The sequence below is a fragment of the Diceros bicornis genome, chromosome 4 (assembly GCF_020826845.1).
Source record: "Diceros bicornis minor isolate mBicDic1 chromosome 4, mDicBic1.mat.cur, whole genome shotgun sequence".
In the NCBI taxonomy this organism is placed as follows: Eukaryota; Metazoa; Chordata; class Mammalia; order Perissodactyla; family Rhinocerotidae; genus Diceros; species Diceros bicornis.
Genome location: NC_080743.1, coordinates 63,188,981 through 63,261,069, shown reverse-complemented (window position 1 = coordinate 63,261,069; position 72,089 = coordinate 63,188,981). Strand labels below are relative to the sequence as shown.

Sequence of the window (72,089 nt, the reverse complement as noted above, 5' to 3'; positions counted from 1 at the left end):
AGAGGGGAAGAGGGGAGGGAGGAGGGTGAAAGGGATAATTCAGTACATGTGTGTGATGATGGGTTGTAATTAGTATTTTGGTGGTGAACATGATGTAATCTATGCAGAAATAGAAGTACAATGATGTACACCTGAAAGTTTTACAATGTTATAAACCAATAAAAAAATAAATAAATAAATAAATAAATAAAAGGGGGATTAACAAGTGTTGATGAAGCTGTGGAGCAACAAGAACTCTTGTATGCTCCTGGTGAGAGTATACACTTTGGTATGCAGTTTGGTATTACAGACATATTTCGGAGATACCCAGGGTCTAGCTTTTCTTCTCTTAAGTATACACCCTAGAAAATTGTGTGCACATGTGTACAATGAGACATGAGTGTTTATACAAGCAATATTTGCAGTAGACTAAAGTTGGAATTACTCAAATATTCACCAATAGTAGAATAGGTAGGTAAATTGTAGTATATTCATACAGTGTATTAGCATGCAGCAATAAAAGTGAATAACTATGGCTACATACTTCAGTGTACTGGTGAAACTCCTTGTTTTTCCCTTTAGACCATATCTTTCTTCAACAATCTAAGAGACAGATGACAATTCAAGGACTTTGTCTCTGGCCTAATTTCTCATTAGATTTTTCTAAATGTTTGTACTATGAAAGCCCCTCAATGGAAAGCATTAAGATATTCGTTCTTGTAAATAAGGAATATAATAAGACATTAATGAAGAAATAAAATGAGAGATCAATGGCTTCTGTTCTCAAACTAAATGTGGAAAATATTTATTTGTTTCTTCTATACGTATTATGAATTTACTCTGTTCAAGACAGTGCACTAGCTATGGGGAAAATGACAGAAGAGATATAGTTTATTCTCTCAAGAAACTCACATTCTACTTGTGGAGAGGCCAAACAATTATGATATGACTTGGATTAAGGTTTGCACAGAGATCTATGGGGGCACTCAGAAGATGCAGTATCCATACAAGGTCATTAGAAGTTTCAGTCATAGTGTGGGCAAATGTCCCCAGACAAGACTGCTCTGTTTCAATGTCTCAGCATCATTTAAGTAGCCCTCTAAACAGAGGAAAAAGATAGGAGGAGTCCTCCTGGGCAGAGCAATTCTCAAACACTGACCTCAGGAACTATCCCTTCAAAGGAGCTTGAATTTGTTTTTATTATTCTCTGGAGCAATACATGTTCCAAGGCAAAGTTGAAAACAGTAGAACCTCCAGCAGGCTAAAGGCTGGGCATGGTCAGAAAATGACAGTAAAAGTGAGTCCTATCAAAACACCTGTCATCCCAGGGTGAATGTGGGCTTAACCAAGACTGTGCCCTGAGGAGCAACATCAGAGACTTAATGCTGTGAGAGGGTGAGGAGAACAGTGTTCACTAAAATTATTGAGCCAGTCAGTAAAGAAATATAAAAGCAAATAACAAAAACAAGAACCAGGTTGTGTAAAGGATAACCAGAAACCACAATTTCTACAACATATTATCTAGAATATGCAACTTCCAACAGCAAAAAAATATGAGACATGCAGAGAAACAGGAAGACACTACCTATTAACACAAAAAGTCAGGCAACAGAAACTGTTTGTGACAGTAACTAGATGGCCATATTTAAAAGACAAAATCTTCAAATATAATTATAGTTTATAAATCATAAATGAGTTATAAAAGTTGAAATGTTGAAGTTGAAAAGTACAATAACTGAAGAGAAAATTTATTGAGAGGCGTTCAAGAGTACATTTGAACCAGCAGAAGAAAGAATTAGTGAACCTGTAGTTAGGTCAATAGAGATTATGTGACCCTAAGAACAGAGGAAAAAAATGAAGAAAAATGAAGGGATCTTCAGAGAAATGTTGGACACCATTAAAGACACTAAAATAGGAGTAACAGGAGTAGCAGAAGGAGAAAAAAGGGAGAAAGGGGAAGAAAAAATATTTGAAGAAATAATGGCCCCAAACTGTACCAATTTATTTAAAAACAATTCTGCACATCCAGGAAGCTCAACAAACTCAAGGAGAGTAAATATATCGAGGTCTACAGACAGACACAACAAACAACAACAGAATATACAATCTTCTCAGGTGCACATGGAACATTCTCCAGGATAGACCACATGAGAGGGCATAAAAAATCTCAATACATTTAAAAGGATACAAATCCTACAAAGTATGTCCTCCCACAACAATAAAATGAAATGAGAAATCAACAACACAAGGAAATAGGGAAATTCACAAGTATGTGGAAATTAAACAACATACTTCTAAATGACCAATGGCTCTAAAAAGAAATCATGAGAGAAATTATAAAATACTTTGAGGTGAGTGAAAATAGGGACACAACATAATAAAATTTATGGGATTCAGCTAAAGCAATGCTTAGAGGGAAATTTATGGCTACAAACAACTATATTTAAAGAGAAGAAAGAGTTCAAACAAGTAATCTGACCCTCCACCATAAGACACTGCAAGAGGAATGGCAAACTAAACCTAAAGTCAATAGAAAGTAGGAAATAGTAAAGATTAGGGTAACAATTAATAAAACAGATGGAGTATAGAAAAACAATAGAGAAAATCAACGAAACCAGAAGCTGGTTCTTTGAAAAGATTGACAAAATTGACAAACTTTTAGCTCAAGCGACCAAGACAAAAAGAGAGAAGACTCAAATTATTAGACTCAGAAAAGAAAGAGATGACATCATTACTGACCTTACAGAAATAAAAATGATTATAAATGAATACTATGAGCAATTGTATACCAATAAATTAGATAACGTTGATGCTATGGACAGATTTTTAGAAAAACAAAAACTATCAAAACTAACTCAGAAGAAATAGTCAACCTGAAAAGAATTATAACAAGTAAAGTGATTGAGAATATCTATTCTCTCAATATTTTTAGTAATAGAACTCTCTGGAATTTCAGCAGGGTGCACAGTGGCCAATTAGTCACTATATTGCTTAGCATCCTTTGCAGCCAGGTTTAGTTAAGTGACTAAGTTCTTACCAATGAGATGTAAGTGGAAATGATGGGTGCACCTTCCATGTCTTGGCCTTAAGAACAATGTCTCTCTTTCTGCTTCCTCCTAGAAAATCACGTACCTTGGACCCACTAATAGAAAGCTTATTCTGTCTGGATGCCAGAACCAATCCACTGGCCTGTGGCTTGTACAGCTTGTGAAGTCAAGCTGTCTTGCCAACCCTGCCAACCATGCACTGCTTGTCACTGCACTGTTATAAGAAAGAAATAAAATTCTATATTATTTAAGCCACTTTAACTTTGGGGTGTGGTGGTTGAGATTGTAGCTACATTGTATTACTAAGATAATAAAGGAGATGTTTATAGAATTCTTAGTAAAATGTACAATATATGGTAAATGCTCAGTAAATGGCAATTGTGTTTTTTTTTTCCTGCAGCCATAGAAAAAGTATAAAAGCAGCTCTTTCTGTTTCATTTCACTACTAAAAATACTTTCTCTTGTTTCTCATCACCCTCTCCTTTCTGAAACTATCTAGTCCCTTATTCTCCAGATCATTGTCCTCCTGTGATTCCTTTCTTGGTCAACTTTGGTCTTTTTTTCTTCTTTGGGCTGCCAAAGGCCCTTTCTCAAGCATTTCTTGTTCATCTTTCTCTCTTTTTCTAGATTCTGTTCCTCTGCTTAAATCTATCAAATCTGTTTCTATCATATTTATTAATTTTTATTACTTCCCATATTATAATCTGAAGACAGACCTAACTAAGATCCAGGCCAACATTTCTAATTTATTGCTGCTTTATATCTGCTTCTTTATAGTTATATCCGCTTCTTTCTTTGAGCTTAGTATGTCAAGACTGAATTCATCATTGATTTTCTCATGTTGTTCTTCCTTTTGTGTTTTCTAAGAGTTAATATCTCCTCACCATCTTGGTCTGAAAATTCAGAGATCATTGTAATTCTCCCACTCCTTATAACATCATCTAATAACTTTGCTAAGTATTACTGTTTGTGATCCTATTATTTTTCAATAAGAAACAAACTTTCATTATCACAGAGAGGAGTGGGAAATTACTTCTGTTGAATTTTGCTCCCTCCCCAGTATTGCATCCTAAACAGGAGGTCATTTGGCCTCTGCTTGAACCTTTCCAGTGATAGATTAGCACACAACCCAGGAATTAACCTACTCTGTTGACTTAAAAAGCCTCAAAATGAGTTTATTTGGGAATAACCAAAAGAATTGCAATTCAGAATGTGCATGCTATGGTGAACCATAGACAAATCCAATCAATAAGGAAGGGGCGCTGCCTTTATAGAGAAGAAGGAGGAGTCAGGAGGGAGTACTAAACCAAAGTCCATTGGGGAAAAGTAACAGTTCAGAGCAGCAATGGATTCTTATTGGCTGAGCTGTGGCAATCCTCATTGGCTGGCTTGTTGCTGAGTGGGAAGAGAAGTCTCCCTTCAGCAGCAAAGTAGTTTTACTTCTTTTCCAAGATGCAAGCTACCCTCTCCCCCTGTTTGATGTAATTGACATGTGTGCTAGGGCATGAGAGCTCCCCCTACAGGCCTTCTTGGCTCCAATTTAGTTCAGCTTTCTTTTATTATTTTCCACAACTCCATTTGTGATAGTTCAAGTAGACAAGAAGCAGAGGAGTAACCTGTGCATGAATGGCAGTCAGGAAACCCAGAGATGTGGGAGAAAGAAAATCCCATCCTTTTCAGAAACAGATTCAGATTTGAGCCGGGAATCAGGAATCTCAAATTATTTCTCTGCCCATCCTCACTCCAATTATCTGAGGTCTTCCTTGTGCATCCTTCTAGCCCAGTTCTAATCACAAAGGGATATAAAAAGGAGCGAGCAGGAAACTCCATTGGAATTTGTAGACTTGTGGACAGGAGATAAAGCATCTCTCTCTCACACATAAACACAGACAAGTGATGCAGATGCAAAGCTGAATAGAGTTTGACAAATAAAATTTTCTCAAAAAATTAATAGTGTAAAGGTCCAGTCAGAATTAATTTACTGATGATTCTTTTTCTTTATTGTTTTATATCCAGAATAGAATTTTAGACTTGAATTATGATTATATATATCTACTGATGCAGACAGATAGCCTCTTCAGTCTCTCTGAAAATACGGTTTGAAGAATCACTACATGTATGGCACTCAGATAAGGAACTCAAGAACTTTATTCTGCTTCCCTCCAGGGCTATGCCCCTCCAGACCTTGTGCTTTCATTGTATCACGTATGGTGACTGAAGTGACTTTAACACAGTCTTGTAGGAGAGAGGTAGGTCATCATGACAACGTGTCCTAAGGGGCTATATCCCTGATGATGAGGTGGTAAGGGCTGGTTATTGCTGTCCCTGTTTGCTTCAGGGCCACATCTGCCAAGCCTCTGTCCTGTTTTGCCCCAAATGACTCAGAGAACAGCATGAAGTATCAGCTTTATTGAAGAGTAGGTGGTGCTGACTGCACCTGCCTGGAAGCAACAGGTAACCAGCCTATGACAAGAATTCAAAGACAGGGTATATGAGTGAATGCAGAGGAGAGGCAATCAAAGAACTAGGTACACCTCTGTGAGAAATTTTGTCCTCACTCAGGTTCGATCCTTCGCCCATTCCCTGTGGTTTCCAGATCTCGCATAATCCTGAAAATCTCTTGAATTTCTCCAGATGTTCGATTGGCTTAAAATATGAAAAAAGAGTAGTCATCCAAACATCTCATATTGAGCACTCTGGTATTATACTCATATCAAAATGTTTATGATTATGGAGTTGATGCCTGAGAAATACCCTTGAAATATTCACAAGTGTAGGAGATATTTTTAAGTTCCATCGAGGTGAAGTGCTAGAGACCTGTGAACATGTCAGACAGGATAGGAAATTGTGTATGGAAAAGGGGAATCCAGAGGGCAGAGGTTGATGGTAGGAGAGGCAGGGTTCATCTTGGTATGCTTAGAGAGTAGAACCCTTCTTACCCTAAGGCCAGGAACAAAGCCATACTTGCCAGATTCAGTCCATATCTACACAGCCCAAATTCAAATGAGATTCAAAAAAATATTGATTGAATTTGACTACCATATACAGACAAGCCAAAAAACCCACAAAAACAAAAAGCAACCCTTTGTTTTTGCATGAATGAATCCATCTGGCTATACCCATGGACGCCTAATTTTTTCCATGGAGGATGTATAGGATATGATTAAGTTTGCTGCCACACTTTCAAGGCCAGATTTTTTGGGTTATAACAGCTCCAGAATTTCTGAGATGTGTGGTCTTGGAAGAAAAAAATCACTCATCTCTCTATGTCATTTATAAATAAAGATAAATGTGCTTAAACTCACTGAGCTTTTATAAGCTAGTATATGAAAAGTATCTAGTGCCTTACAGATAGTAATCAACTTTACTATTATGCCTTCTTCACATACCAAGTGGACACAGACTATGACAATAATTATAGTGATTCCAGACGTTCCTCAGTTGTTGTTTCACCAAATTCTTTGCTAAGTGAGTTACGATTATTCCCTTAGTGATGAACAAATGAAGAATTCAAGGAAAACAAACAATTTTCTCTGAAAATTGGATATGCTTCTGTACAGGGCGTTGCCCAGTGGGTCTCTGGATGAAGGTTTGTGTGGATTCCTGAAGAGGGCCCTTGGGGTCAGGCAATGTACTGCTGAAGGTTTGTTTATGGAACATCTAGGAGGTGGATCTTAGATACGAATCCAGGCAGCTATGCTGCTATAAATCACCAGTTTGGGAGATCCAAGAGACGTCTGCATGATTTCAGGCCCACAGACCTACGGAATCACCAGTGTGTCTTAAAATAAGTATGTTTCACATTGTGGGCAAATCATCCTCACCTAATTTGTTTCTTTGATTGTCACATAACCTAATGAAGTAGGAATGACAGCAGCAGCAGCATCCCTATTTGATAGATAAAAAAAACAGGCTCAACCTTCTACCACTGAAAGAGAAAAGGAACATTAACTTCCCAAGCTCCTAAATTATCATATTATGTATGTTTTGTCTCATTCAATGAAGGTTTATTGGGTACGTATTCTGTACATAGACCTAAACTTAATGAGGCTAGATTAATGAGTGAGAGTTTCCTGCTCCTGAGGAGGAAAAGTTGAAATAAATACATAATTACTCTGTAGATCTGTTAAAAAGTCATAGTCATAATGGGGATCTCCTGGACAAAGTCTTCGGGGAACAGCTGATGTTCATGATGTTTATTCATGTGCAAAAGTCCAGAGGCAGAAAACAGAGTGGTGTCTTAAAGAACTCTGGCGTGACTGGAGGGCTAAACAAGAGTGACAGTTGACAGATGTGGAAGTGAGGGTGACCATGAAAGGGAACATTCATGGGCAAGTAAAAGATGAATGGTACAATACCATCAACATCATTTAGTTCCAAGAAGATCAATGGATAAAGAGCTGCTCTTGGTTCTGAGAGGAAATGCAATGGGAGAAATCCTCAAGATCTCCCTCATTAATTGTTATTTGGAACCTAAGCTGTCAAATGAGAAGGGTGTGTTTAAAGAGCTTATCACTGTGTGAATGTTAAAACTTCAGGCTCTTCTGCCCTGGTGGTAGACTGTTGCCCTGATATCATAAAAATCTTGAAGTGCCAGTAGAGGAGGAATGTTGTTCCAAGACTGACAAGGAAAGAAAGACGTGGCCCAGAAGTTAGAGTGAACAGAAAAAAAGATGCAAATAACAAGAGCTCAATGCACACAATGCCCTGACAAACTCAGAGCCACCAGAAGGATCTGAGAACTGTGATTCAGAAGCAGTCTATCCAGGAGGGCCTTCTCTAAAAGGGAGGGCAGGTTAGGAGCAGCGTATAGATAAAGGGAGAGTGAAAATATTTGGCAGGGATTAAATAGCGGGCCAGTCTGAAGAGCAAATGGCATTCTGTTTTAAACAACTGAGCAGGAAACCTGGGAAGATGATGATGTCAAGTGATACTGAGGAGTGGGGAAGAGTTAGAGTCATGGGCACCTCTGGACACAAGTGACCCTGCTTGCAGGCTAGCATTTGAGTCAGCAGTGGATTTAAGCCAGAGTGGTCTGCAGAGCAGGACTGGCTACAAAATCTTGTGAACCAGACAATGAGTTTCCTAGGCTGCTTCCCACTGTCCACCTTATTTTTTAACAACTTCTTTACCCTATCCCCCAGGAGTGATCCTGGGCCAAGTTGGAATTTCAACAAAATTTCATGCAGTGCTACTACTGGAAAGAGCTCTAGTTTCTATTCAGTTTGTGTAATTTACAAAATATGTATCTGAATGAAGTAAATTATTCAAGATTATACAGAGAAAATTGTTATATAATAATTATAATGATTCCAGACAGTCTTCAGTTGCTGTTTCACCAAGTTCTTTGCTATGTGAGTTACGATTATTCCCTTAGTGATGAACAAATGAAGAATTCAAGGAAAACAAACAAATTTCTCTGGTTACATTTAATGTCCACTTGGATAATCCAGGATAATCTCCCACTCAATACCCTTAACGTAATCACATAAGAAAAGACTTTGTCATATGATGCAATATTTACAGGTTGTGGGGATTAAGACATGGACACCTTTTGGGGCTCCTTTTTTCAACCTTCTGCACCAGCACTGAGAATGAGACAATTTAATTCTGGCACAGAAAATGTACTAGAAAATCCTTGTAAAATGAATGGAAAAATGACTCATTTCTGGAGTAAAACTCCTTTATCTCTTCTATGCTGAGTTATTTCTCCAACTATGAATGGATACTTCCCAAATCAACCTCCCTTCTCCCACGCCGCCTTACACTGTAGCTCAAGTGATGTCTTTGAGCTACTACTACTTCCTCTTAGTACAATTTCCCTTGAGAGATAAACCCTCAGGCTTCAGCTTGCTGTCAGACCTTCTTTCATTCACTCATTCAACAAATATTGAGTAAAGTTTACATGAGACTTAGAGGTTGTGGGTGGTAATGGAAGAGCATGTCATGCATAAAAAAACAAAAACAAGAATTGCAATACTAAGATTTTTTCTGGAATCACTCAGGAATCATTTATTAAATACGCACTGTAGTTAAGATTGCTAAGTTATTGAGATAATTCTCAAGTCTGAGAACTTTTCCCTTGAGGTGGGAGATGAAATAGAAAAGTGAAAGAACAGAATGATAAAATAATAATTAATAATATGTCATTGGGCATCTTTAGAAGGTTATAATCTGTGAGGGGATGTTAGTGGTTTGGTCTACCTGTCTCTCAACACCTTGTTCTGCTTCAGGCAGTCAAGTGGACAGAGATCATGAGAAATTTGAGTGGAGACTACATAGTAGAGTTTTTTTGGTGGGTTTCCCCACCTCTTCACCACTCCAGCTACTCCTCTTTGCCGTGTTCCTTCCAATTTATCTGTTGACATTGTTGGAGAATGCATTCATCAGTTCCACAATCTGGCTCACTCCAAGCCTTCATCACCCAATGAACTTTTTCCTCAGCAATCTCTCCTTCTTGGAGCTGTGGTACATCAATGTCATGATTCACTGACTCTTGGGAGCATTTCTTACTCAGGACAGTAGAGTCTCCCATGTAGGTTGCATGACCAAACTGTAATTCTTCATTGCCTTAGTATGCACTGAGTGTGTCCTTTTGGCAGTCATGGCCTATGACCACTACCTGGCCATCTGTGAACCCCTCCGTTATCCTAGTCTCGCATCTTCCAGCCTGGCCACTCAGCTTGTTGCTTCCTCTTGGGGCAGTGGCTTCTTCAGCTCCATGATGAGGCTTCTTTTCATTTCCCGACTGTCCTACTGTGGACTCAATATCATCAACATCTTTTTCTGTGCTGTCAGCAAGTATTTGTGCAGACTAAAGTCTCAGAGCTTGAGAGTCTTCCTGTCTATAGCTTTCTAAATTTCTACTTGATATGCTACTCCTTATTTCTTCTACCTGACAACTGAAACCAAAAGAAGTTCACTTTCATTTCTCAAACTTTGTGGTGGTAAGAGAGTATATTCATTTTAAGGCACATCAGACTCATGAATCTTACCAGAATCCATTCAGTCTTTCAAGAGACTATTCCTCTTTCCTTTGTGTGGGTCTTTTCTCTCACTGGGCTCCCTGTGATCTGGCAGGACTTTGGGCGGAGATAATACTCAGATTTGGTATTTCAGCTCTTCCGTAGCTCTCTCATTTACAAAAATCCACTCCTAAACTTCCATTTTTTGTTCTGCTGTAAAATGTATAATCTACCCCCTTGGAGGAATGGGAGGTGGAGTGTATTGGAAACAGCTTCTACACAAATTCAGATTCTTACTAATGTGATAAAATAGCAATACTTACTTTAAGGTAAACTATTTCTCAAATTTCTTTTTTTTTCTTTAGTTTTCAAAATTATTTTATTGTGGTCATAATATTTTATAACATTTTGAAATTTCAGGGTACATTACTGTTTGTCAGTCACCATATATATGTGCCCCTTTACCCCTTATGCCCACCCCCAAACCCTCTTCTCCTCTGATAACCACTAATCTGTTCTCTTTGGTCATGTGTTTGTTTATCTTCCATATATGAGTGAAATCATGTAGTGTTTGTTTATCTCTGCCTGACTTATTTTGCTTAACATAATACCCTCAAGGTCCATCCATGTTGTTGCAAATGGGACAATTGTGCCTTTTTTTCATGGCTGAGTATTCCATTGTATATATATACACCACATCTTCTTTATCCATTCATCAGTTCATGGGCACTTAGATTGTTTCCATGTCTCGGCTAGAGTGAATAATGTTGCAATGAACATAGGGGTGCATAAGTCTCTTTGAATTATTGATTCTAGGTTCTTTGGATAAATACCCAGTTGTGGGATAATTGGGTCCTATGGTATTTCTAGTTTTAATTTTTGAGAAGTCTCCGTACTGTTTACCATAGTGGCTGCACCAATTTACATTCCCACCAGCAGTGTCTGAGGGTTCCCTTTTCTCCCCATCCTCTCCAACATTTGTTATTTTTTGTATTTTTATTAGTTAAAGCCATTCTAACAGGTGTAAGGTGATATCTCATTGTAGTTTTAATTTGCATTTCCCTAATGATTAATGATGTTTAACACCTTTTCACATGCCTGTTGGTCATCTGTATATCTTCTTTGGAAAAAGATCTGTTCAGATTCTCTGCCCATTTTCTGATCAGGTTGCTTGTTTTTCTGTTGTTGAGTTGTAGGAGTTCTTTGTATATTTTGTAGATTAACCCCTTGTTCAGATATATGATTTGCAAATATTTTCTCCCAGTTGGTCGGTTGTCTTTTCATTTTGTTCCTAGTTTCCTTTGCCGTGCAGAAGCTCTTTAGTCTGATGTAGTCCTGCTTGTTTATTTTTTCTTTTGTTTCCCTTGCCTGAGTAGACATGGTATTAGAAAAGATGCTTCTAAGACTGATGTCAAAGGGGGTACTGCTTATATTTTCTTCTACGTGTTTTATGGTTTCACGTTTTACTTTCAAGTCTTTAATCCATTTTGAGTTAATTTTTTTGTATGGCTTAAGATAATGGTCTACTTTCATTGTTTTGCATGTGGCTTTCCAGTTTTCCCAACACCCTTTATTGAAGAGACTTTTCTTTCTCTGTTGTATGTTCTTGGCTCCTTTGTCAAAGATTAGCTGTCCATAGATATGTGGTTTGATTTCTGGGCTTTCAATTCTGTTCCACTGATCTGTGTGTCTCTTTTTGTGCCAGTACCATGCTGTTTGATTACTATAGCATTGTAGTATATTTTGAAATCAGGGATTGTGATGCCTCCAGCTTTGTTCTTTTTTCTCAGGTTTGTTTTAGCTATTTGGGGTCTTTTGTTGCTCCATATGAGTTTTAGGATTCTTTGTTCTGTTTCCATGAAGAATGTCATTGAGATTCTGATTGCGAGAGCATTGAATCAGTAGATTGCTGTAGGTAAGGTAGACATTTTAACTATGTTTATTCTTCCAATCCACGTGCATGGAATATATTTGTATTTCTTTATGTCATCATCCATTTCTTTCAATAATGTATTATAGTTTTCATTGCATAAGTCTTTCACCTCCTTGATTAACTTTATTCCTAGATATTTTATTCTTTTCATTGTGATTATAAATGGGATTGTATTCTTGAGTTCTCTTTCTGTTAGTTTATTAATAGAGTATAGAAATGACACTGATTTTTGCAAGTTGATTTCATACCCTGTTACTTTGTTGTAGCTGTTGATTATTTCTAATAGTTTTCTGATGGATTCTTTAAGGTTTTCTATCTACATAATCATGTCATCTGCAAACAATCAGAGTTTCACTTCTTCCTCACCAACTTGGATCACTTTTATTCCTTTTTCTTGCCTAATTGCTCTGGTGAAAACCTCTAGTACTATGCTGAATAACAGTGGGAAGAGTGGGCACCTTTGTCTTGTTCCTGTGCAGAGAGAGATGGCTTTCAGTTTTCACCATTGAATATGATATTGGCTGTGGGTTTCTCTCATATGGCCTTTATTATGTTGATGTACTTTTCTTCTATGTGCATTTTATTGAGAGTTTTTATCATAAATGAGTGTTGGATCTTGTCAAATGTTTTCTCTGCATCTATTGAGATGATCATGCCGTTTTTATTCCTCATTTTGTTAATGTGGTGCATCACATTGATTGATTTGTGGATGTTGAACCATCCCTACATCCCTGATATGAATCCCACTTCATCATGGTGTATGATCCTTTTAATGTATTTCTGTATTCAATTTCACAATATTTTGTTGAGGATTTTTGCATCTATGTTCATCAGGGATATTGATCTGTCACGTTCCTTCTTTGTGTTGTCCTTGTCTGTCTTTGGGATCAGGGTGATGTAGACCTCGTAGAATGAGTTGAGCAGTGTTCTGTCTGCTACAGTTTTTTGGACTAGTTTGAGAAGGATAGGTACTAAATCTTCTTTGAATGTTTGGTAGAATTCTGCAGAGAAGCCATCTGGTCTTGGACTTTTATTTTTTTGGGAGGTTTTGATTACTGCTTCAATCTCTTTACTTGTGATTGGGCTATTTAGAGTCTTTATTTCTTCTTGATTCAGTTTTGGGAGGTTGTATAAGTCTAAAAATTTATCCGTTTCCTTTAGATTGTCCAATTTATTGGCATATAATCTTTCACAGTATTCTCTTATAATCCTTTGTATTTCTGCAGTACCTGTTGTCATTTCTCCTCTATCATTTCTAATTTTGTTTATTTCAGCCTTCTCTCTTTTTCTCTTAGAGAGTCTGGCTAAGAGTTTTGTCAATTTTGTTTACCTTCTCACAGAATCAGCTCTTAGTTTCATTGATCCTTTCTACTGTTTTGGTGTTGTTGTTTTATTTCATTTATTTCTGCTCTAATTTTCATTATTTACCTCCTTCTCCTGACTTTGACCTTTGTTTGTTCTTCTCTTTCTAGTTCTGTTAAGTGTAGTTTAAGATTACTATATGAGATTTTTCTTGTTTGTCAAAGTGGGCCTGTATTGCTATGAGTTTCCTTCTCAGGACCTCTTTTGCTTCATCCCATATGAGTTGGTATGGTGTATTTTCAATTTCACTTGTCTCTAGATACTTTTTGATTTCTCCTTTAATTTCTTCATTGCTCCATTAGCACTGCCGCTGGGGAGGAGGAGGAGATGTGCTTACCTCCTTGCACTGCCTCTTGTGGGGTCTAGCACTCCCACCTTCAGACATATGGCTGCGTTGATCTCTCAGACATGTATTGTGTTGTGTGCATCTCCTCTGTTGGTTAATGAACGCCCTTTTCATTGTATCTTAGTGGGGAGAGCTTAGGAGAAAGCTCACTCTGCCATGATTCTGATGTCATTCCTGTTTCTCAAATTTCTGATTGACTTTGGTCACTTTCCAGTGACTTCAAATAATTGTTCTTAATGCTTTTGTCCATGCTTTATAATTTTTATCTGTGAAAGGACTCACTGAATCTCTTCACACCACTGTTAACACCTTCTTTTCTATTCCACATTCAAAATCCCCGTTCACTCTATTTCTGGTTCAATATCCTGCCCACTGAACCCATGCCTCAATCCAGAGGGCCACTTGATATTAGCTAGACCAGTCAAAGTATATTAATCTCTGATTGCAGTAATTGACACAAGTAGTGGGTGGGTAAATAAAGCCAGACTAACGAATGTTTCTTTTTCTTTTATATAACACATGGTCGAAGAAGAAATGAAGTGCAATAAGAAAATATTCTACTTTAATGATAATAAAAACAAAGCATGTTCACATTTGTAAAATGCAGCTAAAAACTGCTTAAAGGCAAATTTATACATTTAAGTTCTTATATTAAAAAAGAGGAAAGTGTTGTGGTCAGCCCAGTGGTGTAGTGGTTAAGTTTGCATGCTTCACTTCAGCAGCCCCAGGTTCACAGGTTCAGATCCCAGGCATGGACCTACACACTGCTCATCAAGCCATGCTGTGGTGACACTCCACATACAAACGTAGAGGAGGATGGTCGTGGATGTCCCCTCAGGGCCAATCTTTCTCCCGAAAAAATGAGGAGGATTGGCAGCAGACATTAGCTCAGGGCCAACATTCCCTGTCAAAGAAAAAAAAAAAAAAAAGAAGAAAGTGTTAAGCACATGATCAATGCTTAAAAAGGAAGAATCTATTTTTTTTTTTTTTTGGAAAAAATATCAAATTAATCAAAAAGTAAGGAGAAGAAAGAACATAATAAAGATATGAATAGCAAACAATATAATAGAAGAAAATAGTCAGCAATAGTAGAATTGAGTCCTTTAAATTCTTAGTGAAATGGAAAAATTCCTAAGATTGGTCAAGAATAAAGAGAAAATAATTAAAAAATAAAGAAGAAATGAACAAGGGAGTACTAGTTCAAATCATACAATTAAAGTATAAAGACATATTCTGAAGAAATTAATGTCAATAAACAAACAGAATAAAAGAAAATATTCTTTAAAAACAAAACCTAAAAAAGTGACAAAAATAAATAGAAAATCCTTATAGCCCTGTATTTGTTAAAGATATTGATTTCTACTGGTAAAACTTCCCCAAAGGGAAACTCCAGATTCAGATGGTTTCATTGGTTAATTCTACCAAACAGTTAAGGAAAAAAGAAAAACAACATTACACAAATTCTTTCAGGAAATAAAATGTTGAGAGTAATTCATATCTTATATTATGAGACCAGAATAACACTGAAACTGAAACCTGACAAGCACAGTGTAAGAAAATTTCAGACCACTATAACGTATTAACATAGTTCAAAAATATTCCTACCAAAATATTAGAAAATATATTCAAGAAATATATAAAAAAATATTTCAAGACAAAAGAAATTTATTTCAAGTCTGAAAGACTTATTATTTGAAAATCTGTTAACATAATTCACTAAATTAGCAAAATAAACAACAAAAATTTATCTACTCCTCTCAATATTTTTGGAAAAATTATCATTAAAAATCAATACCCATTGTTGATAAAAAGTCTGTTTCTATGAAAAACTAAAGCTAACACCATACCTCATGTGAAATATTGAACTATTTTCTCTAAGATGACCACTATTACCATCTCTATACAGCATTATACTGGAGGTCTAAACCAGTGCAATAATGTAAAAAAAGAGATATAAAAGGTATAATGATTTGAAAAGAAGAATAAAACTCTTCATTTGAAAATGACATGACTGAATATCTAAAAAATCTTATTCAATCTGCAAAAGGAGCTATAAAACTAATAAGTATATTTAGCAAGTTCTCAAGTCAATTGTTTTTCTTTATATTAGTTACAAAAAACAAAAAGTATTTTTAAATGTCAATATCAATAGCATCAAAACATAAATCACTTAGAATTATACATATGTAGTAGCATTATTCACAATAACCGAGATATGGTACTAATATAAATGTCCATCGATGGAAGAACAGATAAAGAAATGTGGAATATGCATACAATGGGGTATTTTTCATCCTTAGAAAAGAAGGAAATCTTGCCATTTGTGACAACACAGATGGATCTAGAGGACACTAAGCTAAATGAAATAAGCTGAAATAAGCCAGACATAGAAAGACAAAAACTACATATTCTCACCGATATGTGGAATCTAAAATAGCCAAACTCATAGAAGCAGAGAGTAGAATGGTAGTTACCACCGGCTATGTGGAGGGAGAAATGTGGAGACATTTTACAAGGATACAATTTTCAGTTATACAAGATGAATAAATTCTGGTGATCAAATGTATAGAATGGTGACTATAGGTAACAATACTGAACTGCATACTTGAAATTTGCTCACAGGGCATATGTTAATTTTTCTCATCACATACACAAAAAAATGGTGACTATGTGAGGTGGTGGGTATGTTAATCAGCCTTGATTATAGTGATTGTTTCACAGTCTATATGTATACCAAATTAACAGGTTGTACGCCTTAAATATACACAGTAAAATAGAAAAGAAAATCAGCACCCAGTTTTTCCAAAACAAGTAATCTTTAGACCCCACATGCAATATTATATGCTAAACACTAGGTGTGTTTTGATATTTTAATAATGATAAATAAAAATTTGTGTTTTATTTATGAAAAAATTCGACCCAAAATGACTTGAGATGGTGAGAAAAGCAGAATGGCTTGGGGGTTTTGTGGTGACTAGGGAGTGGAGGCAGTGTGAGATTTCCTGTGGAGAGGCTTGCATGGTTTGAAACTCCCACAGGTGACAAAAGAAGGGCACTAGGTTTTCTTATCAGCTTGCCCAGATGTGTGGCAGAAGGCAAAGGTGAAGGAGTTTAGAGGCTTAAATGATGTCAGAAAACAAAAAATGGAGTCAGACTCTTTTTTCAGTTCTGCCAATATCGCAGTGTTGATTAATACAGCTATACAGTAGGTCTTAATATTGGAAGGAGTAATTATTTCCATTTTATTCTTCTTTTCCAGATTGTTGTAGTTATTTAAAGGCTTGTGAGTTTCCATACAAATTATAGAATGTTTGTCTTTTCTAGAAAAATCCTTGCTGGGATTTTGAAAGGAATTGCATTAACATATAGATCAAATTTGGGTCTAATTTTGTTCTTCTTTTTTCTAGTTTCTTGAGATAAGACTTAGATTATTTATTAGAGACTTTTTCTCTTCTCTAATGTAAACATTTAGTGCTATGAATTTCCCTTTTAGTATTGCTTTAGCTGCATCTCACAAATTTTGAAATATTGTAATTTCATTTTGATTCAATTGTGTGTATTATTTTTGTTTCCTTTGTGACCTCCTCTATGACCCATGGATCATTTAAATTCCATGTGTTTGTAGATTTTCCTATTGTCTTTCTGTTATTTCTAACATGATTTCATTATGGTTGGCAAACCATGCTATCCTCTGTATGATTTCCATCCTTTTAAATTTTTTGAAGTTTGCCTTGTGGTCTAGGATTTGGTTTACCTTAGTGTACGGTGGAGAATGTGTTACCCTCTAGGCTCTGCTGGCAATGCTACTATGGGCAGACAAGGGGTGCCTGGTTTTTGTGAGGTGGGATCAAGTTAAGATATCAGCTCTGCTGACACATCAGGTGTAAGCAGATTAGGCTCCCCACAGCCGCTAGCTATGGCTCTCCCTATTAAGTCTCTGTTGGGCTTCCCCTTTCTTGATCCTTTTCCAGAGAGAATAGACTTTACTTTTACTTTGTACTTTACTTTTATTTTATCTTTTTTTGGTTTTTATCTAGACCTGTTGACAGTTTCAGTTTGCAAGTGGCAGTGCCCTCCACATCCCAGTCTGGGATATATGGAAGAGAAAAAAAAAAGTCCTTGGGACTTCACTGTGGTATCATTCTTCAAGTCCTGAGGTCCCTAGCCAATCCATCTTCCCCTTTTTAAAAAAAAAATGTATATTTTTTAATTGAAGTATAATTCACATATAACATTATATTAGTTTCAGGTGTACAATGTAATGATTCAATATTTGCATATATTGTGAAATGATCACCACGACTAGTCTAGCTAACTTTGGTCACCATACACAGTTACAATTTTTTTTTTCATTCTTGTGATGAGAAATTTTAAGATCTATTCTCTTAGCAACTTTCAAATATGAAATACACTATTATGAACTATAATTAATAATCTTCTCTTCATCACCTTGCAGAGTCATTTTATGGTTGTCTGTTGAATTATTTCCAAGTTATTTAGTTGTATTTAGAGAGGAGACCAAAGCAAAGTGAATACATACCATGTTTTTCTGGAATCTGAATTAATGAAACTATTTAAGAAATTGGCAAACTGTTTTCCAAAATTCCAAGTATTTTATAATTCTTACATCCTCTACAGCAGTGTACAAGTTACAGTTCTTCCAAATCCTAACCAACACTAGTATAGTCAACCTTTTTACTTTTAGATATTTTAATAGTTGTGTAGTAGAATCACATTGGGTTTTTAATTTGTATTGCCTAATAACTGATAATGTTGAGCATCTCTTCATGTGCTTACATCCCATCCATATATACTTTTTAAGTGCTTTTAAAATCTCATTGTAATTATATTATATACTTCTAAAATATGTTTATTTAAGCAATTTTACACAGTTATTACACAATTGGAAGTGCTGGACTACAATAAGATATTATATAGTACCAGGAGCTAGGATTCCAGCCCTTCTTATTTTTAGAATTCTTTCTCAACACTTCTTCTCCATGGCACCTTCTCTGACCACCCTGGTCCAGTTTGTCTTGTCTTGTCTGTTCACTGTTATAGTCTTCAGCAAACTACAGCACACAGTGGTCCACCCTTATACATGGTTTCACTTTCCACAATTTCAGTTACCTGTTGTCAACCATGGTCCAAAAATATTAAATGGAATATTCCTGAAATAAATAATTCATAAGTTTAAAGTTGTACTCATTCTGAGTAGCATGATGAATCTCACACTGTCCTGCTCCATTCTGCCCAAGACCTGAATCCTCTCTTTGTCCAGCGTATCTATGTTATGTATGCTACCCATACAACCTGCCCATTAGTCACGTAGTAGCTATCTCTGTTATCAGATTGACTGTTGAGGTATCACAATGCTTGTGTTCAAGTAACCATTGACATCATCTGCTCCTGACATCCAAACATCAACAACGTAATGGCTTGATGATCCTCCTTGTGACCTATTGTCAGAAGGTCCACAGTAACCTAACACTACATCACAACACCTACGCAATTCACCTACGTCAGCTTATCATGTAGACATTGTATCATCTCACAGAATCACAAAAAGAAGGGTGACTACAGTACAATATATTTTGAGAGAAAGAGACTGTATAGCTTTTATTACAGTGTATTGTTATAAATCTTTTATTAGTAGTTATTGTTGTTAATCTACTACTGTGCCTAATTTATAAATTAAGCTTTATCATATTTATGTATGTATAGGAAAAATCATAGTTTGTATAGGGTTTGGTACTATCCGTGGTGTCAGGCATCCCCTGGGGATCTTGGAACGTATTCCCCATGGATAAAAGGGGACTACCGTAATTCTCTTTTCATGGGCACTATCTTCTTTCCACCACTGAAGTATAAATCCCTTGAAAGAAGATACTGTTCTGCATCCTTTTTTGAGTTCTCCCATAGTACAATCTTTAAATACTGTAAGCCCTTCTTAATACCCAGGAAGGGGGTCAGTGATGAGAGGAAAAGAGTACGTTTGTGGTAAGTGGGAGAGCAAATTGAACGATCATTAGGGATGCAACTTCTCATGCACTTTCCTCTACGCCAAAACAAAACTTATGAAGTAGCAGGAACCCTTGTTTATGGGCAGGATATGAACTCTGCAAATTTTAAATCCCCAGAGATTTCCAGAGAGTTTTACAAGTCACAAGCTACACAAAGCCCTGTAACTAATGAGAACAAATTAGAAAGTTGAGTGAAAAAGTTCTCTTGCTCCCTCTGATGACAGACGAGAGGAATTCTCTCAGGTCTCCTAACCAGAACCAAACCTCTAGAGCTGAGGAACCTCAGGCCATGATGATAATCAGACAATCTCTCTAAACTGGAAGAAGGAATGACTCTAAACCATTGTGATTTACTGAGTGGTGAGAACTGATCACAGCACATGTGGCTTAGCTTCATAACTCATGTCAAAAAACTCTAGAGTCATAGAAAGCTGAAGCTTATACCAAATCAGGACATTTTTCTCACTTCCCAGCTGGTAAAACTTAGACCCAGAAGGTGCAGGGACTTTCCCAACGTCACTAAACTAGCAGTGATAAAGTTAAGAATAGAGACTCAGACCAGTGTTTTTTCATACTAAGTCAAACTCTATCTCTTTTGAGTGGAGAACAATGCATGCTTCCAACAATGTGAAGACTGTCCCGGAAGAAAAAAACTCTAACACTGAACTGGCTTTGGAGCCCTGATAAAATACACATAGAATAGGAAACTATTCTAGATGGTTTGACTCTCTATTCATGATAATTTATTGTCATTGCATTTTCTCCAAATTGCCATTTCTCTTTGACTTTGCAAAGGGTGTGTGTTTCTTTTGTCAGTGGATCCATATTCCAAATTAATTTTGATGCTTGGGGATTTGGGAACAACTTCAGAGGTAGGTGAGAGTAGGGTGGGTTATTTTACTCTCACTCCCTACACACACACATTCAGAATAGGCCAGAAGTAGATGGATATTCTGACATTTGTAGTCTACTGCTGATGATCCACCAAGCAGATATTTAGCACACAATTAAAGGTAAGAATTTGTAAGGAAGGGCTGTCTTGGAATTTATATTGCTGATTGTTTGTGTTTTCAAAATGCTTCTGAATTTAATGATGGCTTTGAAAATAATCCCTCTGGGCTGTCTTGCAGGGGAAATGGTTTTTTGTGTGAAATCAGGCTGTTCTGCAGGTAGCATGTTAGAGCTTTCGTCTTGCACCAAGCACACCAGGTACTAATACAACTTCTTGTTTTGCAATATATTCTTTTTTTTTCCCCCTCTCTTTGGTTTACTTAGCTAATATTTTAGTTCCACAATCCATATAATTGCCCTTCTTATAGAGTTACTCTGAGTCAAGAGAACTTAAGAACATTACTGTGAAAAGTGCTCTACTGATGAAAGTAATTTTTCACAATGGAATAGGGATAGGCAGAAGGATATATTGGGACCAAGTGTTTCTGAGAGGGAGAGAAGATCTTCTGAAACAGTCCAGAATGCTTCAGAAAGCTGTTTATAGGGGAAAGTGAAACAGTAATCTGCAAGTGTGGATTTGAATACCAAAAAGACTCACACTAAATTTGGATACTAGGGAGGCTTACACTAAAATCCCTCAGGAGGGAGCTCAAGAATCATTTAGACACTGTCCCTTATAATACATCCTTAGGCAAGAAGACAGAAAAATCTTTTAGTCTTCTCTTTGGGAGATAATCAGTCACAGATAAGAAGGTGTGGATGCAGTGAGAGAAAGAGGGAAACAGGAAAAGAGAAAGGGTTGAGGGAGATAAGGAAAGATTGCCATGTGATTCGTGTATGACTATGAAAGAATAAGTTCAGGTCTTGTCAGTTCTAGGAAGACAAGAATCAATGGGGACCTATAAAGTAAAGTTCATAGGGTGGTCGATTATTTCTGCAACAATTCATAATTCAGACAATTTTCCTACTGCCTTTCTGACTCTTATTGACTAGCTAGATTCTGCCGTGAGAATAGTTATTTTTAGCCCGAACTAAATTTAATTAGGAGTGGAAAGTCTGTTGATCTCCATGCTCAAAATCACATTCTGAGCAGTGCTAAATAACTAAGTAAAACAGAAATTTTTTTATAGATTCAGCGCTTTTTTTTGATGATTAACCTATCCATCCAACATTTATTGCAAATTATTACCTTCTTAAAATGCTCCATATTGTCACCCTAAGAAATACAGAAATATGTGACTCAGAGTCTCTTTCCTCAAGAAGAAAACAATGATAAATGAAAAGAGTACACAATTAAAGTCAAGACAGACTTGATTCTAGTTACCAATATGCCATGTCATAGATACAATTATGTTATTTCTAAAATAAGTAAAATAATCACAGCTGCACTACTCACTTCACAGCTGTCCTATGCACTTCATATTTATGCTGTGAGGATAAAATCAATAAACATTGAAAGAATCTGGCAAAATGTAAACTCTATAAATGCTAGTTATTAAATATGTTGGCAGCTGGGACAGGAAAAACAATAGCATGTTTTAATAAAGCTGAAGGAATGTGTTAAATATAAGGAAAAACACCATGATGTAGAAGTCAGAGGAGGATCAGATTAAATCAGGTGTAGAATTAGCAAAGAATTCATAGAATGGCTAGCATTTATCATTTTCAGATGCCGAGCTCGGCATTGATGAAATAGGCAAAATCTCAATTGCCACCTGCACTATGTTTGCATAAATGGTCTGTTTATCAATACTAACAACATACTCTAATTAATCACTATTAATCCTAAGGGTCCTGGTATATCCTATCTTCTTTCTCTCTCCTCACAGTGGAGGAAAGGGAGCATGTTATTTACTTTCCTTTAATATTTCAGGACCTAAATGTCTTCTCCAAGAGTAAAAAATGACTTTAGACTTCTCTAACAATTGTAAGCCATAGTCTAAGGTTGGTCCCCTAATTACTATAAATCAACAATCAACGTTCACTCAGTAGATATTTACAGACCATATATTATGTGGAAATTGCTGTGCTGGACCTTGACTCTGTTTGTCTGTTAGCTACTAGGTAGTTTTTCCAGTATTCAGAATCTGATTCATTTCTGGATCACCTGTTGCACCTGCATCTCCCTCATTTGGACATCGACTAGAATATTTTTGCCCTATTGCGGTACCAGCCAAATAATTATTAAAAAAGAATAGGCCATAAAAATCCTATTGTCACTTAAGTAATCAGTAATTGGTTGTTGAATAAAAAAGAAATGAACAAATGAACAATTAGGAAAACACATCACTTACTTATACGTGGTGTTTTGCTAAACTAAGTGAAAAACCAATTGGTCATTGTAACTCGGATCATTTGTCTTATTCACATCACAATTTTCAAAGAATAATGGAGAATTTTATGTTTACTTCTTGTTTCTTCCAGATATCAGACATTAAACAATGAAGATCAACCAGACAATCCTAAAGGAACTCATTCTTGCTGGTTTTTCTGTTTATCCCCATGTACAGACATGCCTCTTTGTGGTCTTCTTTTGCCTCTACCTTCTCACCCTCACAGGTAACCTGGCCATCATGGGTCTTACTTGGGTGGACAGAGCTCTCCACACCCCTATGTACCTCTTCCTCAGTGCACTCTCCTTCTCTGAGACCTGCTACACCATGACCATCATCCCCAAGATGCTGGCAGATCTGCTGGCCAAAAGTAGAAGCATTTCAGTCATGGGTTGTGGCTTGCAGATGTGTTTCTTCTTGGGACTTGGTGGCACTAATTGTTTCATCCTTACATTGATGGGCTATGATCGCTTCCTGGCCATCTGCAACCCTCTCAGATATCCCCTGCTTATGACCAACATGGTATGTGGACAACTTGTGGCCTCTGCTTGGGCTGGAGGCTTCTTTATCTCTCTGATAGAGACTGTGCTGATATTCAGAGGCTCTTTCTGCAGCCCCAACCTTGTCAAACACTTCTTCTGCCATATGCGGGCAGTTGTGAGGCTGAACTGCCTAGACAGCAAGCACACAGAATTTATTGTAACAGTGATCTCAGTGTCAGGTTTGCTGGGCACCTTCCTGCTCATCATCCTCACTTATGTTTTCATTCTGTCCACTGTCTTCAGGATCCCTTCAGCTGAAGGGAAGCAGAAGGCATTTTCTACCTGTGCTTCCCACATCACAGTGGTCGCCATCCACTTTGGTTTTGCATCTATTGTTTATCTGAAGCCTGAAGCCTCAGGGGGAGATGACACACTGATAGCAGTCCCTTACACTGTCATTACCCCTTTCCTCAGCCCCCTCATTTTCAGCCTCAGGAATAAGGACATGAGGAATGCTTTTAGAAAAGTGCTTGAAAGACAAGGTCCTTGAATGAATAGTTTTGGATTATTGCTGCATGGTTGACTGCCTGCCGAGTGAAGCATTTACCTTGTGTCGTCTGGAGGAGCCTGTACCATTTGTCTTTTTCCAGAAGCTGGCATAGGGAGATCAAGTGACTGAGTCTGGGACCTAAGCCATCACAACCCTTTACTCAGCTTGTAAAGGAAGTTGTCCAATTCTTCTACTGTCCATCTCTATCTACTTTTACTACTACTATCAGTTGTCCAACCACTTCTCTTTCTACTATCTGCCTCAGCAGATGGTAGGCTTCTGTCAGTCAACTGCTGGGGGTCCTGCACCATTGATAGAATGGAAAAGAAATATCGTAGAACAAAATAAAGAACACCTGAGACCACTACACTAAGATATGTTTTCAAATATCAAAAGACATAAAGGTTGCTGAATTTTTCTTAGCAACATTGGGAGGCCCTGTGTTGCACCTCCCAGGAAAGAAACCATTTCTAATAGTAGATACATCAACTGTCTACTTATGTATAGCTGGATTTATATCTGTATTTGTTAAGTGCCCATGCTATACTGACTACTAATACTCTTCATGACTGTGTCCTTCCAATGACTATCAGATGATAACTTCTGTATAAACAGGATATCTTAGAAAATTGATTCAAACAAATAAAAGGATACTAGAGCCTACATGTTCTATGAATGTGGGAATCCATGGGTGAGTTCTGGAACTAACCTCCATTTTCTTTAAGTTGAAGATATTCAAAAGCAAATGTTTAAAAAAAAAAACAAAACTATATCATAATATTGAGGGTTTGACAAAAAAGGTATTTTGAAATAATTTTGGAAAACATAAAATGTGTAAATAAAGGAAATCAAATCAACATAGCATCAATCTTTATATCACCAGGAAGAAAATTAGAAGCTCTGTGGAGGTTATATAACAGAACAGTGGTAAGTGGTCTTACTGAAAATTCAGATGTATAAGCCTAGGGAAATTTCTGAATCCCCTTGTCTCAGTTATGTTATAACCAAATCTGTGACCTCTTATGAAGGACATAAGTTTTGTACCAGGGTTTGGTATACATAAAATAGATGTAAAATGTTGGAATAATTTCTGAACTCCATTATTTACTGGAATGTTATAAAGATAAATGAGATAATGGATGAATATCATATGTACATACAGTGAGTAAGGTTACCTCTTACTACAACTCTACTTTCTTCGCTGAGACTATTTTTTTGGCACAAGTTCAAGCAGAATATTTACCTTCTTCAAACTGTGGTCACTGCCTCAGTGCAAGAGTATTTTTTCTACTTTTGTTTCACACCTGAAAACTGATTATCCAATCAAGGGAAGTTATAAAATCTTGGAACTAAATACTAACAATGTATCCACTCATGGTGGGTGTAGAAGATATGATGGTAAGTCTAGACTCAAGTTCTGAAGTTGAATTTGGACAAATCATACACCTGATATGGTGACTGTGGCAGGGATTGGTAGTTGGCTACTTAATATCTGTTGTTAAGCTAGAAATAAGTAACTAAACGGGTGTTGCAAAATACTTATATGTTTACCAGTCAAGAAACTCACTTCTAAATAAACCATGAATCTGGACCAGCCCGGTGGTGCAAGCGGTTAAGTGTGCACGCTCTGCTGCGGTGGCCCGGGGTTTGCTGGTTCAGATCCCGGGCACGCACTGATGCACCACTTGTCAGGCCATGCTGTGGCAGTGGCTCATATAAAGTGGAGGAAGATAAGCATGGATGTTAGCTCAGGGCCAGTCTTCCTCAGCAAAAAGAGGAGGATTGGCATATATTAGCTCAGGGTCTATCTTCCTCATAATAAATAAATAAATAAATAAATAAATAAATAAATAAATAAATAAACCATGAATCAAATAACAAATCCCCATGGATATTAGAAAAAATGATTTGACCTGGAGGCAAGGAAAATACTACACGTCAAGTATTGCGGGATACAGCTTTTAAGTGTTAGATGGAAATATACAGCCTTCAAAATGCATATTAGAAAATCTCATTGGCTGAAAATTAATAATCCAAGCATTAATCTGAAGAATTTAGGAAAGAAATAACTAAATGAACAGAGAAAGATTGTACAGAAAAAATAAAAATAGAGCAGAAATTAAATAAATAATAGTATGCAATAGAGCAGCTCAAAAAAGTTGAAGTTTGGAATATTGAAAATATTAATGAATTGTACTATTCTCTGGTGAGATTGATGAAGAAATAAAGACCAAAAATAAAATAAACAATCATGGGAATGAAAATCTGGGCATTTCTCAGATCATGTAGGCATAAAAGATGAAAGAATGTCATGAATGACATCCTGTACATAAATTCAGGAACTTACATAAAGTGTGAAAATTCCTATAAAATATATATTAATGTTGACATAGAGAGAAATAATTATTTAATTCTCAAGAAATTGAATTTTAATTAATGCATTTCACATTAAAAAAAAAACTCTTTATCCTCACTAGTAGATTCTGCCAAACTTTTAAAGTGGAAATTATGCCAAACTTCCACAAAATCTTCCATAAAACAGAAAAGAGTAAATACTCTCCAACTCATTTTTTTGGCTAGTATAATCTAGAAACTAAATCTTGAAATCTTGCTTAGGATGATAGATGCAAAATAGGTAAGTAAAATATTATCCAACAAAATATATATACTTAAGTTGGATTTAGTCCAGAAAGGCAAGGTTGGCACGTTTAAAAATTAATCACTGTAATTTACCTCATTATCATAGTAAAGCACATTAATCAAAAGATTATCTTAATTAATGCAGAAAAATATTTTGATAAAATTTAATATCCATTCAGAGAATAAATAAAACCTCTTAACATAATAGGAATTAAAAGGAATTTCTTTAAAATAATGAAGGTTTTCTGAAGAAAAATCTCTATTAAACTTCTTACTTAATGGTGAAACATTTATATCTGTCCGGGTTAAATCAGGAACAACACAAGAAAGCCTTCTGCCATCACTTCTATTCCATCTTATTCTAGAAAGTACTGCATTAAGAAAAGAAAAGGAAAAAGCAATGCAAGGATTATAAAGGAAGAAAAACTATCATTTCTCATGAACTATATGATATTTTTATATTAGCGAATTCAAAATAATCTGCAAATTATTAGAATTAATAATTGATATACTGCTGGGTACATGTATGTAAACAAATCAATTGTATTCCCATAAATTAGTAAGAATTGAAATATAATTTTTAAAAATACTTCATATATCAAAGCTTCAAAAATATCAAACCTTAGTATGTCAAGACTGAATTGATCATTGATTTTCTCATGTTGTTCCTCCTTCTGTGTTTTCTAAAAGTTAACACCTCCCCACCATTTTGGGCTGAAAATTCTGAGATAATTGTAGTTCTCCCACTTTTTATAGCATCACCTAATCTATTGTGATGTACTGCTGTTTGTAATGCTATTATTTTGCAGTAACAACAAACTTTCACTATCACAGAGAGGAGTGGGAAATTTCTTCCAATGCAGTGTGCTCCCTCCCCAGTATTGCATCTTAAACCGGAGGTCATTTGGCCTCTGATGAACCCTCTTAGTGATAGAGAGATTAGCACACACCCCAGGAGTTAACATACTCTGTTGACTTAAAAAGCCTCAAAATGAGTTTATTTGGGAATCACCAAAAGAATTGCAATTCAGGATGTTCATGCTATGGCAAACCATAAAAAAATCCAATCAATAAGGAAAGGGAGCCAGCCTTATAGAGAAAAAGGAGGAGTAGGGACGGGAGTTCTAAACCCAAGTCCATTGGGGGAAAGTAACAGTTTCAGGTCAACAATGGCTTCTTATTGCCCAAGCTGCCGCATTTCTCATTGGCTGGGCCATTGCCGGGTGAGGAGAGAGGTCTTTCTTCCCTACCAACATAGTTGTACTTCCATTCCAAGATGCAAGCGGTCCCTCCAGTTCTAGTTGATGTAATTGACAATGTGTGATAGAGCTCCCCCTACAGGCCTTCTTGACTCCAATTTAGTTAAGGTTTCCTTTACTAATTTCCAGAACTCCATTTGTGCTAGTCCCAGTAGACCAAGAAGCAGAGGAGTAACCTGTGCATGGATGGCAGTCAGGAAACTCAGAGTCGTGAGAGAAAGAAAACTTCGTCCTTTTCAGAAACAGATTCAGATTTAAGCCAGGAATCAGGAATCTGAAATTTTTTCTCCGCCCATCCTCACTCCAATTATCCTGAGGTCTTCCCTGTGCATCCTTCTAGCACGGTTCTAATCACAAGGGGATGTAAAATGGAGCAAGTAGGAAAAGATGCTTCCTCCATTGGAACCTGTAGACTTGTGGACAGGAGATAAAGCATCTCTGTCTCACACATAAACACAGACAAGTGATACAGATCAAAGGTGAATAGAGTTGGACAAATAATATTTTTGCAAAAAAAAGTAATAGTCTAAAGAGCCAGTCAGAATGAATTTATACATGATTCTCTTACTTTGTTGTTTCATCTCCTCAATAGAATTTTAGACTTGAAATATCATTATATCTATCTACTGATGCAGACAGATAGCCTCCTCAGCGCCTCTGAAAATAAGATTTACAGAAGCACTACATGGATGGCACTCAGGCCATGAACTCAAGAACTTTATTCTGACTTCCCTCCAGGGCTATGTCCCTCCAGACCTTGCTCTTTCATTGTATCATGTATGGTCCCTGAAGTGACTTGGACACAGTCATGTGGGGGAGAGGTAGGTCATCATGACAACGTGTCCTAAGGGGCTATATCGCTCATGGTGAGTTGATAAGGCTGGCTATTGCTGCCCCTGTTTGCTTCAGGGCCTCATCTGTCAAGCCTCTGTGCTGTTTTGCCTCAAATGACTCAGAGAACAGCATGAAGTATCAGCTTTATTGAAGAGTAGGTGGTGCTGACTGCACCTGCCTGGAAGCAACAGGTAACCAGCCTATGACAAACATTCAAAGACAGGGTATATGAGTGAATGCAGAGGAGAGGCAATCAAAGAACTAGGAGACCTCTGTGAGAAATTTTATCCTTACTTAGGTTAGATCCTTCATCCATTCCCTGTGGTTTCCAGATCCTTCATAATCCTGAAAATCTCTTGAATTTCTCTAGATGTTCAATTGGCTTAAAATCTGAAAAAGATTAGTCATCCAAACGTCTCATACTGAGTACTCTGGTATTTTACTCATATCCAAATCTTTATGATTATGGAGTTGATGCCTGAGAAATACACTTGAAATGTTCACAAATGTAAGAGATGTTTTTAAGTTCCATTGAAGTGAAGTGATGGAGATCTGCGAACATGATAGAAAGGACAGGAAATTGTGTATGGAAAGGGGGAATCCAGAGAGCAGAGGTTGATGGTAGGAGAGGCAGGGGCCAATCTTGGTATGCTTAGAGAGTAGCACCCTCCTTACCCTAAGGCCAGGACCAAAGCCATACCTGCCAGATTCAGTCCATGTCTCACAGCCCAAATTCAAATGAAATTAAAAAAAAGAAAAAAACTATTATTAAATTTGACTGCCATACACACATGAGCCAAACAAAACAAAACAAAATAAAACTTTCTTTTTATATGAATGAATTCATCTGGCTATACCCATAGACATCTAATTATTTCCATGGAGGATGTATAGGATAAGATTAAGTTTGCTACCATACCTCCAATGGCCAGATTATTGGGTTTATCCCAGCTTCACAATTTCTTAGATGTGTGATCTTGAAAAAAAATCACTCGTCTCTCTGTCATTTATAAATAGACATAAAAGTGCTTAAAATCATTGAACTTTCATGAGGATTAAGCTACTATATTTAAAGTACCGAGTGCCTTACAGATAGTAACCAATTTTCTTATTATATTTTCTCCACATGCCATGTAGGCACAGACAAAGACAGTAATTATAGCTGTTCTAGACTGTTCTTAGTTGCTGATTCACAAGTTCTTTGCTAAATAAGTTACAGTTATTCCACTTATGATGATCAAGTGAAGAATTCAAGGAAAACAAAACAATTTTCTCTGAAAATGGGATATGCCTGTGTAAAAGGCCCTGCGCAATGTGTTTATGTTGCTTCCTGAGGAAGGCCATTGGCAGTCAGGCAATGTACTATTCAGGCTTTGTTTATGGAACATCTAGGAGATAGGGGTTAGACAGGAATTCAAGCAGTTATGCTGCTATAAAAAACCAACTGGGGAAATCCAAGTGATGTCTGCATGGTTTGAGACCCCCAGACCTGTGGAATCACCAATATGTTCTAAAATAAGTGCAGTTCACATTGTGGGCAAATCATCATCACCTAAATTGTCTCTTTGATTGTCATGTAGCCTAATGAAGTAGGAGTGACAGAAGCAGCAGCATCCCTATTTGATAGATAAAAACACAGGTTCAGCTTTCTACCTCTGAAAGACAGAAGGAACCTTAATTTCCCAAGCTCCTAAATTATCATATTATGTATTTCTTAGCTCATTCAATAAAGACTTATTGGGTACCTATTATGTACAAAGCACTAAACTTAATGAGGATAGAGAAATGAGTGAGAGTTTTTGCTCCTGAAGAGGAAAAATCCAGGCAAATACATAATTATTCTGTTAGTCTGTTAACAGAGTCATAGTCACAATAGTGGATGTGAGGGATCTCCTGGACAAATTCTTCACAGAACAACTGACGTTTATGATGTTTATTCATGTGCAAAAGTCCAGAGGCAGAAAACAGAGTGGTGTCTTAAAGAATTTTGACATGACTGGAGGGTTAAACAAGAGTGACAGTTGATAGAGGTGGAAGTGAGGGTGACCATGAAAGATAACACTCACGGGCAAGTAAAAGATGAATGGTACAATACCATCAACATCATTTAGTTCTGAGAAGATCAACGGATAAAGAGCTGCTCTTGGTTCTAAAAGGAAATGCAATGGGAGAAATCCTCAAGATCTCCCTCATTAATTGTTATTTGGAACCTAAGCTGTCAAATGAGAAGGGTGTGTTTAAAGAGCTTATCACTGTGTGAATGTTAAAACTTCAGGCTCTTCTGCCCTGGTGGTAGAATGCTGCCCTGATATCATAAAAATCTTGAAGTGCCAGTAGAGGAGGAATGTTGTTCCAAGACTGACAAGGAAGGAAAGACGTGGCCCAGAAGTTAGAGTGAACAGAAAAAAAAGGTGCAAATAACAAGAGCTCAGTGCACACAATGCACTGATAAACTCAGAGCCACCAGAAGGATCTGAGAACTGTGATTCAGAAGCAGTCTATCCAGGAGGGCCTTCTCTAAAAGAGAGAGCAGGTTAGGATTAGGGTATAGATAAAGGAAGAGAGATAATATCTGGCAGGGATTAAATAGCAGTCCAGTTTGAATAGCAAATGGAATTCTACTTTCAACAACAGAGCAGGAAACCTAAGAAGATGATGATGTAAAGTGGTATTGAAGAGCGGGGAAGAGTTAGAGTCATGGGCACCTCTGGACACAAGTGACCCTGCTTGCAGGCTTGCATTTGAATCAACAGACGATTTAAGCCAAAGTGGTCTGCAGAGCAGGACTGACTTCAAAAAAACTTGTGAACCAGACAGTGAGTTTCCTAGGCTACTTCCCACTCTCCACCCCATTTTTTAACAATTTCTTTCCCCCGTACCCTGGGACTAATCCTGGGCCAAGTTGGAATTTCAACCAAATTTCATGCAGTGCTATTACGGAAGAGAACTCTAGTTTGTATTCAGTTTGTGTAATTTACAAAGTATATATATGAATGAAATAAATTATTCAAGATTATACAAATCAAGACTGAAGCTCATCCCACTATTATTTTTTGAGTGTCTACTGTGTTCTAGATACTGCTCTGTATACAGAGAATAGAGGGAAGAAGACGGGTTCCTTTTCAGAATTTTTGTCATTGCTCAGTCGACTTCAACATCTGAATTCCCTTACTTCTGCTCTTCGGAGTTTCCAGCCATCACTTTTTACTTTTTTTCATCCTCTATTATTACATAGCCCTAAGGTTTGTCGTGCTTCCTTTCTATCCAGTCCTCACCGTTACCACCCATACCTCCCTCCAAACTCTCTCTCAGAAAAGTCTCTGACACATTAAGTCACTTTGCCAAACCTGGATTTATGTGCCCTGGATGGTGCAAAAGGACTTTCCAAGATCCAGGTATGAATTGTTCTGAAAGAATCAGACCCTGATCTTCAACTCCCTTATCCGCTCTTCTTAAAGCTGCTCTACTTGAGAAACTATTTCTTCTCCCTTCTCACTTTCTTTTTCACAACTTTTTCTCCATCTGTACAAGGGAAGGCATAACTGAATCTTACACTGTGAAAGTGTCCCAGAGGGTAAGTTAATGCCAATGCCAATATCAGTGCTGAGAAAGTGAATGACTAATAACTAGGTAACACATCCTTTTGCAAGCCAGTGGTTTCCAATCTCTTTCTTTCAACACAATTGAAATGGAAGCTAATTTAGTTGTCAGCTAATAGATCAATAAAAATAATTTTCCTGTTAGATGACTATAATTTCTGACACATAACTAATAGAAAGTTCAAATAATTTAGTGTTATTACTAGAACAAAACAACTTCTGTTCCCCGGGCTATGGTATGTTAATGCCATCTATTTATGTGAACTAGTTTCCTCAGTGTTTATATCTCCAAAATGAAAAGTAAGTATGGAATTGATGCTGAAACCTTTCTCATTATGGTAAAAAGTAGTCTTCATGGATGCACACAAGAACTGAAAAATTATCATCCACGTTATTATAAAATGGTGTTCCAGTAAGTTTTTAAAATGTTGTCTAATATATTATTTAAAATGTGTCATATATTTCTACTGCCCGGGTGAAATGTATGCTAATTATATAATAATATCTAGAAGAAAGTTTTTTTTAAACCATTATAGCCAAGAGTACAGGAAACAAAGAAACATGTAGATAGATAGGTAGATACCTAGCTAGCTAGATGATAGATGGGTAGATGGGTACATAGGTAGATAGGTAGATAGACAATAGATAGATAGAGAAAGAAAAACCAATAAAAGCTTGCAATTATAAAAATATATTATAATACTGAGTGAGAAAAATTTTCAGTGAGAAAAATAATGTAAAATCTCAATTTTTCAAGATACCTTCACTCATGTAATTTTTAAGACAAGTATGAGTGGGTATCATAGCACTAATATTTAGATTTCCCTGAATGTGTGAAGGAGTGATATAATAGTTTCATTTAAAATGTCACTACCCTCATGCAGTGGAAATTAAGATTCCTTGCAACTATTCAAATGTATCATTAAAAAATAGATGTCAACTCTAAATTATGCAGTCTAATAGAGTGTTTTTTAAGTTGCTTAATGGAAAAAAATGTGAAGACAAAGGCTTAAATCCCACCCAAATGAATATGCTTGATGATATCTCACATGTGATCCAATCTCAAGTCAGAATCATAATTTTGCCAGGTGCCCTCTGGAGAAGCTGGGACACTGGCAATATTGACAGGAGACTGAAAAGGCACAGAGGGTTGGGTGGGAGGCACATGACTACCTCCTCCACTCTCATGCCTCATCAGCTGTATCCATTTTCTGTCACTGTTGTAACAAATTACCACAAATTTGGTGTCTTAAAACAATAGAGATTTATTCTCTCACAGTTTTGGAGGCCAGAAGTCTGAAATCAATACCATTTGGCCCAATTCAAGGTGTTGGCAAGGCCATGCTCCCTCCAGAGGCTTTAGGGGAGAATCCATTCCTAGCCTCTTTTAGCTTCTGGTGTCTGCTGACATTCTTTGGCTTGTGGCCACATCACTCCAATCTTCCAGCATCTTCAAATATCTCTCTGGTCCATCTTCACGTTGCCTTCTCTTCTGTGTGACTATTTCAAGTTTCCCTCTGCTTCTTGCTTATGAGGACCCTTGAAATTGCATTTAAGGTTCACTTGGATAATCCACAGTAATTTCTCATCTCAATATCCTTAACTTAATCACAAGTGCAAAGACTGTTGTATGATGTAATATTTACAGGTTCTGGGAATTAAGACGTGGACACCTTTTTGGGGTCCTTTTTCAACCTACCACACCAGCCCTGAGAATGAGACGATCTTTTCTAGCACAGAAAATGTACTCAAAAATGCTTGTAAAATGAATGGGAAAATGACTCCTTGAGGCAGAACTCCTTTATCTACTCTACACTGAATTATTTTTTGAGCTATGAGTGGCTACTTCCCAAACCAAGCTCCATCCTCCCATGCCGCCTTGCACTGTAGCTCAAGTAATGTCTTAGAGCTACTGCTTCCTTTTAGTCCAATTTCCCTTGAGAAATGAGCCATCAGGCTCCAGCTTGCTAACAGTCTTTCTTTTATTCATTCATTCAACAAATATTGAATAAAGGTGCTATGGGGCTTAGGGGTTTGTGGGAAGTGAAGAAAGAGCATGTTCTGGATAAAAAAACAAGAATTGAAATATTAAGACTTGTTTTGAAATCACTCAGCAAGCATTTATCAAATACCCACTGTAGTTAAGGTTGCTAAGTTATTGAGTAAAATTCTCAAGTCTGAGAACTTTTCGCTTGAGATGGGAGATAAAATGGCAACGTGAAGGAACGAACTGTTGTAATAATAATTAACAATATACCATTGAGCATCTTCAGAAGGCTGTAATCTGTGAGGGGATGTTGGCAGTTTGGTCCACATGTCTTTCAATGTCTTGTTCTTTTTCAGGCAGTCAAGTGGACAGAGATCATGAGAAATTTGAGTGGAGGCTACATAGCAGAATTTGTTTTGGTGGGCTTCCCTACCTCTCCACCACTCCAGCTACTCCTCTTTGCCCTCTTCCTTGCAATTTGTCTGTTGACATTGTTGGAGAATGCACTCATCATTTCCACAATCTGGCTCACTCCCAGCCTTCATCGCCCAATGTACTTTTTCCTTGGTCATCTTTCATTCCTGGAGCTATGGTACATCAATGTTACGGTTCCCCGACTCTTGGGAGCATTTCTTACCCAGGACCGTAGAGTCTCCTATGTTGGTTGCATGACCCAACTCTACTTCTTCATTGCCTTAGCCTGCACTGAGTGTGTCCTGTTGGCAGTCATGGCCTATGACCGCTACCTGGCCATCTGTGAACCCCTCTGTTATCCTAGTCTCATGTCTTCCAGCCTGTCCACTCGCCTTGCTGCTTCCTCTTGGAGCAGTGGCTTCTTCAGCTCCATGATGAAGCTTCTTTTCATTTCCTGACTGTCCTACTGTGGACCCAATATCATCAACCACTTTTTCTGTGATATCTCTCCATTACTTAACCTCACCTGCTCTGACAAGGAGCAAGCAGAACTAGTAGACTTCCTCTTGGCCCTGGTGATGATTCTACTCCCTCTTTTGGCTGTGGTTTCATCATATGCTGCCATAATTGCAGCCATCCTGAGGATTCCTACTGCCCAGGGACGCCACAAAGCCTTCTCCACTTGTGCCTCTCACCTGGCAGTGGTTGTCATCTACTACACTTCCACTCTCTTCACCTATGCACGGCCCCAGGCCCTGTACACCTTTAACCACAACAAGATCATCTCTGTGCTCTATACTGTCATTGTACCATTCCTCAATCCAGCCATTTACTGCCTGAGAAACAAGGAGGTGAAGGATGCCCTCAGGAAAGCAGTCCTGGGCAGATGCCACTATCCCAGAGATGTCCCAGATTGACCTACAACAGAACCTGGAAGGAAGGAAGGAACAGGGTCTTAATAGTGCCACCTCCAAGAATCGTAAAATAGTCTTAAAGGGAACATAAATATCTATTAGTACACAGTTTTTCTAAATAGAGTTTGAGAATCTCCTGATACGAGCAAAAGTTTATGAATCATTGATCTTGTATAGGGGTTTCCAAACTAAGGTTGAGCTATCTACAAAAGGGTCTCCTGGGGGCTTGTTAAAATGCAAATTCCCAGAAAAATCCTTGGAAAGTCTATGTCCATGACTATGTTGATTATGTCTTTGTTGCAATCCTCTCATGCATAATTTTCAACTTCTAAGGACTTGTTTCCTATACAGTTTGAAATTCCCTACTATAGACCAAGCCTATTATTTTATAAGTTAGAAAATATAAGAAAAGGGACTTACTGGTTGATATGTCAAAACAAAATGCTGTAGGCTTTATTGTAGCAGTTTCAAAGATCTGAATTCTCAAATACCACTTCCATGAGAAATCACAAAAAAAATAAGAATTAAAACTATGTCACCTAATGAATACTCTTTCCCTCTGTAAGTCTCGTACACACTGCAAGTCAAATGAGGAAGAAAATGTAGTTGCTGATATTCAGCCATTTGTGCATCAATGAGTATAGCTAAATACTCATCTACATCTCCTTTCTTTGACTCTCAGTGGGATATGAAGCCGGTTGACCTAATGAGTGTTGATTAGGTATCAGGTAAAACGCATTAGAAAACTGTAAGCTGGGCTCAGAATCTTCTCCAGAACTATGGCCAGCTTCTGTTTCAACCAGTTGGTGCCTGGGTTATTCTAGTTGTCAAATATTTTAAATTTTGCCCTCGGGACAAAGACCCACAAGAAAAGAAAATGTCTTAATAAAAGACAAGATGAGGGAATGAGATATGGGATGCAGACAGCTCTGCAGTGAGTGGGATGCCTCAGGTTCAAAGCCCGAATCATAGACATTCTTCCAAGTTCTCTCGATTTTTGGAAACTTGCTTGAATTGCTTAAAGAGACTTTCACATCCTGACTCCAGGCTAATTTCTGCACATCAGAACCAAATTCAGTGTTTCTTTAGATGTGGGATATGTGAAAGAATAAAAAAAGTGTTATTGAACAAATACTCATAAACACAAATTATTAATCATTGCACATTTGCCTTTTCTGAACTAGGCTTTGGGAAAACAAGATGATTGTCCATTAAAGAAAACAACCTGATCAATAATCATTTTAGGTTTTCCAGTATCTAAAATAAAATAACCAAAGACGAAAAAGAAATCTGATATTTTTAAAAAGTTTAAGTTGGTTTATTTTCATGAAATTTCTAAAGTCTTTTAAAGAAACATCCCTACGATTGGCTCAGTTTACCTTCCTTTCATTACGTTGTCTTTTCCTTTCATAGAGTTACGGAACACACGGAGTTTTATAGTTAAGAATTCTGCCCCTAGAATCAAGAAATTTCAGTTTGATTCCGGTTTTACCACTAACAAGTCCCTTTTATAATGAGAATAATATCACCTACCTTCTATGCTTGTTGTGAATATTAAATATGTATGTGTGAGTAAAGCATTAAAAAAAATCCTTTCTCTTTGTAGATAAATTTTACCTTGGATTAACTTTCTTTTTTTTCCTCAGCTTTACTGAAGTATACCTGGCAAATAAAATTGTAAAAGTTTAAAGTGTACCATGTGAAGATTTGATATACCTACATATTGCAAAAGGATTCACCTTGGGTTAACTTTCTAGCTCTGGTCTTTAACAGCAACATTGCTTATGGTACAAATAACCCCTGATTAGCAACAGTCCTTTGGACTGGGGGAATCATGCAAGTATTATAAATATCATAGCTTTGGGCTACTTTTGTAACTTGGCATGTCTTTTGCAGGGAACTCTGGAAGCTATGGATTCACATGAAACTGTTATGAGAGATATTGGCTCTTATGGGGCTTGAGGATTCTAAGTGAAGGTGGACCTTGCACCCCTTGTGTGAATCTCATGTGCTCACACCTGCGCTATGACTTTGAGTCCCAGAGACTAGCCCCTTGTCTGCTTTCAACGCTCCCTCCATGTAAGAGAAACTCCTGATGCTGCCCTGCCGGCATGTTGTGTTTCTATCCTGTATTTCTCTAGGTGAAATTGATGCCAAGTGTGGCCTTGGGTGGCATGTGAATTTGATTGTTTGGTGAAACCTGAGAAGATCTTCTGGCATGTAGTAGTTAGCTCACAGTAAGCATTCAATAAATGCTAAGACCCATCTTTATTATTATTTTCTCATTAACAATAAGATTATATACTTTCTAATAGATGTGTCTGTTCTATTAATCATGCATCAAACTCACTCTTATTCAAACTGAGATTGGAAGATTGACCGTGTTCTCTAGGACGTCTGTGGAATGCAAAGCTCCAAGCATCCTTGTGTAACTATGTGGAGAAGGTAATAAGTTGACTAGAAAGTTTAGCATTTCCAGTTATCTGATTTAAAATTATTCCAACGTGTCATTGGGTTGAGTCAGTGAGGTTCACACTCATTTTTAAAAATGGGCAGAGCAAATCATAACTGTTAGAATATATTATTTTCCTCTTTGCCATTTTGGCCTTAGGTTTTGTGCTTGATTCTTATTTCCTAGATATTTGCTTACACATTAAAAGAGGAAGAGCTAGAAAATGTCAACCGGTACAAATGCTATTTGTATATCTCATCATGTCATATTCTTTCCTAGTGATGGATGACAGCCCTCCTGAATTGTTTTTCCTCCAGTGTGAGAGATTCCCACAGTGCATTAATTGGTGTAGATAGTTCATTTTTCTTTGCTATGATAACCCAATTTTTTTCAAGGTGAAATCATGCCCAACCCAGGCAATGAAGCTGTGTCTCTTTGCCATGTGTTTGATTGATCGGCTTTTCTTGTGGCTAGGAGTGGTCATATATCTCATTTTTGTCCGTTAAGATGTAATTCTGCTGGAGAGACTTTCATTTTAAGAGAAAAATGTAGCTGGCACTTGTGCTTCCTCTTTCCTTTTGTTGAACTTGGACATGATACCTGGTGTTCCACTAGCTATCTATGAGGTAAGAAACATAAGGAAGAAAGGCACTCAAACCTAGGCACTCTAGCTCCGTAGTCCATATGCTGAAGTACTCGGCATATTGAGGCTGAAGATGCAGGAATATATGAAAATCATGAGTGTTTGATACTATGGTTGAGAAGTTAAACCAACAGCAGAAAATACCTACATCTATGTTTTTTAATTAAACGATAAAAATTAACTCCCATTTGTTGAAATCACTATAATTTGTGATTTATTTTCAGCCTAGTCTATCTAAGAGTATACATTTAATTTTTGCCTTGAATTTTTCAAATAATTTTTAATTTTAGATTTTTAGAAAGTTTTTCAGGTGAAATATATTTTTGTAAGTTTCCAAAGAAAGATCATGATTCCTCCCCTGAAATCTTATACTTTGTCATTCCATCAAGTATGATATTCACTTATTTCTTTAAACATGTAATTCACAGGTTAGGCAGAGAAAGGCTGGTTATCTCCCAGACACTACCTCTGCAGTTCCAACAGCTACTACCAAGTCAGTTTGTTTTATTTTATTTTGCCATACTCAATTTTCCTTTGTTTTGTTTTACTTATTTTTTTAGGTTATGAATGTGTACTCATTGTAGCCAACTTTTCACCAGGAGTGGATAACAGAAAGGGAACAAAGAAATAGCATGTAGTGAAGTTAATCATGATTCTTTAAATGAAATTAATCTCTTTTAAAAACAGTGCACTGTTCATCACAATTGACTAAGAATGTTCTTGCATTTAACAAGAAAACAAATTATATAATTTTTATTCACAAAACACTGCATAGGAAGCACAAAATGTGGTTATCTGCCTCAAAATGTTTGTAACTTAAGAGAGGAAATAGAAAATATAAACTTTCAGAAATAATTATAAAATGCAAGGAAAATTATAATTCCCAGTAAACTTTAATTTATTCATTTAAAAATTACTCCATTTCGGGGCCGGCCGGGTGGCGCAAGCGGTTGGGTGCCCGTGCTCCGCTGCGGCGGCCCGGGGTTCGCTTGTTCGGATCCCGGGCGGGCACCGTCGCACTGCTTTGGCGAGCCATGCTGTGGCAGCAACCCATATAAAGTGGAGGAGGATGGGCACGGATGTTAGCCCAGGGCCGTCTTCCTCGGCAAAAAAAGAGGAGGATTGGCGGATGTTAGCACAGGGCTGATCTCCTCACAAAAAAAAAAAAAAAAAAAAAAAAAAAAAAAATTACTCCATTTCTTCTTACCAAAGCTAAATGGAGATTTATCCTAAATATTTCTCCAGAGTCAGACATATTACAGTATATGAACCTGTACTTTTTCTCACTCAACTCAAAGTTGTATTCTCTATCTATTTTTTCAATGTTATCCCTAATGAACTGTTTTTTTCTTGTGTGACAGGAAACAATGAGGAGTGAACTTAGAATTCTTTTTTTGCTTTAAGCACTCAGAGTTCTAACTACAGTTTTTTTGTACCAAGAAATGATTAAAAACAGTTATAACAAGAAAAGACCATATTTTGTTTTTATCAGTTCTAAATTCACAATAGTAACTAGCATGATAAAATTTTTTAAAAATTCAAAGATGGTGACTGTGGTTTTTGTCCATAAAACTCCCCATGATAGTATATAATCAACCAGGCCCTTTTCCTGTGCCTCGTCTTCCTCTGCATTGAAGTAATACATTTATTATGTCATATGAATAAAATGGGACTCTGCTCCATTCATTCCCCCACCCAACAGATTTTTAGGTGCCTACTAAGTACCAGGCAGAACTAGAAAACATTGAGTTGGACAGAGTCCCTGCCCTTGAGAACTCTCAGTACAGGAATTTTTTAATTGATTTTTACAGAGACTCAGTCTTTCTATCTTCCACCAAATTTTGCCAAGTGAACAGATTTTTTATTTAAGAAGTAGCATACGGTGGACTCCACCTCTAGTTTAAAATGAAGACTGGAGGGGCCGGCCCCATGGTTTAGTGGTTAAGTGCGCGAGCTCTGCTTCTGGCAGCCCGGGTTCGGATCCCGGGGGCGCACCGATGCACCACTTCTCTGGCCATGCTGAGGCCATGTCCCACATACAGAAATTAGAAGGATGTGCAACTATGACATACAACTACCTACTGGGGCTTTGGGGAAAAAAAGGGAGGAGGATTGGCAATAGATGTTAGCTCAGAGCCAATCTTCCTCATCAAAAAGAGGAGGATTAGCATGGATGTTAGCTCAGGGCTGATCTTCCTCACAAAAAAATAAAAAAATAAACAATAAAATGAAGACTGGAAAGATGAGACAATCCCTAAAGAAGATAATTAACTCAGGAGTCATTTAATTAGAAACCGCTTCATTATTTCATTGAAATATTTAGAAAATTTCAAAAATGCCAAAAATTTTTATGTTTACATGCAAGCATATCACAAAGGAAATTGGAAATTAAATTAGTTAATTTTTTGAACACTTTCAGATTGCCAAGCGTGAACAAATACTCACAAATAATAAGATGATTTTATATGTCATTTATTATGTGGCAGGTACCATTCTAAACACCTTACATATGTTAACCCATATAATGATCACAATAATTCTAAGATCCATACTATTATTATCCCACATTTCCAATTAAAAAAACAAACAAAAACTGAGACATAGGTTAACTTTCCCAAGTTCATGTAACTAGGACATTGCACAGTCAGGTTTCAAACCCAGATGCTCTAGTTCCGTAGTCCATATTCTGAATTACCATTTAATACTAACTTTTGATCCAACGTTAGTATCACCTTTTAAAGATGAAGAACATGATATTTGGAGAGTTTTGAGAATTCTTTTATGTCACAGAGCTAACAAGCAGCAATGAAAACCTATGTTTTTCTTTTTTTGTTTTTTTGTGAGGAAGACCAGCCTTGAGCCAGCATCCAATGTCAATCCTCCTCTTTTTTGCTGAGGAAGACTGGCCCTGGGCTAACATCCGTGCCTATCTTCCTCTACTTTATATGGGATGCTGCCACAGCATGGCTTGCCAAGCGATGCGTCGGTGCGTGCCTGGGATCTGAACTGGCGAACCCCGGGCCACTGCAGCAGAGCGTGTGCACTTAACTGTTTGCGCCACCGGGCCAGCCCCTGTTTTTCTTTTTTTTTATCAAATATATTTGGAATGTAACATTGCATAAATTTTAGGCATATAACATGTTTCTTTGATTCATTTATATATTGCAATATGATTGCCTTGTAGCTATATTTATCACACTGCATAAATATAATACAATATCATATTCTATATTCATTACACTGTGCATTAGATCACTATGGCTTATTTACTAACACTTATCTTTGCTCCCTACCCTCATTCCCTGGTAATCACCATTTTATTCTCTGTTTTTTATGAGTTTGGTTTTTTAAAATTGTTTTTTCATTCCACGTATAAGTGATATCATACAGTACTTGTCTTTCACTGTCTGACTAATCTCACTTAGCATGATGTGCTCAAGTTTCAACCATATTGTTGCAAATGGAAGGATGTCCTTCTTTCTCATGGCTGAATAATATTCCACTGCATATATATACCACATCTTTTTTGTTTTTTTATTGAGGTAACTTTGGTTTATAACATTACATAAATTTCAGGTATACATCATTATATTATGACTTCTGTATAGACTGAATTGTGTTCATCACCAAAAATCTAGTTGCCACCTGTCACTGTACATGTGTGCCAATTTGCCCTTTTTACCCTCTCTTTACCTCCTTCGCGTCTGATAACCACCAATCTGTTCTCTGTATCTACTTGTTTGTTTGTTTTTCTTCCACATATGAGTGAAGGCATATGGTAATCGTTTTTCTCCATCTGACTTATTTCACTTAGCATTATGTCCTCAAGGTCCTTTCATTTTGTCACAAATGGCAAAAATTTGTCTTTTTAAGGGTGAGTAGTATTCCATTATATATATATATACCACATCTTCTTATCCATTCATCTGTTGATAGGCAGTTAGGTTGCTTCCAAGTCTGGGCTATTGTGAATACTGCAATGAACATAGAGGTGCATATATCTTTTTGAATTAGTGTTTTTATGTTCTCTGGATAAATACCCAGAAGTGGAATAGTTGGATCATATGGTATTTCTATTTTTAATTTTTTGACACATCTCCATATTGCTTTCCACAGTGGTTGGACCAATTTATATTCCCACCAGCAATGTACGAGGGTTCTTTTTTCACTATATCCACACCAGCACCTGTTGTGTCCTGTCTTCCTGATGATAGATATTCTAAGGAGTGTGAAATGCAAATCAAAATCATGTTTTTCTTAATTGAAAGCCATGTCCTCTTTCTGTTGTATTTCACAGAAATTCTTTTATTTTCTATATCACACTTGCTTTCTCTAAATCAAGGGAATGCTATTAAACTTCTGTTTCTTATTAACTGGAGTTTCGATGAGAGAGGAGGTTCTGGCTCTTGAAGTATACCAGCAAATGTGTAAGGGCTGAGTAAAACTATTACAGTAAAACTATTTGAAACGACTACTGATCGATGACCAGGATAGTTCCTGACACTTAGAGGATACTCAATAAATATTTATTCATAGATGAATAGTCAGGCTCCTAGAGATTGATAACACAGAATATCACCAAAGAACCACTAATGAGCTAGAATACTCCCTGGAAAGAAGTATTATCTAAGTTTTCTGTCGAAGAATTTTGTTTTTGAAATTTTTTATTGAATTGGAAAATAATGAAGACCAAATAGCGATTATTCCTAGAAATATGAACAAGGGCCCTTGTAATCTGAGAATTTTCCTATTCTTCCTTAGGAGAATTCTGCTATTTTAATAAAGAATTTAATTATATATTTGGGAAGGCTATTTTATCTTGACTACTTCTCATCTTTCCCAGCTCCAGAACAGTACAGGCTCCTACACCGGTCAACATCCTCACCATAGTAAGGCATGTCAAATTCCAAGAAATCCTGCTCATTTTCTGCCCTGGTCTTGGGTGTGGTTCTCAGGCTAACCATCCCTATGTGTGCAAGGATTGTAACCTATGTGCAGCATATACACCTAAAGAGACAATTGTCCAGTTTCCATGCCAGTATATTTTCTATACAGTCTCACTGCCTTCTACGTTCTCCGAATACCTTTATATGCTTCTGAATGCGTACTATTTACAGATAATAAGAGTAAATATAGATATATACTCTTTTTTGAAAATACAGGTACTGTCTGAATGTGGTGTATTTTTTTAATATCTACTGAGTTAACTTATGCATGAGAGTCACGTTGGTGTATAGAGTTGTTACTTTGTGTGTGCAATATCTGAGTGTGTTTGAAGTTTGTAGGTGTGTGTATGTGCTCGTATACTTGGGTCTCCAAATAAGAATGACCATTCCCCAGAAAGAGAAGAAGACACACATTTTTCCCTAAACTTCCTCTTCCCCAGAGTTTGGTGGGAAGGAGAGCATTGCGCTTCAAGTCAATTTAAGATCACTCTTGTGCTTCAAGATTCCACTTGGCTTGCTAGCTCTTCTCTCAGTATTCTTCCAGGATCCCCTCGAGCCCTGGAAAGGCCAAATGCTTTCCTGAGGGCTGTGTCTGTTGGGAGGTGTCCTGTGGGAGGGAGGGAGTTGATTCATCCTCCTCTAGTAGATTGGAGGTAGGCAGAAGCACAAATAGCTCCATTCTGCATATTTTTCAAGCTGAGCAGAGACACAACCAGATTTTCCCAGCAACTCTCTAGGCTTAGGGACATCCCTTCCTCTTCCCAGTCTACATGATTTCTTCTCTTTTCTCAGTGTAAGCTGCCCATGCCTGACAAGGCTGAGAAAAGAGTCGTAACATACGTCACTGAGAAAATGGTGAGTTGAAAAAAGACTCCCAGATATTTCCAAAAGAGGAATTTGGCCAGCTTTTAATTATTCATTATTATGAAGGGAGGCAGGGGGTAATTGAAATCATTTTTTTTAAATCATTGGTTCTTCAGAGCTTTAATTTTATTGATTTTTAAAAATAGTTTGTCTTTGAGCCTATGATGAGTAGTGTAGCAACTGTATGTAGTTGAGGGGTGAATTTACTACATACAGAGATTAATTTCAATTCAACAAAGATTTCTTTAGCACTTATGCATAGTAAGACATAAGAAAAATGTTAGTGATTCAGAGGTACGTGTAATATAGATTATCATGTCTTTTTTTTTAATTAATTAATTTATTTTTTTAAATTTTTTGTTTATTGCAGTAACATTGGTTTATGACATTGTAAAAATTTCAGGTGTACATCATGGTACTTCTATTTCTGCATAGATTACATCATGTTCACCACCAAAATACTAATTACAACCCATCACCACACACAGGTACCGAATTATCCCTTTCACCCTCCTCCCTCTCCCCTTCCCCTCTGGTAACCACCAATCCAATCTCTGTCCCTATGTGTTTGTTTATTGTCTTTTTAAGACTAGTGTAAGAACTCACTCTAGAGGAAATAGGCTTGAGTCTCCAAATTGCCCAATGGTCTGCTCTCCTGAAGATACCTCAATTTAATGTGTCAGCTCAGCTCTATGTTTGCAAAGCGCAGAGTCCAGGTATATTCTGACTTAACAGACAGGAAGAGAGAAAGTGGTAGAGAAAATAGAATTAATGTATGACAGTACACAAATGAATATGTGTATGTAAGGAGTGGTGGTGGAATATAGGTATGTGAGTATGCAACATGTGTTTTTATGTTAAATAAGGGCAGGGGTTGGCAATGTGATGGTGGTTGCGGTTTTGATGACTTAGAAGTCCTTAGAAGACAAAGGAAGATTTCACTTCTCTTCATCGTACCATAAAGGGAGTAAGATAAGAGTCCCTTTCTCCTATGCTGTTTATTCAAAACAAATGCATCATTTGGTCATATTTATCCTCAATTTGAGATCCTGAGATAAACTACAAAGATTAATCATGTTCAAAGTGAGACTCATAGAAATTAAACCACTTTCCTAAAACTACCCAGATGGAAAGAAAATTATTTCAAAACATAAGCCATGGTTTTATAAAGTTATAAAGGATGTAGGGGACCAGTAATATGAAATATGGATTTTTTTCCCTAAAGTCTTCAAATCAGTTCATAGTAGAAACTGAGAGGTGCAGAGGGGGTCACTACATGACAGCTAATTATTATGAACTGCTATAAACTTGGGAACGGCAATGCGTACAGCCCTAAAGCACATTCGTTCCTAAGAGGTGCTGGGAAAAGAGAGATGGACTAGAATTATATCCTTTTAAAACTAATTTAAATGAGTAAAAATGTGTTCATCACCTTTAGAAAATGTCTTGCCATTGAGGGTCTGAGACTGATATGTCCACCTCTGACCAACCTACATCTTTTTCTCGTCTCCCTGCAGGAGTTGGTAGATTGAGCACAAAAGATTACCCTGTCATACCTCTCACGTCTTGTGTCTCACTTTGGAGATTTCTGGGAATTCAGTTTGGCTGGACCAATCTCCACAGAGCTGGCATGACAATTTTCAAAATGCCTCCATTGTTGCGAATGCTTTGACCACATAAGATTTTTCCCTTGTCCCTCACTTCTAGTCTAAGGCGTATGTTTCTCCACAAGCAACAGAGCAGATCCCTCCCCAAGCCCAGCATGATCACTGTTCACATCGTCCATTACCTATTGGGAAAGCCATCCACACGCTCCCTGGGATATCAGAGCCAGAGCCTCCTGCTCCTCTTCGTTGGAAGGCTCAAAGGGATGAAGATACTCTTATTTCCTGTTTTCAGAATAAAATTAAGCCTTAAATCCCATGTGTATTTTCCATAGCCTTCTGGCATTGCTCCTCATTAAATTCTCCAGTTAAACTGAGATTACCAAAGAAAGATGACCACAAACTTCAGGGGAACTTACAACTTGATTATATATACACAAAGACAGACACACACACACACACAGACACGTCCATATATACACACACACAAACATATTTGAGAGAGAGAGAAATGGCATAGTTTAGTCTAAAAAAGGAAAGACATGAGGATATGAGGCAGAGGTAATAGATTGGTGGTGGAGGAGATCGGGTAGTGAATGGACCTGACAGGTTTTTTCAGAGTGAAAGGCTATCCTTAAGACTTATTCTTTGCAGCTCCAGAAAACAGAGCCAGAACACACGAATGTGGCAACATTATGTTCCTTAGGAGAAAACCCTGAATCTTCCAGTCAGAGGTGTCTTTTTTTAAAGCATGGCTATATCTGTAGATATTGTTTTCTGCTCCTGTAGAGGATCAGGTAAAGGTTAGGTGAATACTTGGATTTACGCATTGGAGATTCACAAAACTGGCAAGGAGTTATGTCCTATCAGGTTCCTTGCAGCTCTAAGATCCTGTGTTTCTAGAGCTGAACATTCCTCTTCTACTTCTTTAGTAGTGTGTGTGTGTATGTAATTAATACAATGGACTATTAATTGTGAAAACTTATGAAATACAGGCTTTTTAAAAAACATCATGATTGTAAGTCTCACACTAACTTTTAGAATTCTGTTCAAATCACGCTAAAATGTAAGCTGATTTGTTCTTCTTGCACTTACATTCTTAGTCCATAAAAGAAATTAAATTGAGTGGAGCGTGGAGGATAACCAGGTATTAAAGCTTGCCAGGGACTGGAACGTTATCATCAATAAATTGCTTCTCTGCCACTATATAGTTGTTTGACATTGGGAAAATCACTTGGGCACTCTGGGATTCACTTCCTCATATGAAAAGAAAAAAACGTTGAATTAAAACCCCACTGGTTTTAAAATACTATTATTCTATGAACTAAGTCCGCAATGGATAGCTGAGAGTTGGCTACAAGGAACAGAGAGATTGTTTAAAGCCGCTGCTAGGTTACATGTTTGAGGTCCAGGGTACTGGAATCTTCACTTGGCTCTTGGCTCTCGTTCCGGCAGTTTGATTCTTCACTCCCTCAACTTTCATTCCTCAGACAGGGTGCTTCTGAAACTGTTTCAAAGTTACGATTTAATGCTCAGAAGAAGAAAAGAAGACTTACCCAACTCATGGATCATCCTCTGCCTACTCTTACAGAAAAAGCAGTGGGGAGTAAAAAGAAATTTGAGCATTTTCTTTCAATTCTCTCATTAAACAATTAGCTGTGTGACCTTGAGTTAGATATTTAATATCTCTGGGTCAAGTAGACACTATGACATTTGTCCTAGCTAACTCCCTGATTATGAGGGTTAAATGAAATAATGTGCTTTCAGATATTATAAGGTGATATGCAAATGTGAGGTAGCATCTGGCTGTGAAAATGCTGCCGTACACTCAGCACATCCTCTTCCGGAATCTATTTGCTATAGAACATCTGTTGGAGGGAAGGCTGTTAACTATGGGAGCCTTGCTCTCTTCCTCATATGTCTGCCATATGGACTGTATAGTCTTGGAATCTGCTAGATGTGACTAAGATGATCTAGCCCTGGAGATTTGGAACCTAGATCCGTTACTATATTTACATTGCATGTGACTTTTGGCAAAGCATAATACCTCCCTGTACGTTAATTTTCCCACTTATCAAAATACAACAAATATACCTTTAATATATATTTGTATTTATATATATATGTATTTATGTATTTAATATATACATGTATTTATATATATGGAGACTTTTGAGGATCAAATGTGATCATACTGTACTTCTAATTGATTTCCTTTTTTATTTGAGTACAAGAAAGTGCAAAGCTAAGTTCCATGTTTAAACGATAAAACTGTTCAGTCAAGTGTTCTTTTTTTTTTCTAATTATTTTTATTTTTATTTTTTATGAGGAGATCAGCCCTGTGCTAACATCTGCCAATCCTGCTCTTTTTTTGCTGAGGAACACTGGCCCTGGGCTAACATCCGTGCCCATCTTCCTCCACTTTATATGGGAGGCCGCCACAGCATGGCTTGCCAAGCAGTGCGTCGGTGTGTGCCCGGGATCTGAACAGGCGAACCCTGGGTCGCCGCAGAGGAGCGCATGCACTTAACCACTTGCACCACCGGGCTGGCCCCTCAGTCAAGGGTTCTTGAAATAATACTGTATACTCCCTTCTTTAATCTTTTCTTCTTTGTATCTTTATTTTGTTCTCAATCATCTGGTGGTACTGCATCTGTACTTTTACATTTCTGTTGGAAGTAGAGGAAGAATGAAAGAATGCATAGTTCTTATGACAAGATCCCCCATTTTATTTATTAATTCTTAGTCTTAAAATTAAATAAGCTGTTTTTATGTCCAGCTTTAAGTCTAAGGCATCTATTCTGAGGATGCAATATCTATTGCTAAAGTCCTGATTGTATATAAAATCATTACATTTTCTTATTTGCTGGAGTCATTCTTAGAATAGAGTAGTTAGGCTAGAATTCTTCTAGGGAGTACTGGGAAGGATTCCAGGAAGAAAGGACTTTTGGGTGTAATGCCCTGCCTATACTCTGGAATATAAAAATGCATCCAAGGAATAAGCCCGAGGACACAGTTCTGGAGACTGGTATTCTATTACTATGAGCAGAGGAAGTGCCTCCCATACTACCCCTCAGTAGCTAGAGACATGTTAATTTCATCTATCCATTTGAAAGGATGGAAATTTGGTGAGAAAAAGCAAGAATTGAGAAGGGGCCTAAACTATTCATAAATAGATTTCAAGTTGGTTTGACTCTTAGACTCAGAGATTAAAAGAAATCAGGCTGAAGGAAAAGCTAGAGGATTCACAGACCTTGCCTTGTTTATAAGCTCCACTGTCCCACTGCCTAGTGAATCCTAGATTGTGGTGAGCAAGGCCAAGTTTTGTGCTGAGTGTGTGTGTGTATGTGTGTTAAGGGCCTGTATTCCAACAGAAATTAAAATGGTTTGTTGAATTTGAACTATTATATATTGTTTGCCTTTTTTTGGTCATCTGCAGCTGTTTTTCTCTCAAAACATGGATAACTAAGAGTTGACTACTCTGTCTTTCTTTAGGATCCTAAAGCTGACATCTAAGTAGAAAGAGGGAAATGGATGAGATGAGCAGTTCTTTCACTCCATGCCCGTTTCCTCAGGAAAAAAAAAAAGTCTTTTCCAGTTGTCTTACATATTTATGCCATAAAATACATAGAGAATAAATAGAGAATAGAGAATACAGATAAATAAATATTTGTTGATAAATAGAGAATAAGACTAACCAGCTCTTGAGAAGGGCAGAATAGAGAAATCTCACAGTAAGACACAGAGAAAGATTGAAAATGGTAAGGCATTTAGTGTCCAGTAGGTTTTGGAGTGATTCTCAGTCCAACCTAGAAACAGGCCATTTGTTTTGTTGAATTACTGAACAGAAATGCAGAAGGGTCACTAATGGCAGAAGGCATCTTGATTCTCTATTTTTTCTAACATTACTTTCAAACTAGTTATGAGTTCTTTAATCTAATATACTTGGAAAGGTCCTACAGTCCTCTCCCCCTTTCTCGTTAACAATGCCTGTCATTTCCACCTTTTAGATCTTTGTTGATTTTTTTGGCAGGGCACTGGGAGTGTTAGTAGGGTATCCTGGAAAGGTAACAGCAAATATCCATAGGAACTTAAACTCTAAAGTTCATTAGCTGCTGATAAAATGTGATGTAATTATATTACATCCACTTTAGAAATAAAAAGAACTAAATTCTGAAAGCTTATGCAATATTTTCATTTAGCTAGAGTGGGGCAAAATTGGAATTTGAATGTACTGTTTTCAAACTCCTAATCAAGTTCTCTATACAATGGACTAGATGAAAGGAAACATTTATCTTTTAAATTATCCATTCAATTTTGTTCTCTGAAAAGCTGGTGAATATTCATATCAAATTTTCTATGAATCTTACATGTTTGCTCTAATACTGCATCACTCAAGCTTTACCATCTTGTTAAATAAGTCAAAAAAACAGGAGGATTGTCTTCATTTTACAGGTAAGTGGGATCACGCAACTTTTCCAGAGTCATAGAGATTATACCTGGAGAAGAGCAATTGAGTATCCTGCTTCCTTTTCATATGCAGTAGATGAGAACATATTGCCTATAGTGTAGGGTGGTATGAAGGCCATCCTTTTATGCCCAACAGTGATATATTGGAAAAGCATAGAACTGAGGGTCAAGACGGTCCAATTTCACTTCTGTGTAATCTGGGGTGAGTTATCTCTCTTGGTTTAATTTGAAAAAATTAAAATATAAGCTCCCTAAAGTAAATTTTTGTTCAAAATTTTGCTTCTAATCATAATTCAGAAGGAAACAAAGATATAAAGGAAGGAGAGCTTCCATTGTGATGAGTTTGCTGGTGGTGGGCTCTATCAATGTCAATAACCGTAGGCTGGTGCTTGGGACATGGAAGGAACTGATTTTGTCTGTGCCCACAGCCGGCTCTGATCACCAAGATTCTGAAGGTAGATAACCGTACAGCGACAACACATTTCATTCTTCTGGGATTTCCAACACGGCCACCCTTCCAGCTGCTCCTCTTCCTTGTTTTCCTGGCAACCTACCTGCTGACACTGCTAGAGAACTTTCTTATCATCCTTGCCATTCACAGTGATGGACAGTTGCACAAGCCCATGTACTTCTTTCTGAGCAAACTCTCTTTCCTGGAGATGTGGTATGTCACAGTCATCAGCCCCAAGATGCTGGTAGACTTCTTCAGCTGCCACAAGACCATTTCCTTCAATGGCTGCATGACTCAACTTTACTTCTTTGTGACCTTTGTCTGCACTGAGTACATCCTCCTTGCTGTTATGGCCTTTGACCGCTATGTAGCCATTTGTAATCCACTACGCTACTCGGTTATCATGACCAACCAGCTTTGTGGTACACTGGCTGGGGGATGCTGGTTCTGTGGGCTCATAACTGCCATGATTAAGATGGTTTTCATAGCCCAACTCCGCTACTGCGGCACACCTCATATTAATCACTACTTTTGTGATATTTCTCCACTCCTCAATGTCTCCTGTGAAGACTCCTCACAGGCTGAGCTAGTGGACTTCTTCCTGGCCCTCATGGTCATTGCTGTTCCCCTTTGCATAGTGGTGGCATCTTATGTCACCATTCTCATGACCATCCTTAGGATCTCTTCTACTCAGGGCCGCCAAAAGTCATTTTCCACCTGTGCCTCTCACCTGACAGTTGTAATTCTCTTTTATTCCACGACCCTTTTCACCTATGCCCGCCCTAAGCTTATGTATGCCTACAATTCCAACAAAGTAGTATCTGTGCTCTACACTGTCATCGTCCCAGTCCTCAACCCCATAATTTACTGTCTGAGGAACCGTGAAGTAAAGGCAGCCCTCAAGAAGACCCTACTTTGCAAAGGAAGTGGACCCAGGGAAGATGCAGCTTTGAGTAATTAAAAAACTTACAGAATCCCTTCAGACCTGAATCAGAACATGATTACTGCATAGTTCCTCCCACATTCTTGCTTTTGGCTGTCTATCAACCTCCAGTACTTTAACACTTCTCTGTGTGTATGTGTGCATGTGTGTGTGCACAAACGTGGCTAGAGAAACATCTTAAAAAAGTAGCCTCTACTTCTAGATCAGTAGAAAAGTTTTAAACATTTTCAAAAAATTATTTGAAATGAAGACAAATTTTTTTCTCACACTAAAATACAAACTCTGTGAGAGAGATTTTTGTCTGTGTAGTTTACTAAAATATCATCTATACATACAACTGTGTCTGGCACATAGTAGGTGCTTAATAAAAATATTTGTTGAAAGGATAATTGAGTAAATACATGTTTGAACACAGAAGATGATGAGAATTGTGACTACATTTTGACTTTTTCGCCATCCCAGTCTCTCTTTCCCTCCTTCCCTTCTGATTGTTTTTCTTCTACCTGGTCATTTTCATCTATCTTTTTTCTTCCCTTCTAACTCTCACTCTTTTTGTTCTCTCTCTCTCTCCCTCCCTCCCTCCCAATTTCTCTCATCCCTCTATTTTTCCACAGAGACGTTGGCATGTGTTCATTTAAATATAGTCACCATCTCATCTTAATTGACTCATTTGTGGATAAAAAAAGTTCAAAGTCAATGATGAGTGGCCCGAGCTTTGTGAAAACCCAAGTAAAAATTTAGACAGTGTATCATTGTGTTTTTTCAAAATTTTAAGCAGTAAAAGAAAAGTTTTTCTGTATTTTCTTACCATAGATTTTATTACCAACTACTTTTCACTTCTTATACCACAGGTAGCTTTTTAACAATCAGCTTCATAATGTATAATTCCATTTAATAAATTTCACCTTTTTTTAAGTGTACTGTTAGATGAATTTTGAAAAGTATATAGTTGTAAAATGACAGCAATCACTATATAGAACATTTCATTTCCACCATCCCAAAAAGTTTCCCTGTGTCATTTTTTCTTAAATCTTACCCACACTCCTAGACTTAGTCCCTAGCAACTGATATGCTTTTTGTCACTTTAGCTTTGCCTTTTTTAGAAATTCATATAAATGGAATCATACAATACATAGTCTTTTGTGTCAAGCTACTTTCACTTATAATAATGCCTCTAAGATTCTTCCATGTTTTTACATGTATGAGTTACAGGAATTGCTCAGTGCTATTCTGTTGTATGGATAGAACACAATTCGTTTTTCTAGTCACCAGTTGATGGACATTTAGGCTGTTTCTAGTTCGGAGTTATTATTAATAAAGCGGTTTTGAATGTTTAAGATAAGTTTTGTTGTGAATGTAGACTTTAATTTCTTTTCAGGAGATGAGAGTTGTCACCATATTGTTACTGGGTAGTATGATAAGTTTCTGCTTAAGTTTTTGAAAATGTTGCCAAATTTTCCAAAGTAGCTGAACTATTTTGCATTCCTACAAGCAATGTATGAGAATCCCAATTGAATTACAACCTCACTAATAGTTAGTATGTTAGACTTTTGATGTGGTCATTTTAGAGGGTATATAATGGTATCTCATTGGTTCAACTATCATTGCCCTAATGTTGAGCATCTTTTCATTTACTTATTTGCAATTTGTAAAACTTCTCTGTGGAAGTATCTAATCAAATATTTTACCCAATTTTTAAATTAGAGTTTTTTGTGCCTTAAAATTATTATTAATTAAGCTTTAAGAATCCTCCTTATATTCTGATGCAATTATGTGTCAGATATATGTTTTGCTAAGATGTTCTCCCACTTAGTGGCTTGTCTTTTACTTTCTTAAAAGAGTGTTTTGAAGAGCAATTTATTTTCTCTCAGTTTTGGAGGCTGTAAGTCCCAGATCAAGGTCCCAGCCGATTTAGATAGTGGTGAGGACTCTCTTCCTGGCTTATTGATTCGCAGCTTCTCCCTGTGCGCTCTCATGGTGAAGAGAGACACAACCACATTTAACCTTAGTTACCTGCATAGAGACAGTATCTCCAAATACAGTCACCTTGGGGGTTGAGGCTTCAACATATGAATTTTGAGGGGACAAAAATATCCAGTTCATCAGAAAGAGTGTGTAGAATTAATATTACTTTCCCCTTAAATGTTTGGTAAAATTCAGCAGTGAACTAATCTGGACTGGGAGATTTATTTGTAAAAAGTTTTTAACTATAAAGTCTATGTTTTTAATAGATATAGGAATATTCAAGTTATTGGTTTATTCTTGAGTGATCTTTGAAAGTATGCCATTCAAGTAATATGCCCTTTTAATTTGTCAAATTTATAAGCATAAAGTTGTTCATAATATTTCCTTAAATGTCTATAGTATATGTAAAGATAGTTCCTTTTTATTGTCTAATGTTGATAATCTGTGTCTTCTCTCTTCTACCTTTATCAATTTCACTAAAGATTTATCAACTTATTTTTTGTATAAAATTGCTTTTGATTTTATTGGTTTTCTGTTAATTTTCTCTTTACTATTTCATTCTTTGAAGGAGATATATATATGTATCCTTTCTTCTCCTTACTTTTGATGTACTATAATTTGTTTTTTTCTTGTTTCTTAAGACAGAAGTTTAGCCTATAGATTTAGGTCTCTTGTTTTGTATTATAAGCACTTAATGCTATAAATTTGCCTCTAAACACTGCTCTAGCTGTATTTCCCAAATAATTTTGATATGTCATGTTTTCATTTTATTCAGTTTTAAATCTAATTTCCTTTGTGACTTTTTTCCCTTTGGCCTATGAGTTATTTAGAAGTGTGTGATTCGAGTGGAATTTATCTGATACTTTCTATATATCTTTCTGTTATTGTTTTCTAATTTAACTTAATTTTAATCAGAGAACATGCTTTAATGTCAATTAAATTTTCCAAAATATCATGAGACTCTTTTATGGCCATGCATATGGCCTATCTTGGTAAGTGTTCCTAGCACACTTGAAAAGAATATGCATTCTGTTGTTTTCAGGTGGAGCATTCAATAAATATTAAATGTTAACCAATATGACCTATTGGTCATATTGCTAAAATCTTCTATATCTTTACTTATTTTAGGTATACTCATTCTATGAGTTCTTGAAACTGAAATGTTGAATACTTGTGGATTCATCTGTTTCTCATTCATTTTCATCATTGTTTTACTTAATGAATTTTCAATCTTTGTAATTATATGGATATACATTTGGGATTTTTATGTCCTTCTCATGAATTGAACACTTTACTATTCTGAAACATCACCCTTTATCTCAAGGAATGTTCCTTGTTCTAAAATTAACTATAGCTGATATTAATACGGTCACTTTAGCTTTTATTTCACTTGTATCTGCATAGTATATATTTTTTCTGTCCTTTTCCCCTCAACCTACCTACGGTTCATAATTAAAATAGATACCTTATAGACTGCATATAGGTAGATCTCGGCTTTTTATCTGGTAATCTGTGGTCTTAAATTTTTGTCCCATTTTTACTGCCTTCTTAAATTAATTGAGTATTTCTTTGTGATTCCATTTTATTTCACTTTTGGCTTACTAGTGTTTGTTTTAAGGCAATTTTCTGCGATAATGGAAATGTTCTATGTCTGTGCTTTCCAATACAGTGGACACAAGAACATGTGGCTGTTATACATTAAAATGTGGCTAGTGAGACTGGAAAACTGAATTTGTAATTGAATTGAATCTTAATTAATTTAAAATCAAATATCCAAATGTGGCTAGAGGCTATTTTATTAGATAGCACATCTATAGATACACAATTACATCTGTAACTTATCACTGCCACTATTCAAATAATACCATAAAATTTCAAGTATAGTGAAAAACCTTATAACTGATCCCTTGTACTATCATCACCATATATTATACTTTTATTATTCTAAAACCTACAATTCATTGTTACTATTTTTTGCTTTAAGCAATCTTTCAAGGATATTAAAACGTAAAAGGAAAGTAATTTTATATTTACTGGTTTATTTAGCATCTTATTTTCTCATCTGACCTTTGTGTGGATCCAAATGTTTATCTGGTAACATTTTCTTTATGCTTGAAGCTATATTTTTAATATTTATTTATAGTGAAAGCATGCTGATAAATTTCCACAGCTTTTTTTTTTTTTTTTTTTTTTGTGGGGAAGATCAGCCCTGAGCCAGCATCCGTGCTAATCCACCTCTTTTTGCTGAGGAAAACCGGCTCTGAGCTAACATCTATTGCCAATCCTCCTCCTTTTTTTTTTTTCCCCAAAGCCCCAGTAGATAGTTGTATTTCATAGTTGCACATCCTTCTAGTTGCTCTATGTGGGACATGGCCTCAGCATGGCCGGAGAAGTGGTGCGTTGGTCCGCGCCAGAGATCTGAACCTGGGCCGCCAGTAGTGGAGTATGCACACTTAACTGCTAAGCCACAGAGCCGGCCCTTTTCACAGCTTTTGACAGTGTGAACAAGACTTCATTTCCCCTTCATTTTTGGAGATATTTCTCCCTGGTTCTGAGAAAGAATTCTGAGTTGACAGATTTTTTCCACCTACTTTTCGCACGCTCCATTATCTTCTAGCTTGCATCATTTCAGATAATAAATGATCTGTTATTCTCACGTTTGTTTCTCTGTATGTATTGTCTTTTTTTTCCCTCATTGTTTTTGATATTTTCTTTTCATCATTAGTTTTCAACAATTGGGTTCTTATATACTTTGGTGTGATTTTCTTTTTTATTCTGTCTGAGATGTGTTGAACTTCTTGGGTCTGTGGGTTTATAATGTTACCCTGATTTGGAAAATTCTCTGCCTCTATTTCATCAAATATTATTCTGACTCCTTTCTCTCTCCTCCTTCCAGGACCTTAGTTATGTGCATATTTGACAGTTTGATAGTTTCCTACAAATCATCAAGTCTCTGGGTTTCTTTTTTTCAATTTTATTTCTGTACATGCTATATTATGGAGAGTTCCTGTTGCAATGTGTTCAAGTTAAGTAACTTTCTTCTGCAGAGTCTGCTGTTTGCCCTAGTAAAGTGCTCATCAAAAGGACACAAAAATCAGTGTAGTTTTCACTTCAGTTAGTATATATATTCATGTCTATAAATTATACTTAGGTCTTTTTTACATCTTCCATATATCTCCTCGCCGTGCTCATATTTTCCTCTACCTTCCTCATCATATAGAATATATTTATAATGATCATTTCAGTGTCCTTTTCTACTAACTCTTTCATCTCTGTCATTTCTGAATCTATTTCTATTGAACAATTTTTCTCCTGCTTACGATTATATTTCTCCTACATCTTTGAATATCTATCATCTTTTAATTAGATGTCAAAAATTGTAGATTTTACATGTTTTGCTGCTAGATTTTGTTGTATTATTTTAAGTCTGTTTGTATGTTGTTCTGGTGTGACAATGTTTCACTTAAAATCAGTCTAATTCTTTCAAGCCTTCTTTTAAGCTTTTGAAGGTGCATCAGAGCAGCCTTTAGGCTAGTGCTGATTTTTTTTCCACTACTAAGGTAATACCATTCTAAGGATTCTACCTTATGTCCCATGTACTACAAAGTATTTCTACTTTGGCTGCTGAGAACACACACTCTCCCTGTCTGAGCTCTAGGAACTGTTTGGTTTATTGTTTCCAGTAATTCTTTCCCCATGTTCTGTAAGAGGTAGTTTCTTCTTATAGATGTTCATATCAGTACTCTGCCCAAGACTTGATGGAATTCCTTTGTAGATATGTAGAGTTTTCTCTGTGTGCTAATTACTCTCTAGTTGTATGTCTTTAAAATAGCCCCTTTGGGACAGCCCAGTGATGTAGTGGTTAAGTTGGCACGCTCCACTTTGGCAGCCTGGGGTTCGTGGGTTCGGATCTCAGGCATGGACCTACGCACCTCTTATCATGCCATGTTGTGACACCATCCCACAAATAAAGTAGAGGAAGATGGGTGTGGATGTTAGCCCAGGGCCAATCCTCCTCAGCAAAAAGAGGAGGATTGGCAACCAATGTTAGCTCAAGGCTACTCTTCCTCACCAGAAAAAAAAAAAGAAATCTGCTTTGTCCTCCCTGAACTCCAATCTCTGTCTTCTTAACTCAGTGTGACTGCCTAACACTCCTTGGATTCCCTTTCTGCCAAAATTTTTAATAACTAAATTTCTAACATTTAGTACTTAAATTTAGTACTTAAATATTTTTTTCTCACTCCATCATGGTTGCAGACTGATGTCTAATATTTGTGTCATGTGAAATATTTATCTTCAGCTGCTTAATACCAAGCCATAGTTGTTAGAATAATATAAGTTCCCAGCTGTAGTCAGTCAGAGACTGCTCTTCCCTCTTTTGACCTCTTAATGCCCATCTTCACTTTCGGGATTTTTTAAAACTAAAGTTATGCTCCTTTTGGGGTCTATTATTGAGATCTAGCTTCTTAGTTTTGCACTCTGGAAATTGCTTCCAGGTCATAAGGTGGAGAAATTGTTTCTCTTCTCCCAGGGACCACATTTTATGCTACCTGTTGTCCAATGTCTGAAAACTGCTGTTTTGTATATTTTTCCCAGTGTTTAGTTTTTTAAGGTAGGGGTTCAAGTCCAATTTCTATTACTCCATCTTTGTAGGAGCAGAAGTTGTTTGCTTTATTGATATTCTTTAAATTACTCAATGTCATATACATACACACACACACCTATATAAATAATTTTAAATTAAAGTATCATATATATGATATTTTGAAAGCAAGGACAATGTTGCTTTCACCTTTGTATCTTCCATCATGCAACAGGTGCTCAGTAAATAGTTGAAGAAAGAGTAACAATTGAGAGAATCCAAAAGCTGGATTTATTAACTTATTAAATTGATATCAGTCAGTTGATTCCTTGCTCCTTCATTTTCCAATATCTATATTAAGACTGCTTTTTCCTAACCTAAAAAATTTCAAAAATCAAGGGGAAGTAGAAGTGTCTTTCTCTAGCATGAATTGTCTGAGTTCCTTTGAGCTACTCCAGCTTTTCCCTAGGTCTACATGTTGAAGGGTATCTGTGGTTTGGTATAACCAGTCTGAAAGTGTCCAATCAGAAAAAAAATTAGGCACATTCAAATTTTGTGTATATTTACATATTGTCAGATCCTTAATCCCTGTTGTCCAAGATGGGGAAAAAAAAAAAAAAAAAAAACCTCTGATTACATGAAGAGGGACTCAGGGAGCACTAATAAATAAAGAATAGATAAAATGCAGAGAATATGAAAAGGAAGTGGTATTTGAGAAAGCTAAAGAGGTTTACTTCTACTGTAACAGGAATGAAGAAAAATATTAGAATAATTGTTGTGCAAATAGATTTGTAAATGCAGTGACCAGAAGAAGAGGGAGTTTCAGTCGGATACTTTATGTTTTTCTCTAAAGTATGATGCAGTGTCATCAAGTAGCATTGTGTTTGGAAGGAATGAGAGAGAGAGAGTTATAGTAGGGGAGAGGAGTTAATTGTTGTTTTAAGCAGAAGTGAGCATAGTACAACATCTTCCACAGAGAATAGAAGGTTGATTCTTTTTTAGAAAAAATGTAAAAATTTTACTAAGTAATTTTGGGTATTCATTTGAGATATTGATTATCAACTTATTGTAATAAACTGATTTATTATATAATTTTCTCCAGCAGCATTCAACTGCTAAAGGGGAATAAAATATAAATTAAACTATTCAGTTTTTAAAGGTTGAGGTTTTGCCATACAACATTCATCTCTTCTTTTATTTCTTAAATTAACATTTAAAAAGGAAAAGTATCTATAATGAAACTCTGAGGTGAGTAATCAGGTGAGATAGTTTGAAGTTCTGACTGTAGAATCAGGAAAAATAATTTGATGAGGGAGAGATGAGGAAAAGAGTGATCTCTGGATCTGGGAAACATTACCCTCTGTATCTTTTCCTACTCATTTAATTTCATCATACTGGATTTTTGTTAAAGCAAAGAAAAAAAGGAAGTCTTGAAGAATGGAACATAGAACATAAGCATTAAGCATAGTTATAAGTAGCATAATTGTTATGTGGATATCCGCACCACAAAAGTGAGTTATATGAGTTATGTGGTAGAGGACATGAAGGACTGGACAGAGAACAAACTATAGCACCAGTCTCTGTGACAATAGAGGGGACTTTTCAAGCATTTCAAAAGACTTTCTAATTCTAGTTCATAATGTCATGTCTAATTTTCCCACAGGCTCCTGCTTCTATCATTCTGATTAATGTAAAATTGCCTAAGTCTTGTTGCAGTCAGGGAATTCCTATGCTATCACAAATTAATCTGTTCTACTATACCCACCGATCTAATATTCTTTCCCTGAATGTACTTTTATGAAAGGATGGGTTATTATTTTTTATAACTCACAGATGTTGGAGAAGACCATATATTCTATGATTCCCATGATGCAATGGAGCAGAAATCAAGTGTGAGAGCTTCTAAAATGGAACTTCTGGAGATTGACTAAATGATTTTATTTTGCGGAGCATCTAAGACAAAGATGGAAAACATCTAACCGTATTACCATCATGCTCACAACAGGCCTTTGGCAGGCACTGATGTTTAATCATAGTGCTCTTTGCCATTGAGCATAAATAAGTATTGGAATCCATGCAGCCACTTCAAATTGTATTTATACACAATACAAATACTGTTTACCATTCAAGACTAGAAGATGAGACAGAATGGAGTGATTAAGAGAGATAATCAGTAGGCTGGATATTATAAATGAGGTATGAAAAAAGCTGGATATTCTGGCCTAAAGTGAAAGGTAGAGATTTAAGGAAACAAATGCCAAATATGAGATTGCCTTAAACAATTAAGCTAAACTAATGGAAATAGGCTTCATAATGATAGGACTGTGGATATATAATATAAAATCCTTTAGTCTAAAATATATTACAGAGAAGAGGTGATAGGGAAGAAACTTAGGCCGTGTTAACATAAAATTGATTTCCAGAACAAGAAAGATGATTTTCCTAAATCACCTGGGGTGTTGCACCCATTTCCTGGTGACTCATTTGAAGAATGCTGTTGACAAATGGAAAGTATCTTGAGAATAATCCAGAGAATGATGACCAGGATTTTGAGGGGTCTGTGAAATCTGATATATTATTAAGATCAAAGGAGTCATCAGCTAGGTGAAAGGTGTTGTAAGTGAAATACATTATCCATCTTCAAATATTTGAATTGCTGCTGTGTAAGTGAAATATTAGATACAAGATAAGCATTTCCAGAGATAATAACTAGGACAAAAAATAAAAAGATTTATAAAGATGGAACTTTATGACATATAGAGATATTTTACAGTGGTATGACTTCCTATTTAGGAGTCAATTTAGAGGCTAGAATACTGTCAGTGAAACTCCTGAAATGACAGAACAATTGTAAGTGATAGCCTTGGGTTCTTCCCAATGCTAATAGTCATGATTATGTTAATAATTTTTGATTAGATTTATTCCATTTTTTCCATGATATTTTTGTTAAGGGCTCTACTAAGATTTTCATAAACCATTGAGAAGTTGTGATGGCTAAATCTTCTATACTGAATCACTATTCATAATATGTTACTTATCCTTACCGGAAGAGACTAAAATCATTCTTAATTAAGTATTCTGAAAAGCAAAATACTTAGCTGTGCAAGTTTAGGAGTATTTGAGACTTGCATCTGATTACCAATTAATGCAAGTTTAAGACTGCACTCCACAAAGCCTATCAAAATAATACCATGAAGAAGCTTGCACTATGAGGCTATAAAGTGCTATCTAAATGAAAGACAACAGTATCATCAACTTTATAATTATTGCTATGTCCTCAGAAAGGATGTTTTCATAGATGTGAAGTATTCTTATTACAGAGCTTTAGGATAAAATCCTCCTCTGCCAATCACTTTCCAAATGGCCACCTGGACATCCTTGTTCCTGAGGCTATATACCATGGGGTTCAACAATGGAGTCACAACTGTGTAGGTCACTGTCACAAGCTTATCTTTGCTGGATGAGTACTTGGCTGATGGTCGCAGGTAGACAAAGGAGGAACAGCCATAGTGGACAATGACTACAGTAAGATGGGAGGCACAAGTGGAGAAGGCTTTTCACTTGCCTTCAGCTCATGGGATCCTCAGGATGGTACAAACAATGAAGCCATAAGAGATGCAAATGAAAGTCAGGGGAACTATGAGCACCAGAACTCCACCAATGAAGATGACCCGTTCATTGATGTAGGTATCAGTACAGGCAAGCCGGATAACTGGTGTGATGTCACAGAAGTAGTGGTTGATCTTGTTGGGGCCACAGAAAGGGAGTTCAAAGACTAAGAGGGAGCCTATCAGTGAGAACAAAAAACCAATCACAGCACAAGTGGCTGCCAGTTGTCCACACACCTGCCAGCTCATAAGGAGAGGGTACCGAAGTAGATGACAGATGGCCGCATAGAGGTCATAACCCATGACCCCAAGTAGCATGCAATTGGTGATAGCAAAACCAAGGAAGAAAAACATCTGAGTGGCACAGTTAATAAATGAGATTGTTCTGAGCAGAGATAAAAGATTTATGAGCATCTTGGGTAGGATGACGAAGGTGTAGCATGTCTCAGAGATGGAGAGGATCCCTAGGAAGAGGTACATAGGTATGCGGAGGCTGTTATCCAGGCAGATGACAGTGACAATGGTGATGTTCCCACTGAGGATAATCAGCTATAGGCACAAAAAAAACAGCAAAGAGGATGAGCTGAACTTCTCCAAAGCTGGAGAATCCCAGCAACAGGAACTCTGTGACAGAGGAGAAATTAGTTTGGTTGATTCGGATCTGGAGATTAACCTACAGAAAACAGGAATGAAGGAACAGATGTTTACCCTGAAAGATACAGATGGTTAGTTCCACTATGGATTGAAGAACAATAGATGGAAGAGAGAAGGACTAATGCTAGTGGGAAATGCCCTATCGATCATATCAATTCATGGAATTGTTTTAACAAACTCAGATTACATCTGTTTCCAGTGACATTTCTATATCTCTTATAGTGTTTAAGTCTAGGTAGTTTTTTCACACTGCCTACTCAAAATAGCAATTAGAGAATGAAAATGTCTGAAAACTTCCCATGTAACAATTCTAAGTCTGTCATTTATGATCTGTGTAATCCTCTGTACCTCACTTTTCTCATCTGTGACATAAAAGTACTAATAGCACCTCTCCCCTAGGTTTATGAAAATTAAAGCATTTTGCAGATTACATGCACATTGTAAGCTTTTAGTAAATATCAGCTTCTGCTACATGTTATTTAATTTAATTTTCAGTTGCCAATTTTCCTGAAGTCTCCTGTTGGAGGTACATTAAGCACACCCCTGCCTCAGGTTTTATTTGTTTTAAACCCCAGATTTTATTTTCACAAAACTACTGGACCAACATTCAAACCCAATTCCTATGTGTGTATATTTTTAGTGACAATAATATTATGTTGACTTTAGTTCATCCTTTCCCCTAATCACGCTACCTGTTTGACCCACTTGATAGAGGGGAGTTGGAAGGGACCTTAGTGCATTTAAGAAGCTCTAGAGAAATATAAAGTTCTCACAGTCAGGTTGGTCATTGATCTTACTAACTGCCTATCATTCTGCCAAGAAGATAGCCTTGAGAATCCAACCCAACAGACCTTTACTCAATATGAGCCATTATATCTCTTCACATTTTCCCTAGATTTCTAAAAGAACTCATCGTTGCATTGAGCACACCTACCTCGAGGAGTTTTGGCTCCTCCAATTTCTTCTTGCTAAAGGATGGGAAAATCCTTTTCCCCTTAATTCCACTAAAATCAAGTTTGAATTTAATAAAGTAATGAAAAACCATCAAAAACAACCAAATAATTGAAGAAAGTGAAAGCACAGAAGTGGGTTACATAATGAAAATTCTTTAGCTAACGTAGCTCAATTTGAGACCAACTGACTGCTGATCCTACACATTTGAGCTGTAGTTCTTTCATCCATACCATCCCTGAGTGTTTTCTCTTTGGGTTCCCTCACTTTCAAAATAGGTCTTGAAACAGAAGTACCAGTTTCATTTTTCTAAGTGGAGCACAGTGATCGTAGGCTAACGGGGAAATTTGACATGTTCTCTGAGTAGACAAGTCACCACTTCCATTAATTTATTCATTCATTAATGTGTTAATTTATTGATAAATTAAATTAATAAATATGTACATTTAATAAATATTTATTGTCTATATTACATAATTTTCCTAGGTTAAGTAAGCAAAGTACCATTCTTAGCAGGAATGATGCTAAATCACCTTGCCTTTGTCACCAATTCGTCTCTCCTCTCCCCAAAGGCGCCAATAAAAAAAGGTAGTTTTTCCACAGCAAGACTGTTTACTCATCTTTCAGCATCTTACCTCTGTGGTTTTGCTCATCTTTCCCCTTCACCTGGAAAATGTTTATCCACTTTCCATCCATTCTTGATCACTCAAATAGAAGCTGCATCTTCTGACTACCCTGGTCTCCAATGATAAGAGTGATATGAACTTTCCGTTCTCTTAAATTATTTCACAACTTTCTGTTGTGTACTGGAATATATCATGGAAGAAAGCGGCCTCTACTTTCTCATATACCAGAGTATAAATGCCTTGGGGGTAGTTTTATATTCCCCATAACATATAAAAACAAATTTCTACTTAAAAACTATTTGTTTAATGAATTGATGACTAAATGTTTGATTTCTTTAAATGGCACCTGTAAAAGGCATTATTTAAGCTCATGAAAGGGATGATGGAATTTTAAACCTTAGAAGGAGATATCTGAGAACAGAGATCCGGCCCACAACCTACCAGATCACACTGCATAGTTATAATTGTATTAACCACATATTAATCTATCATACAACCAAGAAGTTATAGAACATAAATCAGATCCCAGTCCTCATGAGGGCCCCTACCATTACTTTTGTTATTATTATTATTACTCTGGCTCTTCACAACGCTTTTGCATCAATCAATGGCTAACAAAACAAACACCACCAGGATCTTTCCTGAGGAATGCAATTTATTTAACTCCTTAGCTCCCATCTCTGAGGCTTATGCAGTAGATTATTTGCCCACGGAATGTTAGCGTGGTGAGGTCTAAGGACAGCAAAGGGTCTGTAAAGAAAGACATCTCAGTTATACACTCACTTTTTTAACTCTCTCATGGCTTATTAGACTTTTTTTTTTTCTGTTTTTTTTGTGAGGAAGATCAGCCCTGAGCTAACATCCATGATAATCCTCCTCTTTTTGCTGAGGAAGACCGGCTATGAGCTAACATCTATTGCCAATCCTCCTCCTTTTTTTCCCCAAAGCCCCAGTAGATAGTTGTATGTCATAGTTGCACATCCTTTTAGTTGCTGTACGTGGGATGCGGCCTCAGCATGGCCGGAGAAGCGATGCCTCAGTGCGCGCCTGGGATCTGAACCCGGGCCGCCAGTAACGGAGCACGCGCACTTAATCGCTAAGCCACAGGGCCAGCCCTAGACTTTTCTAATATACCATTGCCACCAGAGAATAGTTTCATGTGACATTTAAGAATGAAAGTTGAATGAAGTAAATGTCGAAAGCTCATTCTTGACAGGGAGTTATAGGTACGCCTTTTCTCTTTCAATTATCCAGGAAGGACTTCTGAAAGACTGAAATCAGTCTTTCAGAGATCCAGAAAGATCTAGGAATCAGTCTTTCAGAGATGGTTGATAGACAGGGAGCCAGTTCCATGGGCTCTGGGGAGTGTATTTTATGGCATTTGGTTGAAACCATCCTTGTGCCTATTAAGTTCAGTTGGTGATGCCCTATTTTATTTTATCTCCCCAAAGGCCTACACTGTCCTCCATTTTTTCAAGCTACCATATGTATTTGTGCCTTGCTTTCCTCACATGTTCTTCTTTAACCATCACTAACTAGATAGACAAACTAAAGCTCATGGGATAATTAGAACATTTCTAAAATTATCATTGGTGACTGGCACTTCACCATCAGGAGCCCCAAACACTATCTTCACTCAATTTCACACATAAAATAACCCAACAGGGGCTATTTCCCTATGTTCCCTAGCACACAGCTATTAGAATCCAGTGAAACCTAGAAATCTTATAATCAAATAAGACTCAAAAATTAATACTACTACAAAAATTTCTATTCTGAAATGGCTTTTTTCTATGCTGTTCTGCTACTGATATCTCAATGTCCAAAACTGGGTATTCCCACCTTCTCTGCTGAGAATGCTGAGAAGCATCCCCCAAAGCACCAGCAAAGAACTTTTGTCTCATTAATTGTTGCACCAACATGCTGGTTTATATTTATACTTTCCAAAACTCCAGGGAGCCATTATTGCAACATTATTTTTGGCACAGTTCCAATACTTTCAATGAGTAAAGAGGATGCAGAAAATACAGTGGACCCCAAATCCCACAGGTCCAATAGGATAAAAAGGGAACAGTAAAAAATCTGACATTGGCAATTCATTGGCAATTAATCCCAAGTTTCTTGGTAGCTCGTTAGGAGCTGAGGCTGTTGCAAATTAAGGAAAAACAAGTGAATGTGGAAAACCCATACTACAGGACGTAATGGAGGGCTATTTTCTTGAGGTCTTTTATGTGAAGGAGAAGCCATTTTCTTCCTTGGGCTTCATCAGGACAAATAAAGCTTGCTTTATTATTGCAAAAGAAGAAATGAAGTTCTCCCTTTTAGTCTATGTTCATATAAACCCCACAGATTCAGTTTCTGCACCAAGGAGAGGGTCACAGGAGCATAGTGTGAGGGGTGAGGAAAAGAGTGATGTCTCAGTCTTGAAGAACAAGAGCAAAGAGCAGCTTTGAGGAAGTTGTGGAGTGTTTAGGTGCAGGACTCACAGGTGATACTCTGCCTTTTCCTAGCTTCTTAGAGACGGAAAGATCTCCAATCAAGTGTCTGGCTCAAGGATAGGGAATAGGATTAAAACCCTATGGGTAACCTCTTAGAGTGCTTGGCTAGTCCCCTATTTAACCTCATTCTTTCCTGCAATTCTCTGATAGTCTGATCCAAGACAGATGAGAGGGGCTGTGGGGTTGGAGAAAAAACAAACAATTAAGTGCCTGTTCTGCATTTGTATGCCACTGTTTTCCTCTCCTGTATTTGAAATGAGGTTAAAAGTCAAGCTTTCTATTGCTAGGCTCTGCCAACACAGTTTCTAGACCATCAAGTTTTGTGGAAATTGTTATTCTTCCTCTTCGGTGAGATAATACGGAAAAATCCACCCTCTCTACCCTCCCTCACGAGTCGTGAGTGACTCTCAAGAGGATCACAGAGAGGACTGAAGGCACTTAACAACAAGGTCCCCTCACCCAACTCTATTTGCTTCAGATCCTGTCAGTGGCTCCCAGCAGAGTTGTTCCTGGTGGTAGTCCCCAGTAACTGCCTTCAGAGCAGAAGAAACTCCAAAATGAGACGACTCCTGACTCAGAGTCTTTTTCTTTCCAGTTACATCATTTTCAGAGGCTACCAACAGAGATCTCACAGCAGCTACTGCTGCTTCCAGAAATTTTCAAATGTGCACATCCGTCCCTCCTAATAATTGCTGAATTCCTGGGTTTGTTGGGCATCTGCGTTGTTCAGTGCATCTTCCTGAATCAACATTTCTCTACAGGGCACTGGCCAAGTCCTCAGCCTTGGAGCTGCGTAATTCTTCCAAGAAAGTTGTTCAAAGACCTCTGAGGTTTTGGAGCAGGAATAAATCTGAAAAATACTGCAGTTAGTCACATTTTTAGAATTACTTCCTGACACAATTATTGTGGACTTAGGAGCTGCCACTCATCTCATTCTTATGCACTTGAAGACGCTTTTCTAGAAAATTAAATATAGTCATTCTTTTTTATTAGATTTTAAACTCAAGTTTCCAATAAACTTAGTAAGAAACATTTTATTTCAAATATTTTAATATTGTTCAGTGAACTTAGTGTGAAACATATTTCATTTCTAATATTTCAATATGGTTCATGCAAGCAAAAAAATAGCCCTGGATATTTTTAAATTCCATATTCAGAGAAAAATATGTAAACTAAACTGAAATTGAGACACTTTGTCTCCAGGAACATTTTGTCTGCAAGTGATGTGTATCACTCTTATTGACTTCATCCCAAACCACCAGGTCCACACTACCCTAAAAGTGATTTTCTTGGCTTTTCCAGTGTAATCAGGGACTACTCCAAAGTACGCTACATGAACATATGAAGCATAGATTTCAGTTATATTTCCCAGCAATTGCTATAGGAAATCAATTCTAATCTCTATATTTACATTCTTTAAGATTCTATGAGATAAAAGCTCTCAAGAATCTTCATTTCCATTTCTGTTCTCTCTACCCCAAAGCGTAAGGAAGAGAAAAATATGTGTTGCATTATATTAAAGAAAAAAGGATATTAGATGAAGACCAAAAAGACAATATATATCAAAGGTGAAGTGAAAAATCTTTTAAAAATACGGGATGTCAAAGAGGAAAAATTTAAACAAAAAATTTCTAATACATAATATTAGAAAACATTTCAGATTTGGAAAATAAATTTGTGTGTTTGATATAATGAAAGCAACTGTTAGAGGATACTTAAACTTCAAAATTACTGTGTAATATAAAAAGTAACAAAATGTGATGCTTAATTTTATGTATAAATTTGACCAAGCCACGTGGTGTCCAGATATTTGGTTATTTATTATTCTGGGTGTGTCGGTGAGGGTGTTTCTAGATGAGATTAACATTTGAATCAATAGACTGAGAAAAGCAGAATGCCCTCCCAGATGTGTGTGGGCTTCATCCAATCCCTTGAAGTTCTGAATAGAACAAAAAGGCTGAGTGAGAGAAGTTTCTCTCTCTCTGCCTGACTCTCTTCCAGCTGAGACATTAGCCTTATCCTGTTTTAGAATTTGGAAGTAGACTGGAACGTAGACCATCACCTCTCCTGGTTATCAGATCTTTGGGCATGTACTGGAATTAATTACTGGTTCTCCTGGTTCTCCAGCTTGCCAACTGATGATCTTGGGACTTCTCAGTCTCCATAATCATGTAAGCCAATTTTTTATATAATATATATGTATATATATATATATTAATTTGTATTTATATAAATATTTATACATAGTCTATTGGTTCTTTTTCTCTGGAGAACCCAGATCAATACACAAAACATACTCTGCACTTAAACAATAGATAGAAATGGAAATGAAAGAAAAAAAGAAGAAATCGTAAAAATTACATTGTAAAAACAAGACTGTAATATATCAATCAGTACTTTTGGTTTTTAAGTGAAAGAAGCACAATACAATCTAGCATAAGGAAAGGGAATCTATTAGCTTAAATAACTGGGAAGTTCAAGACAAATATGATCAGATATGGCTCAATTCAGTAACTTACATTACATCGTTATGCTGAGTCTTGACTCAGGAGTCAACCTCTGCAAAACAGCCTCATCTATAATTTACTTTTTCTCTTTAATGTGCTTTGCAATTTTATGTGCATGCATTTATGATTATATTTTTTCTTTATATATCTCTACTTTCCCTCTCCATGGGTATTTTTTTCCTGTTTTGCTAAATATTTTAGCCCCATCTCTAGGATATTGCCTGACACATAATCCACATTCAATAAATATTTGTTGAATGAATGAATAAATATTTTTCTCTTTCTCTCTTTCACTTGACTTAGCTTCACTCTTTGTGCTAGATTTCTTTTTCCATAAGCTGACTTTATCCAAATAACAGGAAAAAATGGAAATGAAAGTCTTAAGCTTCTACTCTTAGCAATGAAATTCAAAAGGCTGAGAGATCCTCAGTCTCACACACCTGTATCTGGAATTTAATCAAGATTCTTTCTAGATAGAATAGAAGTTGGAGCAATGTGTGATTTATTTCACATAGGCCTTTTTACACAACCATATGGCAAGGGATGGAGAAGGTAGGGTTTGCCCCTCAACTGAAACACTTGAAATTGTTCCTGGATATATTATGGCTTATTGTACTGCCAAAAGTGAAAAAATTCAAGTTAAATTGGATTCAGTACATAAAAAGGAAAAGGAATCCATCACTCCTGTATGTGAACATATATCAGATAAATGCTGTGTTGCAGGCAAACTGTGAATCACAGACTATAACCATCAGAATCTCAATTTATCTGTTTTCTTAGCTCTCCTTTCTCCTCTATTTCAGTTTCATCCTCTACTTGGTTCTCCTCATGGTGGTAAAAATGGAAGGCAAAATTGAGGTCATCTTTCTTTTATCTTGCTTATTCAGAGAAGCAAAATAATAAGAATTTGAATGTTGAGAGTATATTGTAGAAGTTAGATTCAGTTTCTGCTCCCAAGTTTTGTAAGTATTAAGAGAAACAGAGAAAAATGGTGACACCAGCAGCAGCAACAGCAGTGTTTCCTTGATGGTTTTCAGCTATTGTTATGTATTCTTGAAATCAATAATTCCAGTGAAAACTCTTGACTCTTTCAAACTTTCCAATAATTTGTAGGCACATAATTTCTTGAATTAAATTTTCTTCTTAAAATATTTATATAATTTTATATTTCCTGCATTAATTTCCAACTGAATCAATGATTAAGTAGTAATTTAAAAAATTAATTGCATGAAAATATTTTATTAAAATTATGGAGTTAAACCTTTCATAAAAGGAAGGGTAGTAGGAATTCGGCTTCTAGTCTCACTGAGTCAGTCCCTACTGAATCAGCCCTCCTGAAGATAACAACTACAAACTCTGGAAAAAAACACAAAAGACAATTGTCTGAAGGTACTGGAAATAAGATAAAAGTAGGTAGACCTAGAATGTAGCCAACACTTGGAAGAAGGTAAGTACACAAGATGAGTTTGTCTTTGATACAGCTTTTAGTTTAAATGAAGGTCACAGTCATCACTCTTTTTGAAAAGATTAAAACTCAAAAAGAAAACCAACGGACTTTCTGGCATGAAAAATCAGAGGACAGAGTTTCAGGTAACCAGAACTGCTGGAAAGTGAGGAGAGAATCCTGGAAATGAGAGAACCAGCAAGAGAGAGCTTCAAATTCTATGTATACATTCCACCCAAATTTCTGGCTGACCTCTGAAGCACATATGTGTGGGAAAACTCAAAGCAGCCCAGAAGTATAAAATAAGTAAACAGAGATTTGAACTACCTCCCAAGAGAACAAATTTTCAATTTTAGTACAACCAAGTTATTTGCCTTCTAAAACTAAGAAGACCAACAATTTTCAAATTGATATAACAGAGTCTCCATAGTGTAATATTCACCAGATTGCAGTTTAAATCCAGAACTATTTCACAGAAAAGGAACCAGGAAAATATGGCCATTCTCAAGAAAGAAGACAGTCAATGTAGGTTTAATGAGATATAATTCAATGTTGAAAAATTAGTAGACCAAGATGTTAAAACATCTATAATAACTATGTCCTATGTTGTAAAGAAAAATGTGCTTACAATGAATAAGTATATAAGAAATCTTAGAAGAGAAATAGAAACTACTAAAAAAGAACCAAAAAAAAAAAAAAGATAGAACTAAAAACACATTATCTGAAAAAAAAAACTTTAATGGATGAGATTAGCATCAGAACGGATATGACAGAGGAAAGAAATAGTGAATGAGAAAATAGATCAATAGAAATAATCCAATGTGAGGAAGATAGAAAAACAATTAAAGAAAAAGACAAATAGAACCTCAAACACCTGAGGAACTATATGAATTGATCTAACACATGTGTAATTGGGGTTCTAGGAATAAATAATGTAGAGAATAAGACCTAGAATAAGATTTAGAGAATAAGAAAAAATATTTGAAAATAATGGCCAAAAATTTCACAAATTTTCTCAAAGATATGAATTTATAAATTCAAGAATCCTGACAAATATCAAGCAGGATACATATAAAGAAAACCATGCCTAGGCAGAACAGAGTCAAATTGCTAAAAATAAAAGATAAAAAGAACATCTTGAAAGCGGATCAAACAAAAAGCATCATACAAGGAGTAAAATTACTGCTGACTTCTCACCAGAAATTATGGGGGCCAGAAAACAGTGGAACACAATCCTAAAAATGATGAAAGGAAAAAAAATTA

At 36.7% G+C, this 72,089-nt stretch overlaps 3 protein-coding genes and 2 pseudogenes across 3 annotated transcripts; 4 read left to right on the top strand and 1 right to left on the bottom strand.

Moving 5' to 3' along the window:
- The first annotated feature begins 9,280 nt into the window (after nucleotides 1-9,280).
- Nucleotides 9,281-9,885, top strand: LOC131401435 (olfactory receptor 6P1-like; annotated as a pseudogene).
- Nucleotides 9,886-23,024: 13,139 nt separating this feature from the next.
- On the top strand, nucleotides 23,025-23,971 carry LOC131403313 (olfactory receptor 10X1-like). The gene has a single exon (XM_058537573.1). The coding sequence runs from the start codon at nucleotides 23,048-23,050 to the stop codon at nucleotides 23,969-23,971; it is 924 nt and encodes a 307-aa protein (XP_058393556.1). The 5' UTR covers nucleotides 23,025-23,047.
- A 10,696-nt stretch (nucleotides 23,972-34,667) lies between these two features.
- On the top strand, nucleotides 34,668-35,621 carry LOC131403307 (olfactory receptor 6P1-like). Its single transcript, XM_058537559.1, is given in 1 exon segment — nucleotides 34,668-35,621. A coding segment is annotated over 1 exon segment (954 nt).
- Nucleotides 35,622-38,663: 3,042 nt separating this feature from the next.
- On the top strand, nucleotides 38,664-52,009 carry LOC131401428 (olfactory receptor 6Y1). Its single transcript, XM_058536718.1, has 2 exons — nucleotides 38,664-38,696; nucleotides 51,026-52,009. The coding sequence occupies exons 1-2, from the start codon at nucleotides 38,664-38,666 to the stop codon at nucleotides 52,007-52,009; spliced, it is 1,017 nt and encodes a 338-aa protein (XP_058392701.1).
- Nucleotides 52,010-61,852: 9,843 nt separating this feature from the next.
- LOC131401421 (olfactory receptor 10R2-like) overlaps nucleotides 61,853-72,089 on the bottom strand; it is an 11,064-nt pseudogene continuing 827 nt past the window's right edge.

Excerpts from the sequence above, each read along its gene's own strand:
- LOC131403313 (XM_058537573.1), top strand. The coding sequence starts at position 23,048 with ATGAAGATCAACCAGACAATCCTAAAGGAACTCATTCTTGCTGGTTTT.
- LOC131401428 (XM_058536718.1), top strand. The coding sequence starts at position 38,664 with ATGATACCTGGTGTTCCACTAGCTATCTATGAG. Across the intron at positions 38,697-51,025 it reads TTCCACTAGCTATCTATGAG|CCGGCTCTGATCACCAAGAT; the intron begins GTAAGAAACATA and ends CTGTGCCCACAG.